Genomic DNA, 72,089 nt, shown 5'->3' with positions numbered 1-72,089 from the left:
GGCGGCTTGTTCTTCCTCTAGAAGATCTTATGGAGTGCTTGAGCTCCTCAATGTCTCTTCCTTGTCTTTGTTGCTTCTCTCTCATGATTCTTTGATCTTCTTTAATTTCATGGAGGAGGATGGAATGTTCTTGGTGCTCCACCCTTAGTTGTCCCATGTTGGAACTCAATTCTCCTAGGGAGGTGTTGATTTGCTCCCAATAGTTTTGTGGAGGAAAGTGCATTCCTTGAGGCATCTCAGGAATTTCATGATGAGGAATTTCCTCATGTCCATGAGTGGGATCTCTTGTTTGCTCCATCCTCTTCTTAGTGATGGGCTTGTCCTCATCAATGAGGATGTCTCCCTCTATGTTAATTCCAACTGAATTATAGAGGTGACAAATGAGATGAGGGAAGGCTAACCTTGCCAAGGTAGAGGACTTGTCCGCCACCTTATAAAGTTCTTGAGATATAACCTCGTGAACTTCTACTTCCTCTCCAATCATGTGCTATGAATCATGATAGCCCGGTCTATAGTAACTTCGGACCGGTTGCTAGTGGAAATGATTGAGCGTTGGATAAACTCCAACCATCCCCTAGCCACGGGCTTGAGGTCATGCCTTCTCAGTTGAACCGGCTTCCCTCTTGAATCTCTCTTCCATTGAGCGCCCTCTTCACAAATGTCTATGAGGACTTGGTCCAACCTTTGATCAAAGTTGACCCTTCTAGTATAGGGGGTGTTCATCTCCTTGTATCATGGGCAAGTTGAATGCCAACCTTACATTTTCTGGACTAAAATCTAAGCATTTCCCCCAAACCATTGTAAGCCAATTCTTTGGGTCCGGGTTCACACTTTGATCATGGTTCTTGGTTATCCATGCATTGGCATAGAACTCTTGAACCATTAAGATTTCGACTTGTTGAATGTGGTTGGTAAGAACTTCCCAACCTCTTCTTTGGATCTCATGTCGGATCTTCGGATATTCACTCTTTTTGAGTTTGAAAGGGACCTCGGGGATCACCTTCTTCATGGCCACAACTTCATAGAAGTGGTCTTGATGCACCCTTGAGATGAATCTCTCCATCTCCTATGACTCGGAGGTGGAAGCTTTTGCCTTCTCTTTCCTCTTTCTAGAGGTTTCTCCAGCCTTAGATGCCATAAATGGTTATGGAAAAACAAAAAGCAACGCTTTTACCACACCAAACTTAGAAGGTTTTCTCATCCTTGAGCAAAAGAAGAAAGAAGAGAGTAGAAGAAGAAGAAAGATAGGAGATGGAGGGGGGCTTTGTGTTTTGGCCAAGGGGGAGAAGTAGTGTTTAGGTTGTGGGAAAATGAAGGAGTGAAGAAGGGTTTATATAGGGGTGGAGAGAGGGGTAGGGTTCGGCCATTATGGGTGGGTTTAGGAGGGAAAGTGGTTTGAATTTGGATGGTGAGGTAGGTGGGGTTTTATGAAGGATGGATGTGAGTGGTGAAGAGAATGGTGGGATTTGATAGGTGAAGGGTTTTTGGGGAAGAGGTATTGAGGTGATTAGTGAGTGGGTGAAGAAGAGAGAGAGTGGTGGGGTAGGTGGGGATCCTGTGGGGTCCACAGATTCTGAGGTGTCAAGGATAGCTCATTCCTACACCAAGTGGCATGCAAAAATGCCCTTTCTGCCAATCCTGGCGTTAAACGCCGGGCTGTTGCCCATTTCTGGCATTTAACGCCAGCTTCTTGCCCCTTTCTGGCGTTAAACGCCAGTCTGGTGCCCCTTTCTGGCGTTAAACGCCAGTCTGGTGCCCCTTTCTGGCGTTAAACGCCCAGAATGGTGCCAGACTGGGCGTTAAACGCCCATTTGCTGCCCTTACTGGCATTTAAACGCCAGCAAGCTTTTCCTCTAGGGTGTGCTATTTTTCATTCTGTTTTTGCATTTTCAATTGTTTTTGTGACTTCACATGATCATCAACCTACAGAAAACATAAAATAACAAAAGGAAAATAGTTAAATATAACATTGGGTTGCCTCCCAAAAAGCGCTTCTTTAATGTCAATAGCTTGACAGTGGGCTCTCATGGAGCCTCACAAATGTTCAGAGCAATGTCGGAACCTCCTAACACCAAACTTAGAGTTTGAATGTGGGGGTTCAACACCAAACTTAAAGTTTGGTTGTGGCCTCCCAACACCAAACTTAGAATTTGACTGTGGGGGCTCTGTTTGACTCTGTATTGAGAGAAGCTCTTCATGCTTCCTCTCCATGGTTACAGAGGGATGTCCTTGAGCTTTAAATACAAGGGAATCTTCATTCACTTGAATGATCAATTCTCCTCTGTCAACATCAATCACAGCTTTTGCTGTGGCTAGGAAGGGTCTTCCAAGGATGATGGATTCATCCATGCACTTCCCAGTCTCTAGGACTATGAAATAAGTAGGGATGTAATGGTCTTCAATTTTTACCAGAACATCCTCTACAAGTCCATAAGCTTGTTTTCTTGAATTGTCTGCCATCTCTAGTGAGATTCTTGCAGCTTGTACCTCAAAGATCCCTAGCTTCTCCATTACAGAGAGAGGCATGAGGTTTATGATTGACCCTACGTCACACAAAGCCTTCTTGAAGGTCATGGTGCCTACTGTACAAGGTATTGAGAACTTTCCAGGGTCCTGTCTCTTTTGAGGTAATCTCTGCCTAGTCAAGTCATCCAGTTCTTTGGTGAGCAAAGGGGGTTCATCCTCCCAAGTCTCATTACCAAATAACTTGTCATTTAGCTTCATAATTGCTCCAAGGTACTTAGCAACTTTCTCTTCAGTGACATTTTCGTCCTCTTCAGAGGAAGAATACTCATCAGAGCTCATGAATGGCAGAAGTAAATCCAATGGAATCTCTATGGTCTCAGTGTGAGCCTCAGATTCCCATGATTCCTCATTAGGGAACTCATTGGAGGCCAGTGGACGTCCATTGAGGTCTCCCTCAGTGGCGATCACTGCCTCTTCCTCCTCTCCAATTTTGGCCATGTTGATGGCCTTACACTCTCCTTTTGGATTCTCTTCTGTATTGCTTGGAAGAGTACTAGGAGGGAGTTCAGTAACTTTCTTACTCAGCTGACCCACTTGTGCCTCCAAGTTTCTAATGGAGGACCTTGTTTCAATCATGAAACTTTGAGTGGTTTTGATTAGATCAGAGACCATGGTTGCTAAGTTAGAGTGGCTCTGCTTAGAATTCTCTGTCTGTTGCTGAGAAGATGATGGAAAAGGCTTGCCATTGCTAAACCTGTTTCTTCCACCATTATTGTTGTTGAAACCTTGTTGAGGTCTCTGTTGATCCTTCCATGAGAGATTTGGATGATTTCTCCATGAAGGATTATAGGTGTTTCCATAGGATTCTCCCATGTAATTCACCTCTTCCATTGATGGGTTCTCAGGATCATAAGCTTCTTCTTCAGATGAAGCGTCCTTAGTATTGCCTGGTGCAGCTTGCATTCCAGACAGACTTTGAGAAATCATATTGACTTGCTGAGTCAATATTTTGTTCTGAGCCAATATGGCATTCAGAGTATCAATCTCAAGAACTCCTTTCTTCTGATTCATCCCATTGTTCACAGGATTCCTTTCAGAAGTGTACATAAATTGGTTATTTGCAACCATTTCAATGAGTTCTTGAGCTTCTGCAGGCGTCTTCTTCAGATGAAGAGATCCTCCAGCAGAGCTATCCAATGACATCTTGGACAGTTCAGACAGACCATCATAGAAGATACCTATGATGCTCCATTCAGAAAGCATGTCAGAAGGACACTTTCTGATCAATTGTTTGTATCTTTCTGAAGCTTCATAGAGGGATTCACATTCCTTCTGTCTGAAGGTTTGGACTTCCACTCTAAGCTTACTCAATTTTTGAGGTGGAAAGAACTTTGCCAAGAAGGCATTGACTAGCTTTTCCCAAGAGTTTAGGCTTTCTTTAGGTTGTGAGTCCAACCATATCCTAGCTCTGTCTCTTACAGCAAAAGGGAATAGCATAAGTCTGTAGACCTCAGGGTCAACCCCATTGGTCTTGACAGTGTCACAGATTTGCAAGAATTCAGCTAAAAACTGATGAGGATCTTCCAATGGAAGTCTATGGAACTTGCAATTCTGTTGCATTAGAGAAACTAATTGAGGCTTAAGCTCAAAGTTGTTTGCTCCAATGGCAAGGATAGAGATGCTTCTCCCATAGAAGTCGGGAGTAGGTGCAGTAAAGTCACCCAGCACCTTCCTTGCATTGTTGGCATTGTTGTTGTTTTCGGCTACCATGGTTTCTTCTTGTTTGAAGATTTCTGTTAGGTCCTCTACAGAGAGTAGTGCTTTAGCTTCTCTTAGCTTTCGCTTCAAGGTCCTTTCAGGTTCAGGGTCAGCCTCAACAAGAATGCTTTTGTCTTTGCTCCTGCTCATATGAAAGAGAAGAGAACAAGAAAATATGGAATCCTCTATGTCACAGTATAGAGATTCCTTGAGATGTCAGAGGAAAAGAAGAATAGAAGGAGGAGGTAGAAGAAGAAGAATTCAAACTTATCAAGAGAGATAGAGTTCGAATTGTTGATAGTGGAGGATGTTAGTCCTTAAATAGAAGGATGTGAGAAGAGGGGAAGAATTTTCGAAAATGAATTAAAAGATTTTTGAAGAAATTTTGAAAAATTGAAGAATTATTTTCGAAAATTAAAGTTGGGAAAGAAATAAAATGATTTTGAAAAAGATTTTGAAATTAGAAATAAAAAAGACATGATTGAAAAATTAATTTTGAAGAAAAGATGTGATTAAAAAGATATGATTGAAAAGATATAGTTTTAAAAAGATATGATTAAAAAATAATTTAAAAATATTTGATTTTTAAAATTAATGACTTGGCTAACAAGAAATTTAAAAGATATGATTCAGACATTAAACCTTTCTCAACAGAAAAGGCAACACACTTGAAATGTTGAATCAAATCATTAATTGTTAGCAAGTATTTTTGAAAAATGGAAAGAAATTGATTTTGAAAATATATGATTGAAAAGATATGATTTGAAAAAGATTTGATTTTGAAAAATTATGGAAACTTAAAAAAATCTGAATTAAAAACAAAATCTTCCCTCTTGTGCCATCCTGGCGTTAAACGCCCAGAATGGATACCATTCTGGCGTTTAACGCCCAAAGTGCTACCCTTTTGGGTGTTAAACGCCCAGCCAGGTACCCTGGCTGGCGTTTAAATGCCAATTTTCCTTCCTCACTGGGCGTTTTGAACGCCCAGCTTTTTTTGTGTAATTCCTCTGCTGTATGTTCTGAATCTTCAATTCTCTGTATTATTGACTTGAAAAGACACAATTTAAAAATTTTTGGATTTTTTTAATGATGAGGAATAATCAAAATACAACTAAAATCAAATAATGCATGCAAGACACCAAACTTAGAAGTTTGTATACTATTGACACTAACAAATTGAGAATGCATATGAGAAACAACAAAACACACAAAACAAGAGAATTTAAAGATCAGAGCACGGAAATCATCAAGAACAACTTGAAGATCAATGAAGAACATAATGCATGTGATTTTCGAAAATTAGAAGAATAAAGACATGCAATTGACACCAAACTTAAAATTAGACACTAGACTCAAATAAGAAACATAAAATATTTTTTGATTTTAAGATTTTATAATTTTTTTGTGCTTTTTCGAAAATTATATGGAAAAGAAAATAAAGACATTCAAAATTTTTAATAAGAATTCCAGGAATCATGCAATGTTAGTCTAAAGCTTTAGTCTAAAAAGATTAGACATGGTTAGCCAAGCTTCAGCAGGACATTACATTCAAGAGCTAAATTGATGAAAATCAATCAGCTTTGGTGATGATAAGAACATCACCTTCAAACTCTAGAATTCATTCTTAAAAATTCTGAAGAAAAATACATAATCTAAGCAACAAGATGAACCATCAGTTGTCCAAACTCGAACAATCCCCGGCAACGGCGCCAAAAACTTAGTGTTGTTGCTGGATCAAAACTTGGCACTGTTATTGCAGGGAACAAATGCGAAATTGTAGTTAGGACATTTAATTCCCCGGCAACGGTGCCAAAAACTTGGTGCACAAAATTGTGATCATCAATGGCACCATCAACATGGTATGCTCAATTGCAATCTCAACTCTTTATCACAACTTTGCACAACTAACCAGCAAGTGCACTGGGTCGTCCAAGTAATAAACCTTACGCGAGTAAGGGTCGATCCCACGGAGATTATTGGTATGAAGCAAGCTATGGTCATCTTGTAAATCTCAGTCAAGCGGATTCAAATGGTTATGGAGGATTGATAATTAAAAGATGAATAAAGATAGAGATACTTATGTAATTCATTGGTGAGAATTTCAGATAAGCGTATGGAGGTGCTTTGTCCCTTCCGTCTCTCTGCTTTGCTACTGTCTTCATCCAATCCTTCTTACTCCTTTCCATGGCAAGCTGTATGTTGGGCATCACCGTTGTCAATGGCTATAGTCCCGTCCTCTCAGTGAAAATGTTCAACGCGCTCTGTCACAGCACGACTATTCATCTATCGGTTCTCGATCATGTCGAAATAAAATCCAGTGATTCTTTTGCGTCTGTCACTAACGCCTCACAATCACGAGTTTCAAGCTCGTCACAGTCATTCAATCCTTGAATCCTACTCGGAATACCACAGACAAGGTTTAGACTTTCCAGATTCTCAAGAATGCTGCCATTGATTCTAGCTTATACCACGAAGATTCTGATTAAGGAATCCAAGAGATATCCACTCAATCTAAGGTAGAACGGAGGTGGTTGTCAGGCACACCTTCATAGGTGAGAATTATGATGAGTGTCACGGATCATCACATTCATCAAGTTGAGGAGCAAGTGATATCTTAGAACAAGAATAGGTTGAATTGAATAGAAGAACAATAGTAATTGCATTAATACTCGAGGTACAGCAGAGCTCCACACCTTAATCTATGGTGTGTAGAAACTCCACCATTGAAAATACATAAGTGATAATAGTGATCATTGGCTTCGGCTCCAGAGAGGGAACCAAAAGAACCAAGATGAAAATACAATAACAAAAGGTCTTATTTATAGAGAACTAGTAGCTTAGGGTTTACAAAAATGAGTAAATGACGTAAAAATCCACTTCCGGGCCCACTTGGTGTGTGTTTGGACTGAGCATTGAAGCTTTCATGTGTAGAGACTTTTCTTGGAGTTAAACGCCAGATTTTGTGCCAGTTTGGGCGTTTAACTCCCACTTTTGTGCCAGTTCCGGCGTTTAACGCCGGGCAGTCTTAAGCTGATTTGGAACACCGGTTTGGGCCATCAAATCTCAGGCAAAGTATGAACTATTATATATTGATGGAAAGCCCAGGATGTCTACTTTCCAATGCAATTGAGAGCGCGCCAATTGGGCTTTTGTAGCTCCAGAAAATCCACTTTGAGTACAGGGAGGTCAGAATCCAACAACATCTACAGTCCTTTTCAGCCTCTGAATCAGATTTTTGCTCAGTTCCCTCAATTTCAGCCAGAAAATACCTGAAATCACAGAAAAATACACAAACTCATAGTAAAGTCCAGAAAAGTGAATTTTAAATAAAACTAATAAAAATATAATAAAACTAACTAAAACATACTAAAAACATACTAAAAATAATGCCAAAAAGTGTATAAATGATCCGCTCATCAGTGAGCCGCAAAGCAACCAAGGTGGATGTAGACCTCATTAAGTACACTTGCTCATGCAACAGATGGCAACTGGCTGGTACCTATTGTTCTCACTCTAATTCATTCGTTATGTTGTTTTGTTGTTATTGTCCTTTCTTGTTTTGTTACCATTGGTTGCTTTTTCTGCATTACCTCAGGCATGCCTTGCATACATGCACTTGCTGCCATTAGGAAGAGACATGACATGCCACAAGACTATGTGAACCCCTGGCTATATATGGAGTCAATCAACAGGACGTATGCACACTGCATTAAACTTGTACCAAGTACAAAATTTTGGCCGAGATCCGAATTCTCACTGCCAGACCCACCCATCATCAAACGACCAAAGGTTCATAATAGGTAGAAAGATCCTGCTGAACCATTAATGCAAGGAAAAAAATTGAAGAAGTCATTCTCTATGTCTTGCAGCAAGTATGGTGAAAAGGGCCATAATTATAAACTTGTAAGGGAGCTTCTTCCAACCCCAATTGGAAAGCGAAGACAAAGCAGCCTAAGAAGAAGGAGCTAGCACATCCTAATCACTAGTGGGTTCTTCCTTTGTTACAATCAGCTCCCCCACCAGAGGTAAGTTCACTTTAACGATCATAGTGTTTTTGTTTATGCACCATACAAGCCTAACAATATATCAGTCCTATTAAATTGGTCAGGGATTACTCTAACGTAGTACTATAGTGGTCAGGGATTAATCTGTCTTAGTACTATATTCTTCAGGGATTAATTTGTCTTAGTACACTATTCATTAGGGACTAATCTATCCTAGTATTAATTTGTTAATCTGTTACACTACCATGCCCAGGATGCTTCCAACAGCCAACCAGGCAGCTCAACAAGCCAGCAACAACACCCTACTGTAGTGATGCATTTGTTTGTCATTGTAATCTATTTGATATATGCATTGATTAAATCCAATGTGATGTACTTTATGTTTTGTCATGTTTTGGTGTCCTCTCACCCCAGGTTATGAATGCAGCTGGCCCAAGTCCTCCAAATGTTGCACCAGGTCCAATAAGAGTGACAAGATCCACACTTGTGATAGCATCACCAGGGCCAATAGTTACTCAAGCCAAGCCACTGGCCCCAACTTTAAGCCGTCCATTTAAACATCCAAGAAAAGCTCCACCATGGTCAACGACACAAGTTGCTCAAAATAATCAAACTTTAGACCAAAGCAAAAGATTTTCAGGCCGCCAGCTCCACTTGCTCAAGGACCAATCCATCTAACACACAGCAGGTAGCACAAGTACAGGAACTTCTCCAAAGACCAACTCCATCTAACACACAATCTGCTGCACAAAATCAGGAGGCTCCACCACCAACTTTACCAAATGCATCAACATCTAAAGATTCAAAGGAGTGAAGAGTCGTGCCATTATGTTATTTTAGGATAAATGCGTGTTGTTGTAATGGTTAATGGCATATTCCAAATACAATTTTTCTTTATACCTGTTTTTTGGTTATCGGTTATTGGTCAAGTGAAAACTTGTTAATGGTAGCATGCCATACATGTGTATACATTACTAGCAAATTGGTTTCCTTTTTCTTTGTGTCAGTTCTAAACATGAATGTTTACTTTCACAGTTTTAATGTCAGTTCTTGAATGTTTGATTATCTGTTATTTTGTCAACTTTAATTTCATACATACATTGCAACGTACAAGCTAAAAACTGATACAGGATATTCAAATCATTTATACAAAGGATATGTTGAATTTTTTTTTTGCAAGAAATCACCACATTTATCATTTTCAGTTATTAATCAATTCTTACAACTTAAAACAGCAACACTCAGGATAATGAAAATTACACAAATACACCATCCTACGTTTTTCTTTTTCATCTCTAAAGCTATTATCCTCTTCTCCAAACATGTGATCCTGTTTTCCATGTCTTGCTTCCCGTGATGCTCTTCAGCATCCCCAATTTTCTTCTCTCCCAGATACCTTGTATTAGTCATCCCAAGTCTTGAAATGTGATCATCAAGCCACAAAAAAATTTGCAATATGGTTGTCTTGCCTACAAAAAATAAGTCCACAGAACTCAGAAAAAATCTGGTATTTGAGGATAAGCCCTAACACAAATACAGTTCCACATAGTTCTTTACATACCTTATAAAACGAACACCCCAAAAATAATCTGTTAGGATTGCTGCTCATCTTCGACATGAACAGGATTGCATTTTGTCCACAGAAGCACTTTGGTGAGACACCATCTTTGCCATGCTTCCGTTAGAAGCCGAGCTCGCAACGAACTGGTATTGTCTTCCTTCACTTGCACTTCTTCTTGAGCTTGATGATACTCCATCGGATGTCATGGGACAAAATGTTTCCTTTCTTCGTTCACCCACTTCACCGTTTTTGTGTATTCGAAGGATTAGGGCTCAAGACTTTGAAGAATTGGGGCTGGTGATGAAACAGTGTCGTTTTGGTGCGTGGGGACTAATATGTCCTGTTTTCAAAAGTTACAGGCTACGTGTGATCCCGTAACGGCCAGGTCAGCGCCACGGAAGGCACGTCATACTTTTCCGTTAGGTTCAACGGAGTGACTTCAATGGAAAGGTACATTTGTCCACATTTTGGACGGGTCAGGGACATGCATGTGTTTTCCATTCCTTAGAGATGAAAATGTCTGTAAAAAAAAGGTCAAGGATTTATTTATCCTTTTTTTAGTAGATAATATCTTTGTCATAATGATTGGTAAATCAATTTAAATATTATTATTATTATTATTATTATTATTATTATTATTATTATTATTATTATTATTAATACAATTAATGTATATCTTATTTAATTATTATTATTTGTTAGTACAAAAAAAACGAGGAGAGTGAAAAGAAGAACGATAAATATGGTGTTGTAATTAAAAGAGTTAGTAAAAAAATTTTAACTATTTTTGACTAATTTTGTTGGTTACTAAATATTTCGGTATTAATGTGAAATTTGTTTACAAAAGACTTAGATGCGGTTGTACATGATGGTATACAAATTTATTCGTTTTAAAATGTCTAATCTAAGCTTTTTTTATTTAAACAAATTAAATTAATTATTTACTCCCAAAGTTTTGTATACATCTTAAATAATTTAAAAAATTTAAATTATTAATTTTATAATTTAAAAAAAATTAAATTATTACAATAATACAAGTATCCAAATACATACACTCAATTGAATAATACTAGTACTTTCGATTTAAATAATATTATGTACTCATATTATTATATTTATATGGTTAATTAAATATTTAATTTAAAAAATAATAATTTAAATTTTTTAATTAAAAAAATTAATAATTTAAAATTTTAAAGTTATCCAAGATATATACAAAACTTTTTGACACATTAATATAATATTTTATATAATACTGTGTTGGTTTGATTTTTAATTTTTTATTTCATTTAATTTTAATCAAATAATATAACATTTTAAAATTATAAAATTTTTAATTTAAAATTTAGATGAATATAATCTAAATTAACGATTTAATTCAATCAAATAAAAGTAAATATATTTGTATTATACGAGTACACTTATTATCCGTATTAGCTAGGAGGGTAATTAATTTAAGAATATAACTGCTTTCGATTTCACTGGTAGAAATAAGCGCAACGGCACACTTTCCATTGTTCTTGCATTTCCGTCCGTAACCGCACAATCTTTGTAGTTTGCAATTTTGCTGTGTCAGAGACTTTGCATCTAAATGTTTAAAACGGTAAAATTTTAAAAATTATTTAATTAAATAAATAATTATGTTATTTTAGTTTATTTTATTTAAATAAAAAAATCTGTGATCTATTATCTAAAATATTATTATTATGAATTTAAGAAATGTAATCTATTAAAAATATAATTATTTATGTATTTTTTTATCAATTTAAATTTTTTAAAAAAAATATATTTATGTAAAATATTTGCGTAAATAAAAAAACATTCTTATACAAAAAAACGTATTGAAAATATTATTATTTATATTACTTATTTTTTCAGCTTAAATTTTTGATAAAAATAATTTTATGACATAACCTTTCTATATATTGTATTACCAAAACGGATTTTAATATATTTTATAATAAGACTCCTCCGGTTTCAACTTAACCGACAACAATGCTAAGAAATTTACACAATTCAACTAACAATTCAAACAAATACTGAGCTAGTAAAAAAGTATAATAAAATAAAAATCACATTTTTTTTAACACTACAATTTTATCCATCATTAATTAGCAACCAGTTACTACCATTACTGTCTATTATCACTGTATTTTAAATTTTAAATTTTAAACTATAAATATTAAATTATAAACTTTAAATACTAAATTATATCCTAAAATGATTATACTTTATTTCACCTTTAAATATTTTTAGTTGAGTACTATATGTTTTCTTTTACTTTTTTGTTTTGAATGTTTGTTTTTAATGATTAATTGTTAGCTATTTTTTTGGTTAAAAAGTGTTGACTTTCAATACTTTCTCATCATAAAAAGGAGAAGATAAAATTATATTTATATAACTATTTTTATAATCGACATTAAATGTAACCTCTAACCATTCACGTCTTGAGATATATTGTTTTTTTTTTTTTTTAATTCATAACAACATTAATTTGGATGAAAATAAACACTGTGCAATCCCTCGTCAGAATGACATTATTTTTTGATGTTCAGAATATAAATAAACAAAAATAAGATTTGAATATTTACTCTTTTTGCTTTTACCACAATAGGAAGGGGGTAAAATAAATCATATTAAAGAAGAATTAATAAAGATTTATGCCATCAATTTAATTTATTTCAAATTAATTTTTTAAAATTATTTTTTAGTTTATGTATATAATTATAATTAAACACACGTTTAGGATGAAAAAAAACACACCATTATTCTTTGTTTTGAAAACAGAATTAATTGTTGACGAGAACTGAGAAGAATATCCTAATCTTCCTTCTTGTAAGTGTGTTTACTGAATGAATAATGGCTTTACTTTCTATAAAGGTTTGATAAATTAATTAGAAGATATTATAAGGTTTTCCCATTCTTTCCCGGGCTGTTAGGAATATATTCCAATTCTTTCTTCAAACACATCTTTCCTTTTTTTTTTCTTTTTCTTTTTTTCTTTCTTTTTTTTTTCTCCTTTTTTCTGGAAAAGCGTTTGAGAACTAACGCCCAACAATTGTTTTGATTCCCCATCGAAAAGTTCTCACTGAATTTTGCCTTGTTTTCGAGCTCCATTCAGTGCACACGTTAATTAGGATTGGATCAGTGTATCCGTACACAAATAGCATACAATTAATCATTGCGGATGTTAAATCATTCCAAAATTATTTTATTTAATCTTCATTAAATATCGTTAGAATAATTATATAATTTTAAGTATAATAAAATAAATAATTATGCATATTATGTCTATAAAATTATAGATTTATATTATATAAAGTATCTTTAAGTCAAAGGAATCGATAGAAACATTATTCACATCCTCTAACCAAGAGAATCGATTGAAGAAATTGAAAAGATAACTTCAAAAATCAATTCAGAAACCAATCATTCTCTCACCAGGCTCATTACAGAAAAAAAAATTAAATCAGCTGTATTCTCAATTAGTCCTATCTCAGTCCCGAACGACAATGATTTCACGTACGGAAATTTTTTTTTCAATTTTTGAAAAAATTATTGAGGCAGATTTAATTTTGACAGTTCGGAGTTCCTTTTTCAGGTGGTCAACTTTTAAAAGACTTCAATTATACACATGCATCTTTGTTTAATTCCTAAAGTTTTGAATACCACTATTATGAAGCAAGTCAGCCCAATAAGTCAAGCAGTATGTTTTATAAAATAATTTCGAAGATTTTAGTTCATAGAATGTAATTGGTGATGAGTAAAATTATTAGTGACAATCAAAATGCCTTTACTAAAAGGTGTTAATTAGTGATAATATTATAATAGCCCATAAATTTATACATTTTCAAAAAAATAAGAAGTTTATTTAATGAAAATGACCTTGCTTTGAAGTTACATATGAATAAGGCTTATGACAGAGTAAAATAAAAATTTTTATAGACAGTTATGAAGAAGTTGGAATTCTGTGATAAGTGGGTGAACTGAATCAAGAAGTTAGTGACTATAGTATCGTATTCTATTAATGTGGATGAATAACTTCAGGGTGTTTTCAAACCATGTAGAGGGTTGCGGTAAAGCGACCCTCTATCCTCTTACTTTTTCTTATTTTGTGCAGAAGGACTCTTCTATTTGCTCCATAAAGAAAAACAAAGATTGAAAATTTCAAGTTCGAGACTGAATCATAAGTGTCCAAAGATTAGTCATTTATTTTTCGTAGACGATTCCATCCTATTTAGTAGAGCTACAGATGAAGATTGCCAAAATCTACTTTAAAAACTACAGATTTACGAAGAAGTTAGTAAACAAGTAGTTAATTTAGATAAATCTTTTATTTTCTTTAGTAGGAATACTCCTACTTACACCCGAGACTATCTAGCTAACCTCCTTCAGGTTCCTCATATTGGTAATCAAAATAAATAACTAAGGTTGCTTGCAGTGATTCACATATCTAAACGGGCTACTTTTAGGTATATTAAAGATAAGGTTACTCAACAACTGCAACACTGGAAAAGGAAACTTCTATCTTCAAGTGGCAGAGAGACGTTAATCAAAGTCATTGGTACGGCAGTTCCAATTTACACATTAAGCTATTTTTATCTTTTAGAGACTTTAATTGAAGAAATTCAAAAAGCAATACTGCAGTTTTGATGGAGGCAACGAGGTTTAGAAAGGAGAATGAAATGGATTGGTAGAAAAATATCTTACAGACTTAAGACACAATGTGGACTCAACTTTAAGGACTTAAAGATGTTCAACCTTGCGATGTTATCAAAACAAGGTTGGAGGTTATTGACAAAAATAATTTCACTGATCTACAAGGTACTTAAAAGCAAGTATTTTAGATATACAAATTTTCTAAGAGCTAAAGCAGATACTAATCCATCTTGGGTTAGAGGAGAGTATTGGAGGGTAGAAAGATTCTGAGAAAAGAGATTTTATGAAAAATTGGTAGGAAAACATCAGTCAAAATCAAAGAAGATTCTTGGGTTAAAGACTATGTTACTATCATACCCAATTCTATTCATTATTAAGGCCTTGTACCAGAGTAGGTCTCAAAATTAATGCTACCAGACAGATCATGGAATCAAAAAATAATAACAAAGATATTCAACCTAGAAATCGCAAAATCCATTCTCATCACACCTGTCTTCCAAGAGGAGGACGAAATTAGCTAAATGAAGGAGAAAAAAGGCGATTATTCAGTGGTTTCTGGGTACTCAAATGGATTTCAACTCTTTCACCCCTAACTGAGTTTCTCTGTGAACACTACAATAATAAGGAGATTTGGTCATCAGTCTAAAATCTTAAAATTCAGCCAAAAGTGAGAAATTTCGTTTGAAAATTACTGCATTATGGATTACCAGTGAAATTCAATCTGCACTCTTGAATCTATAGCGTTGATCCCACATGTCCAGTCTATAACTCAGAAACAAAATGATAAATCACTGCATTTGGGACTGTCGTCGCCTTTGAAGCTTAGCAGCTTGCCAATCTCCCCTTTGCGCAGTTAGATGACGAACCTTGGAAGCGATGGATGAAGATGATTAAAGAAATTCAAAGAAGACCCAATGCAAAGGAGAACATAGATTTGGAAGCAAACTTCTCCTTGCAAGTTTGGTGAGCTCGTAACAAAGTGGTATTTGACGGCAATAAAAAATTTTCTTTGTTGATATTGGAAAAACCCCAAAGAGACATGCACAAAGGAGGAAGCTTCACTTAGTTTCTTACAATTTTCTTTTTTCTTTCTTCAAATATAATGAATTTAGGTTAGACCTTTTTAATTTTTTATCCTTAAGTTGTAGTCCATCTAGACCGTTGATTTTATCTAATGAAATTTTACCTATCTTTGATAAAAAAATATCTTTAAGAATTGTCTATTTGTCTTTCTAGCATTACCGTTAATTTAATATGTATGGTTATGGTTATTAAAAAAAAATTTTTCGCTTGTTAACTTAAAAGATAATGTAAAAGGAGGAGACAAAAATATAGCATCTAGGGGTGACAACATGCACCCTACCCATAGGTACCCAATCCGACCCAACTCAGTCGGGTAGGATTGCCAACCCGATCCACAGCGAATAGGGTAGGGTGCGGATAGGGTTCTCGTGCGGGTCCAATAGTGTGTGGGTTTAGCCTTAACCTTACCTGACCAACTCGCACCCTATATATGTATATATTATATACTTATATAAAATATGTTTCAAGTGAATGTTAAACCAAAGACCTCTCACTAAATGAAAAATATCTTTAGCCACTAAAAGAAGATCATTAATTGATAATTTAATATTTTTTTTACATAAAAGTCAGTCCTATTTTAAATTATCATCAAGTTATATAATCATGTTGCATCTTTTTGGTAACCGGTGGGTAGGGTCAGGTACCTACGGGTTAAGATCGGGTAGGGTTAGGGTTAAAATATTGTCAACCTACGGGAAAGATAGAGTTGAGTTTATATAAAAATCTTATCCCACGGGAAGGTTATTAGAATCGAACTAGACCACCGGTCTGACAAAAAATCTAATGAACCTTTGGTCTAACCATTTTGGTTTGCTGTACAGACTGCCCCTGCACAAAACCCAATCAACAATAATTAAACCTGTAAAAAAATGGCCAGTTTTGCTATGTGTTTTCAAGAAAATTTAGTTAAAATAAAGGCAAATCAAGCATCAAAAGGAAGAATGATCAAAGGAGCAATAAAACAGAATACTTGAAGAAGCAGGAGGTGTGCATTCACACACAAAGGAGCATACGCACTGATTAAAGAGTGATTCTCAGGACATGTGTATGCACACATTTGTGTGTATGCACAAGCCCCTAATTCTCGTTACATGTATACGCACATGCCTTGTGCGCCATAATTTAAAGGGGGCTTGCCACGCCATGCAGGGTATGCCATGCCCAATGATCACCCTCAATTGAAGTCTTGCCAAGCACAAAGAAGCATGCCATGCTGTGTAGGGTGTGCCATGCTCTAAGGAACAAACTCATGTTGTGCGTACGCACATGCTTCATGCATACGCACAAGTCCCCTTCAAGCAATAGAGCGTACCACGTTGTACATAGCGTGCCACGCCCCATAATCATAATAAACTGGGCGTGCCACATTCAAGGAGAAGCATGCCACATTCAAGGATTCAAGCCAAGTCCCTAGAGCAACCAAAGTTCAAGCGTGTAACGCATGAGCAAGGCGTGTGGTGGACGAAATTGTGATCACTATTCTTTTTGTATACTCTTATGACATTGTTTATTTTCACAACTCCGTTCAACTAACCAGCAAGTGTACTGGGTCGTCCAAGTAATAAACCTTATGTGAGTAAGGGTCGAATCCACAGAGATTGTTGGTATGAAGCAAGTTATGGTCACCTTGCAAATCTTAGTCAGGCAGATTAAAATAGTTTATGGGTTTTTCGAAAATAGAAATAAAGGGTAGAAATAAAAGGGATAGAAGACTTATGCAGATTCATTGGTAGGAATTTCAGATAAGCGGATGGAGATGCTGTAGAGCCCAAGCACGCTTGCTCTCCTACTGCTTCTACTCAATCCTTCTTACTCCTTTCCATGGCAAGCTTTGTATAGGGGTTCACCATCAACTGTGGCTACTTTCTTCCTCTCAGGGAAATACCCTGTGCGGCTGTCACTCGCACAGCTAACCAGTCTGGAGGCATCACCCATGGCTAATGGCTACATCCCATCCTCGCAGTGAAAACTAATGCACGCACTCTGTCACAGTACGGCTAATCACCGGTTGGTTCCCGCTCCTACTGGAATAGAATCCCTCTTTTGCGTCTGTCACTAACGCCCAACAGGTTAAAGTTTGAAGCACGTCACAGTCATTCATTACCGGAATCCTACTCGGAATACCACAGACAAGTTGAGACTTTCCGGATTCCCAGGATCCTACTCGGAATACCACAGACAAGGTGAGACTTTCTGGATCCTCATAAATGCCGCCATCTATCTAGCTTATACCACGAAGATTCTGTTGGGGAATCTAAGAGATATGCATTCAAGCTTTGTTGCATGTAGAACGGAAGTGGTTGTCAATCACGCGCGTTCATAAGTGAGAATGATGATGAGGGTAATCTAACTCATAACATTCATCATGTTCTTGGGTACGAATGAATATCTTGGAATAAGAATAAGAGAGATTTGAATAAAAGATAATAGAATTTCATTAATACTTGAGGTACAGCAGAGCTCCACACCCTTAATCTATGGTGTGCAGAAACTCCACCGTTGAAAACACATAAGCAAAGAGTTCAGGCATGGCCGAATGGCCAGCCCTCTCTAACGTGATCACAGGATTCAAAATACAATCCAGGATGTCTAATACAATAGATAAATGTCCTATTTATACTAGACTAGCTACTAGGGTTTACATGAGTAAGTAATTGATGCATAAATCCACTTCCGGGGCCCACTTGGTGTGTGCTTGGGCTGAGCTTGATCATTCCACGAGCTAAGGCATTTCTTGGCGTCAAACTCCAGGTTATGACGTGTTTTGGGCGTTCAACTCCGGATAATGACGTTTTTCTGGCGTTTAACTCCAGACAGCAGCGTGTACTTGGCGTTCAACGCCAAGTTACGTCGTCATTCTTCGAATAAAGTATGGACTATTATATATTGCTGGAAAGCCCTAGATGTCTACTTTCCAACGCCGTTGAGAGCGCGCCAATTGGAGTTCTGTAGCTCCAGAAAATCCATTTCGAGTGCAGGGAGGTCAGAATCCAACAACATCAGCAGTCCTTTTGTCAGCCTTCTTCAGAGTTTTGCTCAAATCCCTCAATTTCAGTCAGAATTTACCTGAAATCACAGAAAAACACACAAACTCATAGTAAAGTCCAGAAATGTGAATTTATCATAAAAACTAATGAAAACATCCCTAAAAGTAGCTCAAACTTACTAAAAACTATATAAAAACAATGCCAAAAGCGTATAAATTATCCGCTCATCACAACACCAAACTTAAATTGTTGCTTGTCCCCAAGCAACTGATAATCAAATAGGATAAAAGAAGAGAATATACTATAAAGTCCAAAATATCAATGAATATTAATTTAATTACATGAGCGGGACTTGTAGCTTTTTGCTTCTGAACAGTTTTGGCATCTCACTTTCTCCTTTGTAGTTTAGAGTGATTGGCATCTCTAGGAACTTAGAATTTCGGATAGTGTTATTGACTTTCCTAGTTAAGCATGTTGATTCTTGAACACAGCTACTTTATGAGTCTTGGCCGTGGCCCTAAGCACTTTGTTTTCCAGTATTACCACCGGATACACAAATGCCACAGACACATAACTGGGTGAACCTTTTCAGATTGTGACTCAGCTTTGCTAGAGTCCCCAATTAGTGGTGTCCAGAGCTCTTAAGCACACTCTTTTGCTTTGGATCACGACTTTAACCACTCAGTCTCAAGCTTTTCACTTGGACCTTCATGACACAAGCACATGGTTAGGGACAGCTTGATTTAGCCGCTTAGGCCTGGATTTTATTTCCTTGGGCCCTCCTATCCATTGATGCTCAAAGCCTTGGATCCTTGCTACCCTTGCCTTTTGGTTTTAAGGGCTATTGGCTTTTTCTGCTTGCTTTTTCTTTTTCTTTCTCAATTTTTCGCCATTTTTTTTTTCACAAGCTTTTGCTTTTTCACTGCTTTTTCTTGCTTCAAGAATCAATTTCATGATGTTTTTCAGATCATCAATAACATTTCTCTTTGTTCATCATTCTTTCAAGAGCCAAAAATTTTAACACTCATAAACAACAAGATCAAAAATATGCACTGTTCATTCATTCATTCAGAAAACAAAAATTATTGCCACCACATCAATATAATTAAATTAAATTCACTAATAATTTCGAAAATTATGTACTTCTTGTTCTTTTGAATTAAAACATTTTTCTTTTAAGAGAGGTGAAAGACTAATGGATTTTATTCATAGCTTTAAGGCATGGTTACACACTAATGATCATGAAGTAGAGACACAAAAACATAGATAAACATAATACTTAAAAACCGAAAACAGAAAGAAAATAAAGAACAAGGAATGAATCCACCTTTAGTGGCGTCTTCTTCTTGACGGACCAATGATGTTCTTCAACTCTTCTATGTCCCTTCCTTGCCTTTGTTGCTCCTCTCTCATTGCTCTTTGATCTTCTCTTATTTCTTGGAGAGTGAGGGCGTGTTCATGGTGTTCCACCCTTAATTGTTCAACATTATGACTCAAGTCTTCCAAAGAGGTACTAAGTTGCTCCCAATAGTTGTTGGGAGGAAAGTGCATTCCTTGAGGCATTTGTTGATGATGAACTTCCTCATGTTCTTCTTGAGGGCCGTGAGGAACTTCTCTTGTTTGCTCCATCCTTTTCTTGGTGATGGGCTTGTCTTCTTCAATGGAGACATCTCCATCTATGATAACTCCGACTGAATAACATAGATGGCATATGAGGTGGGGGAAGGCTAGCCGTGCCATAGGTGAGGACTTGTCGGCTATTTTGTAGAGTTCATTGGAGATGACTTCATGAACCTCCACTTCTTCTCCAATCATGATGCTATGAATCATGATGGCCCGATCCACAGTAACTTCAGATCGGTTGCTTGTAGGGATGATGGATCTTTGGATGAATTCCAACCATCCTCTAGCCACAGGCTTGAGGTCCAGTCTTCTTAGTTGGACCGGTTTGCCTTTGGAGTCTATTCTCCATTGGGCGCCTTCCACACAAATGTCCATTAGGACTTGGTCCAACCTTTGATTAAAGTTGACCCTTCTTGTGTAGGGGCGTTCATCACCTTGCATCATGGGTAGATGAAACGCTAACCTCACATTTTCCGGACTGAAATCTAAGTATTTCCCCCGAACCATTGTGAGATAGTTCTTTGGATTCGGGTTCATACTTTGATCATGGTTCCTAGTGATCCATGCATTAGCATAGAACTCTTGAACCATCAATATTCCAACTTGTTGCATAGGGTTGGTTATGACTTCCCACCCTCTTCTTTGAATTTCATGTCGGATTTCCGGATACTCATTCTTTTTGAGCTTGAAAGGGACCTCGGGGATCACCTTCTTCTTTGCCACAACATCATAGAAGTGGTCTTGGTGGCTCTTGGAGATGAATCTCTCCTTCTCCCATGACTCGGAAGTGGAAGCTTTTGCCTTCCCTTTTCCTTTTCTTGAGGAAACTCCGGTCTTGGGTGCCATTGATGGTGAATGAGAAATAAAAAGCTTAGGCTTTTTACCACACCAAACTTAAAATTTGCTCGTCCTCGAGCAAAAAAGAAAAGAAGAGTAGAAGAAGAAGAAGAGAATTTGGGTAGAGAAGGAGAGGAGGGGGTTCGGCTATATGAGAGAAGAAGGGGTTGTGTTTGTGTGAAAATGAAGAAGAAAAGAGAGGTATTTATAGGGAGGGGGGAGGGTTAGGTTTCGGCCATTTTGGGTGGGAAAGGGTGGGAAATTGAATTTGAATATTTATGAGGGTAGGTGGGGTTTATGGGGAAGAGGAGGTTGATGTGAATGGTGCATGGGGAAATTGGGAAGAGTAGTTGAGGTGATTGGTGAAGGTTTTTGGGAAGGGTGACATTGAAAATGAGATTTGGATTAGGAGAGTGTGATTAGGATTAAAAGAAAAGGTAGGTGGGGATCCTGTGGGGTCCACAGATCCTGAGGTGGGGATCCTGTGGGGTCCACAGGTCCTGAGGTGAAAAGAAATACCATTCCTTCACCCTATAGGCGTGTAAATTGCCTTCATGCATCATTCTGGTGTTCAAACGCCCATTGGTGCATGTTCTGGGCGTTAAACGCCCATTGGTGCATGTTCTGGGCGTTAAACGCCCATGTGATGCTTGTTTCTGGCGTTGAACACCAGTTTCAAGCTTGTTTCTGGCGTTCAGCGCCAGATTGTCCTCTGTGTGCGTATCCTGGCGTTAAACGCCAGGATGTAGCTTGTTTTGGGCGTTCAGCGCCAGAGAGATGCTCTGTTCTGGCGTTGAACGCCAGCCAGATGCATCTTACTGGCGTTGAACGCCAGTCTGCGCTGCCTCCAGGGTAAAAAATTTTTTCTTCTGTTTTTGACTCTGTTTTTAATTTCTTTGATTTTTTCGTGACTCCTCATGATCATGTACCTAATTCAACACAAAAATAACACCAAAATAAAATAAAATTAGATAAATAAAATTGGGTTGCCTCCCAACAAGCGCTTCTTTAATGTCAATAGCTTGACAGTGGCTCTCATGGAGCCACTAGATGATCAGATCAATTTAGTGTGTTGTCTCCACACCAAACTTAGAGTTTGGATATGGAATTTGAACACCAAACTTAGAGTTTGGTTGTGGCCTCACAACACCAAACTTAGAGTTTGACTGTGTGGGTTCTTCTTAACTCTGAACTGAGAGAAGTTCTTCATGCTTACTCTCTTTTGTCACAGAGGGATGACCATGTGCTTGAAACACAAGGTATTCCCCATTCAATTGAAGGACTAACTCTCCTCTGTTGACATCTATCACAGCTTCTGCTATGGCTAGGAAAGGTCTTCCTAGGATGATGCATTCATCATCTTCCTTCCTAGTATCTAGGATTATGAAATCAGCAGGGATGTAAAAGCCTTCAACTTTTACTAGAACGTCCTCCACTATTCCATAAGCTTGTCTTACTAACTTATCTGCCAATTGTAATGAGAACAAGGCAGGTTGTACCTCAATGATTCCCAGCTTCTCCATTACAGAGAGTGGCATAAGATTTATCCCTGACCCCAGATCACATAGAGCTTTTTCAAAGCTCATGGTGCCAATGGTGCAAGGTATTAAGAACTTGCCAGGATCTTGTTTCTTTTGAGGTAGAGTATCCTGAATCCAAGTATCTAAGTCACTAATGAGCAAGGGAGGTTCACTTTCCCAAGTCTCATTACCAAATAGCTTGGCATTCAGCTTCATGATAGCTCCTAAATATTGAGCAACTTGCTCTCCAGTCACATCTTCATCCTCTTCAGAGGAAGAATAGTCTTCAGAGCTCATGAATGGCAGAAGGAGATTTAATGGAATCTCTATGGTCTCTGCATGAGCCTCAGATTCCTCATGATCCTTAATAGGAAACTCCTTCTTGCTTGAGGAACGTCCCAGGAGGTCTTTCTCACTAGGATTTTCGTCCTCCTCCTCCTTGATGCATTCGGCCATGTTGACTAAGTCAATGGCTTTGCACTCTCCTTTTGGATTCTCTTCTGTATTACTTGGGAGAATACTGGGAGGAGTTTCAATAACTTTCTTACTCAGCTGGCCTACTTGTGCCTCCAAATTTCTAATGGAGGATCTGGTTTCATTCATGAAACTGAAAGTGGTCTTTGACAGATCAGAGACTATATTAACTAAATTGGAATTATTTTGTTTAGAGTTCTCTGTCTGTTGCTGAGAAGATGATGGATATGGCTTACTATTATTCAGCCTATTGCGTCCACCATTGTTAAAACCTTGTTGAGGTTTTTGTTGATCCTTCCATGAGAAATTTGGATGATTTCTCCATGATGAGTTATAGGTGTTTCCATAAGGTTCACCTAAGTAATTAACCTCTGCCATGGCAGGGTTCTCAGGATCATAAGCTTCTTCAGAAGCTACCTCTCTAGTACTGTTGGATGCATGTTGCAATCCATTCAGATTTTGAGAGATTATGTTGACCTGTTGAGTCAACATTTTGTTCTGAGCCAATATGGCATTCAGAGCATCAATTTCAAGAACTCCTTTCTTCTGAGGTACCCCATTATTCACGGAATTCCTCTCAGAGGTATACATGAACTGGTTGTTTGCAACCATGTCAATGAGTTCTTGTGCCTCTTCAGGCGTTTTCTTCAGGTGAATAGATCCACCTGCAGAATGGTCCAATGACATTTTCGAAAATTCAGAGAGACCATAATAGAATATATCTAATAGGGTCCATTCTGAAAACATGTCAGATGGACATCTCTTGGTCAGCTGCTTGTATCTTTCCCAAGCTTCATAGAGGGATTCACCATCTTTTTGTTTGAAGGTTTGAACATCCACTCTCAGCTTGCTCAGCTTTTGAGGAGGAAAGAATTTATCCAAGAAGGCAGTGACCAGCTTATCCCAAGAGTCCAGGCTATCCTTAGGTTGTGAATCCAACCATATTCTAGCTCTGTCTCTTACAGCAAAAGGGAAAAGCATGAGTCTGTAGACTTCAAGATCAACTCCATTCGTCTTTACAGTCTCACAGATCTGCAAGAACTCAGTTAAAAACTGATAGGGATCTTCAGATGGAAGCCCATAAAACTTGCAGTTTTGTTGCATTAATGCAACTAGTTGAGGCTTAAGCTCAAAGTTATTGGCTCCAATGGCAGGAATGGAGATGCTTCTTCCATCAAACTTGGATGTTGGCTTTGTGAAGTCACCAAGCATTCTCCTTGCATTATTATCATTATTATTTGCGGCTGCCATGTCCTTCTCCTGTTCGAAAATTTCTGAAAGGTTGTTTCTGGATTGTTGTAATTTAGCTTCTCTTAATTTTCTCTTCAGAGTCCTTTCAGGTTCTGGATCAGCTTCAACAAGAGTGCCTTTATCCTTGTTCCTGCTCATAAGAAAGAGAAGAAAACAAGAAAAGAAAGAGGGATCCTCTATGTCACAGTATAAAGATTCCTTTATGTTAGTAGAAGAAGAAAGGGGTAGAAGAAAGAAGAAGGATGGATTCGGATTTGGATGAAGAGAGGTGAAGAGAAGTGTTAATAATTAAATAATTAAATAGAAGAAGAAAAGAGAAAGGAATTTTCGAAAATAATTTTGAAAAAGAGGTTAGTAATTTCGAAAATCAAAGACAAAATATAATTAAAATTAAAATTTAAAACAAAAAGAATTTTTTTTTTTTGAAAAAGAGAGGGAGAATTTTCGAAAATTAGAGAGGGAAAAGTAGTTAGGTGGTTTTGAAAAAGATAAGAAACAAACAAAAAGTTAGTTAGTTGATTTGAAAAAGATTTGAAATCAAATTTTGAAAAAGATAAGAAGATAAGAAAAAGATAATATATTTTGAAATCAAATTTTGAAAAAGATAAAATTTTGAAAAAGATAAGATAAAAGATAAAAAGATATATTTGAAAAAGATATTTTGAAAAAGATTTAATTTTTAAAATTACTTAACTAACAAGAAACTACAAGATAAGATTCTAGAATTTAAAGATTGAACCTTTCTTAACAAGAAAGTAACAAACTTCAAATTTTTGAACCAATCACATTACTTGTTAGTTATTTTCGAAAATTTGATAAAAAGATAAGAAAAAGATTTTGAAAATATTTTGAAAAATAATTTTGAAATTTTCGAAAATTATGTCAAAAATGAAAAAGATATGATTTTTGAAAAAGATTTTGAAAAGATAAGATTTTTAAAATTGAAATTTTAACTTGACTTGTAAGAAACAACTAATTTTAAAAATTTTTGACCAAGTCAACCCAAAATTTCGAAATTTTGGAGGGAAATAAGGAAAAGATATTTTTTTGATTTTTGAATTTTTAAAGAAAAACACAAAAATGACCCAAAACATGAAAATTTTGGATCAAGACACAAGATGCATGCAAGAATGCTATGAATGTCAAGATGAACACCAAGAACACTTTGAAGATCATGATGAACATCAAGAACATAATTTTGAAAAATTTTGATGCAAAGAAAACATGCAAGACACCAAACTTAGAAATTTTTAATGCATGGAAAATATGAATGCAAAAATGCACATGAAAAACAACAAAAGGCACAAAACAAGAAATCATCAAGATCAAACAAGAAGACTTGTCAAGAACAACTTGAAGATCATGAAGAACACTATGAATGCATGGAGTTTTCGAAAAATGCAAGAAAAATTTTGAAAGCATGCAATTGACACGAAACTTTAAAATTGACTCAAGACTCAAACAAGAACACAATTTTTTGATTTTTATGATTTTCTAATTTTTTTTTGTATTTTTATTATTATTTTTTTTTCGAAAATAAAGTTTGTAAAAACGAAAAATAAAAGAAAATTTTTGAAAAAGATTTTTGAAAAGAAAAGTACCTAATCTGAGCAACAAGATGAACCGTCAGTTGTCCATACTCGAACAATCCCCGGCAACGGCGCCAAAAACTTGGTGGACGAAATTGTGATCACTATTCTTTTTGTATACTCTTATGACATTGTTTATTTTCACAACTCCGTTCAACTAACCAGCAAGTGTACTGGGTCGTCCAAGTAATAAACCTTACGTGAGTAAGGGTCGAATCCACAGAGATTGTTGGTATGAAGCAAGCTATGGTCACCTTGCAAATCTCAGTCAGGCAGATTAAAATAGTTTATGGGTTTTTCGAAAATAGAAATAAAGGGTAGAAATAAAAGGGATAGAAGACTTATGCAGATTCATTGGTAGGAATTTCAGATAAGCGGATGGAGATGCTGTAGAGCCCAAGCACGCCTGCTCTCCTACTGCTTCTACTCAATCCTTCTTACTCCTTTCCATGGCAAGCTTTGTATAGGGGTTCACCATCAACTGTGGCTACTTTCTTCCTCTCGGGGAAATACCCTGTGCGGCTGTCACTCGCACAGCTAACCAGTCTGGAGGCATCACCCATGGCTAATGGCTACATCCCATCCTCGCAGTGAAAACTAATGCACGCACTCTGTCACAGTACGGCTAATCACCGGTTGGTTCCCGCTCCTACTGGAATAGAATCCCTCTTTTGCGTATGTCACTAACGCCCAGCAGGTTAAAGTTTGAAGCACGTCACAGTCATTCATTACCGGAATCCTACTCGGAATACCACAAACAAGGTGAGACTTTCCGGATTCCCAGGATCCTACTCGGAATACCACAGACAAGGTGAGACTTTCCGGATCCTCATAAATGCCGCCATCTATCTAGCTTATACCACGAAGATTCTGTTGGGGAATCTAAGAGATATGCATTCAAGCTTTGTTGCATGTAGAACGGAAGTGGTTGTCAATCACGCGCGTTCATAAGTGAGAATGATGATGAGGGTAATCTGACTCATAACATTCATCATGTTCTTGGGTACGAATGAATATCTTGGAATAAGAATAAGAGAGATTTGAATAAAAGATAATAGAATTTCATTAATACTTGAGGTACAGCAGAGCTCCACACCCTTAATCTATGGTGTGTAGAAACTCCACCGTTGAAAACACATAAGCAAAGAGTTCAGGCATGGCCGAATGGCCAGCCCTCTCTAACATGATCACAGGATTCAAAATACAATCCAGGATGTCTAATACAATAGATAAATGTCCTATTTATACTAGACTAGCTACTAGGGTTTACATGAGTAAGTAATTGATGCATAAATCCACTTCCGGGGCCCACTTGGTGTGTGCTTGGGCTGAGCTTGATCATTCCACGAGCTAAGGCATTTCTTGGCGTCAAACTCCAGGTTATGACGTGTTTTGGGCGTTCAACTCCGGATAATGACGTTTTTCTGGCGTTTAACTCCAGACAGCAGCGTGTACTTGGCGTTCAACGCCAAGTTACGTCGTCATTCTTCGAATAAAGTATGGACTATTATATATTGCTGGAAAGCCCTGGATGTCTACTTTCCGAAGCCGTTGAGAGCGCGCCAATTGGAGTTCTGTAGCTCCAGAAAATCCATTTCGAGTGCAGGGAGGTCAGAATCCAACAGCATCAGCAGTCCTTTTGTCAGCCTTCTTCAGAGTTTTGCTCAAATCCCTCAATTTCAGTCAGAATTTACCTGAAATCACAGAAAAACACACAAACTCATAGTAAAGTCCAGAAATGTGAATTTATCATAAAAACTAATGAAAACATCCCTAAAAGTAGCTCAAACTTACTAAACACTATATAAAAACAATGCCAAAAAGCGTATAAATTATCCGTTCATCAGCGTGCCACGCCCTTATTCAATTCAAAAGGAGGTGTGCCACGTGCAATCTGGGCGTGCCACGCCCTGATCAAAAAGGCTAGCCCAATGCATCCTCCAAGGCCCAAGTTTCAAATATATGATTTCAAATTGAAGAATAGAGAAGATTTTGTAATTAATGAGTTTTGAATTTAATTCTGTTTTGAATTTTTAAGATTTAAATTGATTAGAAATTATCTTAATAATTCTGATTAAGATAAGATTAGGTTTGAATTTTGAATTAGAACCCTAGATATAAATAAGTGAATTGGATTCACAAAATAGGGAGGACCTAATGATGAGCGGATAATTTATACACTTTTTGGCATTGTTTTTACATAGTTTTTAATATATTTTAGTTACTTTTTAGTATATTTTTATTAGTTTTTATGCAAAAATCACATTTCTGGACTTTACTATGAGTTTGTATATTTTTCTGTAATTTCAGGTATTTTCTGGCTGAAATTGAGGGACCTGAGCAAAAATCTAATTCAGAGATTGAGAAAGGACTGAAGATGCTGTTGGATTCTGACCTCCCTACACTTGAAGTAAATTTTCTGGAGCTACAGAAGCCCAATTGGTGCGCTCTCAATTGTTTTGGAAAGTAGACATCTTGGGCTTTTCAGAAATGTATAATAGTCTATACTTTGCCCAAGATTTGATGACCCAAACTGGTGTCCAAACGCCTACCAGAGACCCCTTTTCTGGCGTAAAACATCAGAATTGGCACCAAAGCTGGAGTTAAATGCCCAAACTGGCACCAAAACTGGCGTTTAAACTCCAAGAAGAGCCTATGCACGTGAAAGCTTCAATGCTCAGCTCAAACACACACCAAGTGGGCCCCAAAAGTAGATTTCTGTACTATCTATACTTAGTTACTCATTTTCTGAAAACCTAGTTTACTAGTTTAGTATAAATAGCACCTTTTACTATTGTATTCATATCTTTAAATCATTTTTGAGACTACCTTAGGATCACTTTTGATCTCTTGATCACGTTTTGGGGGCTGGCCATCCAGCCATGCCTGGACCTTTATCACTTATGTATTTTCAACGGTGGAGTTTCTACACCTCATAGATTAAGGTGTGGAACTCTGCTGTTCCTCATGAATTAATGCAAAGTACTATTGTTTCTCTATTCAATTCACACTTATTTTGTTCTAAGATATTCACTCGTACTTCAACCTGGTGGATGTGATGTTCCGTGACACTCATCATCATCCTCCCTTATGAACGCGTGCCTGACAACCACCTCCATTCTATCTATAAGAGCTTGAGTGCGTACCTCTTGGCCTCCTGGTTCACGATACGTGGTTGCCTCTCCTGACAACAGAGCCTTCCATTCCGTGAGATCAGAGTCTTCGTGGTATAAGCTAGAATCAATTGGCAGCATTCTTGAGATCCGGAAAGTCTAAACCTTGTCTGTGGTATTCCAAGTAGGATCTGGCGTGGGATGACTGTGACGCGCTTCAAACTCGTGACTGTTGGGCGCAGTGACAGTGTGCAAAAGGATCGATGGATCTTATTCTGACACAATCGAGAACTGACAGCTGATTAGCTATGCGGGAAACTGTAGCAGACATGTTTTCACTGAGAGGACGGATGGTAGCCATTGACAACGGTGATCCACCAACATACAGCTTTTCATGGAAGGGAGTACGCATGATTAGATGAGGACAATAGGAAAGCAGAGGCTCAGAGGGAACAAAGCATCTCCATACGCTTATCTGAAATTCCCACCAATGAATTGCATAAGTATCTCTATCCTATTTTATGTTTTCTTTCTCTTTTAATTATCAAAACCTCATAACCATTTGAATCCGCTTGACTGAGATTTACAAGATGACCATAGCTTGCTTCAAGCCGACAATCTCCGTGGGATCGACCCTTACTCACGTAAGGTATTACTTGGACGACCCAATGCACTTTCTGGTCAGCTGCGCGGAGTTGTGAGAAAAGTGTGAACTCACGATTTCGTGTACCTAGTTTTTGGCGCCGTTGCCGGGGATTGTTCGAGTTTGGACAACTGACGGTTCATCTTATTGCTTAGATTAGGTATTTTTCTTTATTTATTTTTTCTTTCTTCAGAATTTTTAAGAATGACTTCTAGAGTTTCAGATGATGCTTTTTATCATCACAGGAGCTAGTTGATTCCTATCAATTTGGCTGTCGTATGTAATGCTCTGCTAAGGCTTGGCTAGCCATGTCTAATCTTTTTAGACTGAAGCTTTAGACTAACATTGCATGATTCCTAGAATTCTTATTAAAAATTTTGAATTTCTTATTTTCTTTTTCAAAATAATTTTCGAAATTTTTTTTATAAAATCATAAAATCAAAAATATTTTTGTGTTTCCTGTTTGAGTCTAGTGTCAATTTTTAAGTTTGGTGTCAATTGCATATCTTTATTCTTCTTGCATTTTTCGAAAGTATGTTCTTGTGTTCTTCATTGATCTTCAAGTTGTTCTTGATGATTTTCTTTGTCTGATCTTTAAATTCTCTTGTTTTGTGTCTTTTGTTGTTTCTCATGTGCATTCTCAATTTGTTAGTGTCTCTAGTATGAAAATTTCTAAGTTTGGTGTCTTGCATGTCTTTCTTTTCTTAAAAATTTTCAAAAATATGTTCGTGATGTTCACCATGATCTTCATGGTGTTCTTGATGTTCATTTTGACATTCAAGGTGTTCTTGCATGCATTCTTTGTTTTGATCTTAGTTTTTCATGTTTAATTTCATTCTGCTGTTTTTCTCTCTCATCATTAAAAAAATCTCAAAAAAATTCAAAATTATGTCTTTTCAAGTCAATAATACAAAGAATTGAAGATTCAGAACATACAACAGAGGAATCACAAAGAAAAAGCTGGGCGTTCAAAATGCCCAGTAAAGAAGGATTTCTGGCATTTAAACGCTAGACAGTGTACTTGGCTGGGCGTTTAACGCCCAAGGAGGTAGCCAAGTGGGCGTTAAATGGCAGAATGGATACCATTCTAGGTGTTTAACGCCAGGATAACACCAAGGAAGTAATTTTGTTTTCAATTCAAATCTTTTTCAATTTTTCAAGTTTTAAAACTAATTTTTCAAAATCCTATCTTTTTTCATATCCTCTCCTATCAATCATATCTTTTTCAAAATCAAATCTTTTTCATTTTTCTTCTTAATATTTTCGAAAAATTAAAAAAAAATGATTTTCAAAATCTTTTTCTTTTCATATTTTTGAAAACCTTGCTAACAATTAAGGATTTGATTCAAAAAAAAATTTCAAGTTTGTTACTTTCTTGTTAAGAAAGGTTCAATTTTTAGATTCTAGAATCATATCTTTTAGTTTCTTGTTAGTCAAGTAATTAACTTTAATTTTAAAAATCAAATCTTTTTCAATCATATATTTTTCAATCATATCTTTTTAAATCATATATTTTTCAAATCATATCTTTTTCAAATTTTAATTTCAAAATCTTTTCCTAACTTCTTATCTTTTAAAAACTAACTCTTTCTTATCTTTTTCAAAACCACCTAACTACTTTTTCACTTCTCATTTTCGAAAATCACTTTCTTTCTTTTTCAAAAATCTTTTTAATTAACTAATTGTTTTAAACTCTAATGTTATTCCTTTCTTAATTTTTGAATACTATCTAATTTTTAAAATAAAAATAAAAATATTTTTTTCTTTTTCTTTTATTCAATATTTGAATTTCTTCTCTCTCCCATCTCTTTCTATTTAATCACTAACACTTATCCTCCTTTAATAATTCGGACCCCCTCCCTCTCTATAAGTTCGAATTCCTCTCTCTACCTCATCCTTCTATTCTTCTTTTCCTCTGATACATCAAGGAATCTCTATATTGTGACATAGAGAATTCCATACTTTCTTTGTTTTCTTCTCTTTCGTACGAGTAGGAACAAAGATAAAGGCATTCTTGTTGAAGTTGACCTTGAACCTGAAAGGACTCTGAAGAGGAAGCTAAAGCACAACTCTCTGGAGAGGACCTAACAGAAGTTTTTGAAAAAGAAGAAGACATGGCAGCCGAAAATAATAACAACAATGCTAGGAAGATGCTTGGTGACTACGCTGCACTAACTTCCAACTTCTATGGAAGAAGCATCTCAATTCTTGCCATTGGAGAAAACAACTTTGAGCTTAAGCCTTAATTAGTTTCTCTAATGCAGCAGAACTGCATGTTTTATGGACTTCCATCAGAAGATCCTCATCAGTTCTTATCTGAATTCTTGCAGATCTGTGACACTGTTAAGACCAATGGGGTTGCTCCTGAGGTCTACAGACTTATGCTTTTCCCTTTTGCTGTAAGAGATAGAGCTAGAACATGGTTGGACTCACAACCTAGAGAAAGCCTGAACTCTTGGGACAAGCTGGTCAATGCTTTCTTGACCAAACTCTTTCCACCTCAAAAGATCAGTAAGTTCAGAGTGGATGTCCAAACCTTCATACAGAAAGAAGGTGAATCCCTCTATGAAGCTTGGGAAAGATACAAGCAATTAACCAAAAGGTGTCCTTCTGACATGTTTCCAGAATGGAGCATCATATGTATATTCTATGATGGTCTGTCTGAGTTATCCAAGATGTCATTGGATCACTCTGCTGGTGGATCTCTTCATCTAAAAATACCTATAGAAGCCCAAGAACTCATTGAAATGGTTGCAAATAACCAGTTCATGTACACTTCTGAAAGAAATCCTGTGAATAATGGGACAACTCAGAAGAAAGGAGTTCTTGAAATTGATACTCTGAATGCCATATTGGCTCAGAAAAAAATATTGACTCAGCAAGTCAATATGATTTCTCAGAGTTTGACTGGAGTGCAAGCTAAAGACGCCTCCTCTGAAGGTGAAGCTTATGACCCTGAGAATTCTGCAATGGAAGAGGTGAATTACATGGGAGAAGCCTATGGAAACACCTATAATCCTTCATGGAGGAATCACCCAAATTTCTCATGGAAGGATCAACAGAAGCCTCAACAAGGCTTCAATAACAATAATGGTGGGAGAAATAGGTTTGGCAATAGCAAACCTTTTCCATCATCTTCTCAGCAACAGACAGAGAATTTTGAGCAGAGCACCTCTGGCTTAGCAAACATAGTCTCTGATCTATCCAAGGCCACTCTCAGTTTCATGACTGAGGCACGATCCTCCATCAGAAATTTGGAGGCACAAGTGGGGCAGGTGAGTAAAAGAGTTACTGAAACTCCTCCTAGCACTCTTCCAAGCAATACAGAAGAGAATCCAAAAAGAGAGTGCAAGGCCATCTATACGTCCAACATGGCCGAACCTGTAGAGGAGGGAAAGGCAGTGATTCCCAGTGAGGAAGACCTCATGGGAAGCCATTGACCACTAGGGAGTTCCCTCATGAGGAACCAAAGGAATCTGAGGCTCATCTAGAGACCATAGAGATTCTACTGAACTTTCTATTACCATTCATGAGCTCTAAAGAATATTCTTCTTCTGAAGAAGATGAAGTTACTACTGAAGAGCAAATTGCTCAGTATCTAGGAGCAATCACGAAGTTGAATGCCAAATTATTTAGTAATGAGACTTGGGAGGATGAACTTCCATTGCTCATTAATGAACTAAATGCCTTGGCTCAGCTGAAGATACCTCAAAAGAAACCGAATTCCGGAAGGTTCTTAATACCTTGCACCATTGGCACCATGACCTTTGAGAAGGCTTTGTGTGACCTGGGGTCAAGTGTAAACCTTATGCCATTCTCTGTGATGAAGAAACTAGGGATCTTTGAGGTACAAGCTGTAAGAATCTCACTAGAGATGGCAGACAAATCAAAGAAATAGGCTTATGGACTTGTATAGGATGTCTTAGTAAAGGTTGAAGACCTTTACATCCCTACTGATTTCATAATCCTAGACACTGGGAAGGATGAGAATGAATCCATCATCCTTGGAAGACCCTTCTTAGACACATCAAAAGCTGTGATTGATCTAGACAGAGGAGAGTTAGTCCTTCAAGTGAATGAGGTCTACCTTGTGTTTAAGGCTCAATGATCTTCTATAAACATGGAAAAGAAGCATGAAAAGCTTCTCTCAGTACAGAGTCAAATAGAGCCCCCACACTCAAACTCTAAGTTTGGTGTTGGGAGGCCACAATCATGCTCTGAGCACCTGTGAAGCTCTGTAAGAGCTTCCTGTCAAGCTATTGACACTAAAGAAGCGCTTATTGGGAGGCAACCCAATTTTATCTATATTAATTACTCTTTTATTTTGTTTTCCATTGTTATGTTTTTTTTAGGATGATGATCATGTGGAATCACAAAAACAACTGCAAAAATTAAAGCAAAATAAAAAACAGCATAAAAAATAGCACACCCTAGAGGAAGAGCTTACTGGCGTTCAAACGCCAGTAAGGATACCAAAATGGGCGTTTAACGCCCAGTCTGGCACCATTCTGGGCATTTAAATGCCAGAAATGGGCAGCAGTCTGGCATTTGAATGCCAGAACTGGCAGGCAAACTGGCGTTTAAACGCCAGTAAAGGTATAAAAATGGGCGTTTAAACGCCCAGTCTGGCATCTTTCTGGGCGTTTAAACGCCAGAAAAGGGCAGCAGACTGGCGTTTAAATGCCAGAACAGGGCAGCAAACTGGCATTTAAACGCCAGAAAAGGGCATCAGCCAGGCATCTAAACGCCAGGATTAGCACTCAGAGAACATTTAACGCCAACAAGGTCCAGGGATGCAAAATCCTTGACACCCTGTGGACCACACAGGATTCCCACCTATCCCACCTCACTCTCTCTCCTCTTCACACTTCTCCATAACACTCTACCCAAAACACCACTCACCTATCAAATCTTACCCTCTTCCCCATATTCTCTTCACCACTCACATCCATTCCCTAATTCCCATAAACCCATCATACAACCCACCTTCCCTTACTTACTCAAATTCAAACTATTTCCCTCCCAAACCCACCCCTTCTCACACGAACCAACTCCCTCTCTTACCCTATAAATACCCTTCCTTACTCCTTCATTTTCACACATCACATACACTCAACACCCCCTTGGCCGTGCTTTCTCAAGCATCCATCTCCCACTTTTCTTCTTCTTCTACTCTCTTCTTTCTTCTTTTGCTCGAGGACGAGCAAACCTCTTAAGTTTGGTGTGGAAAAAGCCTTGCTTTTTAATTTTCCATAACCATTAATGGCACCTAAGGCCGGAGAAACCTCAAGGAAGAGAAAAGGGAAGGCAATTGCTTCCACCTCTGAATCATGGGAGATGGAGAGGTTCATCTCAAAGGTCCATCAAGACAACTTCTATAAAGTTGTGGCCAAGAAGAAGGTGATCCCCGAGGTCCCCTTCAAGCTCAAAAGGAGCGAATATCCAGAGATCCGACATGAGATTAGGAGAAGAGTATGGGAAGCTCTCACCAATCCCATTCAACAAGTCAGAATCTTAATGGTTCAAGAGTTCTATGCTAATGCATGGATCACAAAGAACCATGATCAAAGTATGAACCCGAACCCAAAGAATTGGCTCACAATGGTTGGGAAAAATACTTAGATTTCAGTACGGAAAATGTAAGGTTGGCATTCAACTTGCCAATGATGCAAGGAGATGCACACCCCTACACTAGAAGGGTCAACTTTGATCAAAGGTTGGACCAAGTCCTCATGGAAATATGTGTAGAAGGAGCTCAATGGAAGAGAGACTCCAAAGGCAAGCCGGTTCAACTAAGAAGGCTTGACCTTAAGCCTGTAGCTAGAGGATGGTTGGAGTTCATCCAACTCTCTATCATTCCTACTAGCAACCGGTCTGAAGTAACTGTGGATCAGGCTAACATGATCCATAGTATCATGATTAGAGAGGAAGTGGAAGTTCATGAGATCATACCTCTACAACTATACAAGGTTGCTGACAAACCTTCCACTTTAGCAAGGTTAGCCTTCCCTCATCTCATCTGTCACCTATGCAATTTAGTTGGAATTGTCATAGAGGAAGACATCCTCATTGAAGAGGACAAGCCCATCACCAAAAAGAGGATGGAGCAAACAAGAGAACCCACTCATGGACCTCAACAAGCGCATGAGGAAGTTCCTCATCAAGAAATCCCTGAGATACCTCAAGGGATGCATTTTTCTCCACACAACTAAGGATAGGAGCACCAAAAGCACTAAGGATGGAGCACCAAAAGCACTCCATTATCCTCCATAAAATCAGAGAGGACCAAAAAGCCATGAGGTAGGAGCAACAAAGGCAAGGAAGAGGTATTAAGGAGCTTTAGCACTTCATAGGATCTTCAAAAGGAAGAAATAGCCGCCATCACTAAGGTGGACCCGTTCTTTAATTTTCTTGTTATTATTTTCCTATTTTTCGATTTTTATGCTTTATATTTGACTATGTTTTAGCTTCATTACATGATCATTAGTGTCTAGTGTCTATGTCTTAAAGCTATGAATAATTCCATGAATCCTTCACCTTTCTTAAATTAAAAATGTTCCTAATTACAAAAGAACAAGAAGTACATAAATTTCAAATTTTATCTTGAAATTAGTTTAATTATTTTGATGTGGTGGCAATACTTTTTGTTTTCTGAATGAATGCTTAAATAGTGCATATTTTTTATAGTGAAGTTTATGAATTTTAAAATTGTTGGCTCTTGAAAGAATGATGAATAAAGAGAAATATTATTGATAATCTGAAAAATCATGAAATTGATTCTTGAAGCAAGAAAAAGCAGTGAAAAAGAAAAAGTTTGCGAAAAAAATGCGAAAAATAAAGGAAAAAAGAAAAAAAAGAAAGAAAAAGCAAGCAGAAAAAGCCAGTAGCCCTTTAAACCAAAAGGAAAGGGTAAAGAGGATCCAAGGCTTTGAGCATCAGTGGATAGGAGGGCCCAAGGGAACAAAATCCTGGCCTAAGCGGCTAAATCAAGCTATCCCTAACCATGTGCTTGTGGCATGAAGGTCCAAGTGAAAAGCTTGAGATTGAGTGGTTAAAGTCATGATCCAAAGTAAAAAGAGTGTGCTCAAGAACTCTGGACACCTCTAACTAGGGACTTTAGCAAAGCTGAGTCACAATTTGAAAAGGTTCACCCAGTTGTGTGTCTGTGGCATTTATGTATCCGGTGGTAATACTGTTCAGAAACATAAAGTAGCTGTGTTCAAGAATCAACATACTGAACTAGGAGAATCAATAACACTATCTAAATTCTGAGTTCCTAATAGATACCAATCATTCTGAACTTCAAAGGATAAAGTGAGATGCCAAAACTGTTCAGAAACAAAAAGCTACTAGTCCCGCTCATCTAATTTGAACTAAGCTTCATTAATACTTTGGGATTTATAGTATATTCTCTTCTTTTTATTCTATTTTGTTTTCAGTTGCTTGGGGACAAGCAACAATTTAAGTTTGGTGTTGTGATGAGCGGATAATTTATACGCTTTTTGGCATTGTTTTTACATAGTTTTTAATATGTTTTAGTTACTTTTTAGTATATTTTTATTAGCTTTTATGCAAAAATTACATTTCCGGACTTTACTATGATTTTGTGTGTTTTTCTGTGATTTCAGGTATTTTCTGGCTGAAATTGAGGGACCTGAGCAAAAATCTGATTCAGAGGCTAAGAAAGGACTGAAAATGCTGTTGGATTCTGACCTCCCTGCACTCGAAGTGCATTTTCTGGAGCTACAAAAGCTCAATTGGTGCGCTCTGAATTGTGTTGAAAATTAGACATCTTGGGCTTTCCAGAAATATATAATAGTCTATACTTTGCTAAAGATTTGATGGCCCAAACTGGCGTCCAAACGCCCACTAGAGACCCATTTCTGGCGTAAAACGCCAGAACTGGCATCAAAGCTGGAGTTAAATGCCCAAACTGGCACCAAAACTGGCGTTTAAACTCCAAGAAGAGCCTATACATGTGAAAGCTTCAATGCTCAGCCCAAACACACACCAAGTGGGCACCGGAAGTAGATTTCTGCACTATCTACACTTAGTTACTCATTTTCTGAAAACCTAGTTTACTAGTTTAGTATAAATAGCACCTTTTACTATTATATTCATATCTTTAGATCATTTTTGAGACTACCTTAGGATCACTTTTGATCTCTTGATCACGTTTTGGGGGCTGGCCATCCGGCCATGCCTGGACCTTCATCACTTATGTATTTTCAACCGTGGAGTTTCTACACCTCATAGATTAAGGTGTGGAGCTCTGCTGTTCCTCATGAATTAATGCAAAGTACTATTGTTTCTCTATTCAATTCACGCTTATTCTTGTTCTAAGATATTCACTTGTACTTCAACTTGGTGGATGTGATGATCCGTGACACTCATCATCATCCTCCCTTATGAACGCGTGCCTGACAACCACCTCCGTTCTATCTGTAAGAGCTTGAGTGCGTATCTCTTGGCCTCCTGGTTTACAACGCATGGTTGCCTCTCCTGACAACAGAGCCTTCCATTCTGTGAGATCAGAGTCTTCGTGGTATAAGCTAGAATCAATTGGCAGCATTCTTGAGATCCGAAAAGTTTAAACCTTGTCTGTGGTATTCTGAGTAGGATCTGGGATGGGATGACTGTGACACGCTTCAAACTCATGACTGTTGGGTGCAGTGAAAGTGTGCAAAAGGATCGATGGATCTTATTCTGACACGATCGAGAACCGACAGCTGATTAGCCATGCGGGAAATTGTAGTGGACATGTTTTCACTGAGAGGATGGATGGAAGCCATTAACAATGGTGATACACCAACATACAGCTTGCCATGGAAGGGAGTACGCATGTTTGGATGAGGACAATAGGAAAGCAGAGGCTCAAAGGGAACAAAGCATCTCCATACGCTTATCTGAAATTCCCACCAATGAATTGCTTAAGTATCTGTATCCTATTTTATGTTTTTTTTCTCTTTTAATTATCAAAACCTCATAACCATTTGAATCCGCCTGAGTGAGATTTACAAGATGACCATAGCTTGCTTCAAGCCGATAGTCTCCGTGGGATCGACCCTTACTCACGTAAGGTATTACTTGGACGAACCAGTGTACTTGCTGGTCAGCTGCGCGGAGTTATGAGAAAAGTGTGAACTCACGATTTCGTGTACCACCTAAATACCTCAATAACACTTTCATGTTTGTTTTTGCACCCAGTATAAGTAACTAAACCTTTGTAAAAGGGTTAGAAGCTCTGTTCATGTTTTTGATAGTTTATTAATCTAAATTTTCTTTCATTTTAAAGCTTTCCATTAATCTGTTTATGATTAAGTATTTCATTCTTCATCAATAAAGGATTAGTAGCATTGCCAGGTGTGCTAATTCTGTTTTAGGTTTGTTAACTGATTCGACAGAATAGTTTTTCAAATCGTACTTGAAAACTCTTTCACATAACTTTTTAAATCAACTAGACATAGGGAATTTTGTAAGTGTGCGGTACAATACATGATTTTTTATTACCCTAGTTTTGAATATGTGACATATAATTTGGATTAGGATAATTCTCAAAAATTATGTTTTCTCATTGAGGAATTGAATTGGATTTTGACCTTAACCTCTTTGATTAATCAATTGACCAAGACATTAGCGGTTGGTTAACTAAAGAGAAATCGAGGAGCCGAGACATCTGAAATCGATTACCTTAGATTTGTCGTAAATAGAGATTTTCCAACTTTAGAATTCGGTTAACAAGGATTGGCTTTCCTTAGAATGTGAACATCTCTAAAATCCTAGACATTCACTCCCATTGATTTCTCACAATTCACTCACTGCCTTGAACTCTTCAACACTCAAGAAACCCTAAATTCAAGTCTATTAAGTTTCCAGCAAGTCACAATAATTCTCTATTCCAGGTTCTATTGATCTAATTAGCAATTTAATTTGATATTTGCATGTTCAGTCCTTTAATCCTCATGGGAACGATATCCACTCCTCGTGGTATTACTTAAACAATCTGGTGCACTTGCTGGCATCCGTGAGCATTAGTTTTCGCTCATCAAGTTTTTAGCGTCGTTGTCGAAGATTAATTAAGATTGATATCATACTTTTGGGCTAAACTGCTAAATTAGATCCTGTTATTTTGTTTACATTCTAGTTTAATTACATTCTTGTTATTAGGGTTTTTGTTCTGTTTAAGTTTCCTTTCAATAATTAGGTTTTTGTTTGTGATCTATTTCTCTTTTTGTCATTAGGGTTTATTTGGTTTTGTTTTGTTTTATTTGGCACAGTACTTTGAATTAAGTTTAGTGTTTTGTTTTTTATTTTTCTCTTTCAATCAAATATTTTGTTTTGTCTTTCCACTGGTGCTTTTGATCTATTTTTCTCTTCGTGCATGCAAGGGAATAATAATTCAAAAGAACCCCTTTAATACGATTCTGACATTGAAGGGAGTGATAATTTGGACGAATCTCTTCAATATGATCTTGAAATGACTCTAGTCCGATTAAGAAAGGAAGCAGGAGCCAGGAGAGAAGAGGAGAAGAAGATGGCCAAAGGACAAAATAATACAAGAAGAACTCTTGGAGATTTCACCACACCCACTATTGATAGCTGTGGAAGTAGCATTGTAAGGCCTCCTGTTAAGGCTAACAATTTTGAACTATAGCCTTTCCTTATTCAATTACCATAGCAAGACTAATTTAGTGACAATCCGCAAGAAGATCCGAATGTGCACATATCCAGTTTCTTGTAAATATGTGACACAATTAAGAGCACTGGAGTTTCTCAAGAAGCAATAAGGTTGAGGTTGTTTCCATTCTTCCTAAGGGATACGCTACAAGAAAAATTACTTTTAGCCACCATTTATTTTGCTTTTAGCGGTAATAAAAATAGACGCTAATACATTTACCGGTAATTAGACATTAGTCGTCTTATACTTTGTCGCTAAAAGATTTTAGCGGCAATTATAATATTTGCCGGTAAAGACCATTTTAATGGCCGCAAAAAGTATATAACTTTTAGCAGCCATTTTCTTAGCAATTTATATGGCCACTAAAAGTAATTTTAAGATTGCAACATTATTCACTTTTAGTTGCCATTACTATTGCCGCTAAAATTCATTTTACCGATAATTTATATGGCCACTAAAAAAATTATAAAATTAGAATATTATTCACTTTTAGCTACCATTACTATTGTCACTAAAATTTTAAGACCTTTTTTTAATTATACTCACTTTATTAGAACTAACAACCTATATTTTTTTCTAAAATAATAATAATAATAATAATAATAATAATAATAATAATAATAATAATAATAATAATAATAATAATAATAATAATAATAATGATGATGATAATTTGCACTTGAATTTTGACCAGGAAAATTTGAAATAAGCTTTCTATTAAAATGCTCTTTTTGACAAACTAAAATGTTAAAAGCGATATTTGTCAATACATAATAAATGTTTGTTTGTGATTGACTTTGAACACGTTTTGCAAAAAATGAACAAAGAAGCAAAAATATGCTCAATTCTTCTAGGCCAATGCTGCAACATAGCCACCAACTATGAGTCGCACAGCAGTTGTAGTGATGCCAATTCCTATAACACCATCTGCATAACACATTGAAATTTAAGTTCAGTTAATGTTCCAATGCATGGTGAGAAAAGCTTGAGTAAGAAACAGGGATGAGGATATTAGCGTAAACTTAAATAAATCTACACAACCTTGTATAAAACAGAGTTCAAGTCAACTCTCACAACTTGATAAAAACTCAAGTGAAACAGAAAACCTGTGGCCTTGTCTTAATGCTTAAGCCAAAACTCACAATTCCACTCACTTTTACAAAATCTAAAGTCTATAACATCCAGCACCATAAAAGCCGCCCACCATTTCTCTCATGCTCATTGTTGCAAGTCACAATTTATATTTTTCCATCCTTGCATTCACTATAAGCACATTTCCCAAAACCATATTCTCAATTCCAATAAAGCCACCTAAAAATAAATGACAACTACCCCTATACTGCAATTTATACTCTCAATACATGCCACTTTAAATTCAATTCAAACACCACTCCCCTGCATAGGCATGTTCAAAATTTATACATATACACGAAATAAAAGAATTTGATGGATGGAAAAGTCTTGTATGATGATTTATTAACATACATTAAAGGAAAGCAAAAATAAAAGAAAAGTAATCTTAATGAGCAGTTGGTATAATATTATGTACGGTATTAGTTAATTAGTGCTGGATTCAAACAATAATAAATAAAGATATAGTCTTTTAAAAAAATAACTATTAGCATTGGGATTCAAACTTGATTTCAAGTGCTGAATGGTGCTAATTCATGGCTACTATTAGCATCAGAACCTAATAAATGCAATAATGTCAAATAAAAAAGAGTTCACAAGAATAAAAATTCAAATTTCAAAAATTACCTGCATAAACGAATTTTCATTGAAATCTTGAGTCATAGATGAACCTGTTGAAACAAACTTATAGAAAATTTGTCTCATAAAAGATAATTCAGCCAACATTTTATTTTGATTTTCTTTCATCAACTTCATTTCTTCTTCATGTTTCTCCTTTAGCACCTTTATTTCTTGTTATAATTTTTTAGCAACCTCATTAGTTAAAGCATCTGAAGCAAATTTACCATAAGATAATTTATTATCCCACAATAAAGAAGGTGTTGGACCAAGTCCTAAAGCACGTATATAACCACTTCTATCACTTCTCAATACTTGAGAATAAACATCTTCTTTCCAAGCAACACCATTATTAGATTCTTCATTAGATAGCTCGTCATTGATCAACTTCTCTTCACTTAGTTCCTATATAGAAAGAACTAAATGTTACAATTGAGTGAAACTAAAAAGGAGGATATATGTATGTTCCTATTTTAGAACTACATGCATGATTTAGTTTCTTTATACTTTTCAATCACAAAAACAAGAAGATACAAATTCATAAATTTTACCATTGCTTTTGCAGACTCCTTATCCAATGGTCTACCATCCTAATGCCTTTTATAAATTTTGAGAAAAATCTTTGCCCGTGAAGGTTCGATTCCATCCTTGGCCTAACAAAATGACAAAGTGAAAACAGAAGTACAAATGTGAAAATGTTCAAAAAAAAAATTTTCAGTGTTCACATATTTTATATAAACTCCTGAAAAAAGTGTTGAATGTGTGTAGCATGTGCTTGCGAGTATGACTTTCTGCATCAATTACAGCCTCGCAGATCTCGTCTCAAACTGCGAGGTTTATTACTTCAACAGGTTTTTGTGCTGTCTCTCTACTTTGACACTACTATTATATTTGAAGCTAAAGCTGTGTATTTGGTAATTAGATTAATTTTAGAATGATCTTTCAATATTTTTTGTAGTTTTAATTGTCAAAACTTGTTTCAATTTTTTAACTATTCTCTGCACTTTTTGAATTTCTGAATTTATGAAGGATACACTGTGCTGCATTGCTAATGGTTCCAGAGAAAAAAATAGTGCATTATTTTATAAAATATCTAAAATAAAAATTACGCATAAGTATTAGTTCATCCATCAATGTTGTAATGCGTGTGAGGCATTTTTTGCTTTGCCCTATTAATCCTATTTTCTTGGGTACGTTTCATCATAACAACACACAAAAAAATTATTTAGGAAGAAAGCACTTCAAAGGTTCTCTTAGTAGTGCATCCTACTTCTACCTAGCACCTACCAGTGTCATATCAGATATACACTACTACAAACACAGGCCATTGTTTCCCTATTTTTCTATTTTCTATATCTATACAATTTCAGTAAAATAGTAAGTTCTATTTCTCCATGCAGGTTCATGGAATCTACTTTGGCCTAAGTAATTTGTGGCAGTTCTGGTAGAATTAGAATTAAAAATAAGGAAATGATAATAAAATAAATGAAGATAACTTTTATCAGATTCAGTAATAATATTTATCTTATATTTACGTGTTAGTTAAGGCTTTCAAAGTATCTTTGCTTTATCAGAGAACCAATATGAGACAAGACCAATCTATTGATCTCTTGGGATTCATTCCTATCTATTTGATGAGAGAATTATTTGGTGATCTAGGTTTTCTCTAAATAGAAAAATTCATTCATTGTAAGTATAGTCTAGATCAACAAGTAATTCTCCATCAAATTTAAATCTCAAAAGATGCCACAATTCAAAACACAATAATTAACTGAGAGTTTTAAGTCCCGGGTCATCTTTCCTAGGTGTTGCAATTAAGTGTCATTATTGGTTATGAGAGAACAAGGGGGATTGGATGATGGCAAGGAAATGTAAATAGCAAGAAATGTAAATATGCAAGAAAGTAACTTGATATGCAAGTAAATAAAATGAACATGCAAGTAAAAGCAATGCAAATGGAAATTAAATACTAAAAAGAGCTCTGGGTGAGAATTGGGTAATTAGGGCTTGTGATGAGCGGATAATTTGTACGCTTTTTGGCATTGTTTTTAGTATGTTTTTAGTAGTTTGAGTTGAGTTTTTAGTATATTTTTATTGGTTTTTAGTTAAAATTCACTTTTCTGGACTTTACTATGAGTTTGTGTGTTTTTCTGTGATTTCAGGTATTTTCTGGCTGAAATTGAGGGACCTGAGCAAAAATCTGATTCAGAGACAGAAAAGGACTGCAGATGCTGTTGGATTCTGACCTCCCTGCACTCGAAGTGGATTTTCTGGAGCTACAGAAGCCCAATTGGCGCGCTCTCAACGGCGTTGGAAAGTAGACATCCTGGGCTTTCCAGAAATATATGATAGTCCATACTTTGCCCAAGATTTGATGGCCCAAACCGGCGTTCAAAGTCACCCTCAGAAATCCCAGCGTTAAACGCTGGAACTGGCACCTAAATGGGAGTTAAACGCCCAAACTGGCATAAAAGCTGGCGTTTAACTCCAAGAAGAGTCTCTGCACGAAAAATGCTTCATTGCTCAGCCCAAGCACACACCAAGTGGGCCCGGAAGTGGATTTTTATGTCATTTACTTATCTTTGTAAACCTTAGGCTACTAGTTCTCTATAAATAGGACCTTTTACTATTGTATTTTCATGTTGGTTCTTCTGGTTCCCTCTCTGGGGCCGAAACCAATGATCACTTTTGTTCTTATGTATTTTCAACGGTGGAGTTTCTACACACCATAGATTAAGGTGTGGAGCTCTGCTGTACCTCGAGTATTAATGCAATTACTATTGTTCTTCCATTCAATTCCGCTTGTTCTTTGTCCAAGATATCACTTGTTCTTCAACTTGATGAATGTGATGATCCGTGACACTCATCATCATTCTCACCTATGAACAAGGTGACTGACAACCACTTCTGTTCTACAAGCAACCAAGGCTCTAGTGAATATCTCTTGGATTCTTTAACCGGAATCTTCGTGGTATAGGCGAGAAATGATGGCAGCATTCAAGAGAATCCGGAAGGTCTAACCTTGTCTGTGGTATTCTGAGTAGGATTCAATGATTGAATGACTGTGACGTGCTTCAAACTCCTGAAGGCGGGGCATTAGTGACAGACGCAAAAGAATCACTGGATTCTATTCCGGCCTGATTGAGAACCGACAGATGAATTCCGCTATGCTGTGACAGAGCATATGCAATCGCTTTCACTGAGAGGATGGGAGGTAGCCACTGACAACGGTGAAACCCTTGCTTAAGCTTGCCATGGAAAGGAATGAGAAGGATTGGATGAAGACAGTAGGAAAGCAGAGAGACGGAAGGGAAGGCATCTTCATGCGCTTATCTGAAGTTCCTACCAATGAATTACATAAGTATCTCTATCTTTACCTTTGTGTTATTTTCGTTCATCACCATTACCAATTGAGTTTGCCTGACTAAGATTTACAAGATGACCATAGCTTGCTTCAATACTAACAATCTCCGTGGGATCGACCCTTACTCGCGTAAGGTTTATTACTTGGACGACCCAGTGCACTTGCTGGTTAGTTGTGCGAAGTTGTGTAATGCCATGGTATTGAGCCACCAAGTTTTTGGGGTTCATGACCGGGGATTATGAGAGTTGTGAAAAGTATTGTTCACAATTTCGTGCACCAAGTTTTTGGCGCCGTTGCCGGGGATTGTTCAAGTTTTGAGCAAGCTTTTGGTAACATCAGTGCCAAGATCCGGCAACAACACCAAGTTTTTGGCGCCGTTGCCGGGGATTTTTCAGTTTGGACAACTGACGGTTCATCTTGTTGCTTAGATTAGGTATTTTTTTTCTTCAGAGTTCTTAAGAATGAATTCTAGTGTTTCAAGGTGATGTTCTTATCATCACCAAAGCTGATTGATCTTCATCAATTTAGCTCTTGAATACAATGTCCTGCTGAAGCTTGACCGGCCATGTCTAATTTCTTTAGACTAAAGCTTTAGACTAACATTGCATGATTCCTGGAATTCTCATTAAGAATTTTGATACCTTTATTTTCTTTTTCTACATAATTTTCGAAAAAAAAAACACAAAAAAAAGTATAAAATCATAAAATCCAAAAATATTTCTTGTTTAGAGTCTCATCTTAAGTTTAGTGTCAATTGCATGTTTCTGCTCTTTTTGCATTCATGCATGTGTCTTCATTAATCTTCAAGTTGTTCTTGATGATTTTATTACTATGATTTTTAATTCTCTTGACTTGAGTGTTTATGTGTCTCATATGCATTCACATTTTATTAAGTGTCAGTAGTATACAAACTGCTAAGTTTGGTGTCTTGCATGCATTGTTATTTGATTTTAGTTGCATTTTGATTATTCCTTATTATTAAAAATCCAAAAATATTTTTAACTTGTGTCTTTTCAAGTCAATAATACTGAGAATTGAAGACTCATAACATACAGCAGAGGAATTACACAGAAAAAGCTGGGCGTTCAAAACGCCCAGTGAAGAAGGACAGATTGGCGTTTAAACGCCAGCCAGGGTGCCTGGTTGGGCGTTTAACGCCCAAAAAGGTAGTGCATTGGGCGTTAAACGCCAGAATGTGCACCATTCTGGGCGTTTAACGCCAGGATGGCACAAGGGGGAAGATTTTGTTTTCAAATCAAATTTTTTCTAAGTTTTCAAAATCTTTTCAAAATCAAATCTTTTTCAAATCAATTTTTCAATCAAATCTTTTTCAAAACCAATTTCTTTCCATTTTTAAAGATACTTACTATCAATTAATGATTTGATTCAACATTTCAAGTATGTTACCTTTTCTGTTGAGAAAGGTTTAATGTTTGAATCATATCTTTTCTTGCTAGTCAAGTTTTTAATTTTCAAATCAAATCTTTTTAAAATGTTTTTCAAATCATATTTTCTCAATCACATCTTTTTAAAACTAATCATATCTTCTTAACCACATCTTTTTCAAAATAGTTTTCAATCAAATCTTTTTGATTTCTAATTTCAAAATCTTTTTCAAAAATCACTTGATTTCTTTTCCATTTTCATTTTCGAAAATTAAGTAATGTTTTTCAAAAAAAAAATGTTTTCAAATTTTCTACTTAATTTTCGAAAATCACTTCCCTCCTTCTCACATCCTTCTATTTATGGACTAACACTATCCCTTAATGCAAAATTCGAACTCCATCTCCTTTGATAAGTTTGAATTTTCTACTTCTGTCTTCTACTATTCTTTTCCTCTAACACTTCAAGGAATCTCTATACTGTGACATAGAGGATTCTACATTTTCTTGTTCTCTTCTCTTTCTTATGAGCAGGAGCAAAGACAAAGGCATTCTTGTTGAGGCTGATCCTGAACCTGAAAGGACCTTGAAGAGAAAGCTCAGAGAAGCCAAGGCACAACTCTCTTTAGAGCACCTAACCGAATTCTTCAAAGAAGAAGAACACATGGCAGCCGAAAACAACAATGCCAACAATGCAAGGAAGGTGCTGGGTGACTTTACTGCACCTACTCCCGATTTCTATGGGAGAAGCATCTCTATCCCTGCCATTGGAGCAAACAACTTTGAGCTTAAGCCTCAATTAGTTTCTCTAATGCAACAGAATTGCAAGTTTCATGGACTTCCACTGGAAGATCCTCATCAGTTTTTGGCTGAGTTCTTGCAAATCTGTGACACTGTCAAGACTAATGGGGTTGACCCTGAGGTCTACAGACTTATGCTATTCCCTTTTGCTGTAAGAGACAGAGCTAGGACATGGTTGGATTCTCAACCTAAAGAAAGCCTGGACTCTTGGGAAAAGCTAGTCAATGCCTTCTTGGCAAAGTTCTTTCCACCTCAAAAATTGAGTAAGCTTAGAGTGGAAGTCCAAACCTTCAGACAGAAGGAAGGAGAATCCCTCTATGAAGCTTGGGAAAGATACAAATAATTAATCAGAAAATGTCCTTCTGATATGCTTTCTGAATGGAGCATCATAGGAATTTTCTATGATGGTCTCTCTGAACTGTCCAAGATGTCTTTGGATAGCTCTGCTGGAGGCTCTCTTCATTTGAAGAAGACGCCTGCAGAAGCTCAAGAACTGATTGAAATGGTTGCAAATAACCAATTCATGTACACTTCTGAAAGAAATCCTGTGAACAATGGGACTAGTCAGAAGAAAGGAGTTCTTGAGATTGACACTCTGAATGCCATACTGGCTCAGAACAAAATATTGACTCAACAAGTCAATATGATTTCTCAAAGTTTGTCTGGAATGCAAAATGCACCAAGCAGTACTAAGGAAGCTTCATCTGAGGAAGAAGCTTATGATCCTGAGAACCCTTCAATGGAAGAGGTGAATTACATGGGAGAACCCTATGGAAACACCTACAATCCTTCATGGAGAAATCATCCAAATCTCTCATGGAAGGATCAACAGAGACCTCAACAAGGTTTCAACAACAATAATGGTGGAAGAAACAGGTTTAGCAATAGCAAGCCTTTTCCATCATCTTCTCTGCAACAGACAGAGAGTTCTAAGCAGAATACCTCTGACTTAGCAACAATGGTCTCTGATCTAATCAAAACCACTCAAAGTTTCATGACTGAAACAAGGTCCTCCATCAGAAATTTGGAAGGACAAGTGGGTCAGCTGAGCAAGAAAATTACTGAACTCCCTCCTAGTACTCTCCCAAGCAATACAGAAGAAAATCCAAAAGGAGAGTGCAAGGCCATCAACATGGCCGAATTTTAGGAGGAAGAAGAGGCAGTGAACGCCACTGAGGAAGACCTCACTGGACGTCCACTGACCTCCAATGAGTTCCCCAATGAGGAATCATGGGAATCTGAGGCTCAAAATGAGACCATAGAGATTCCATTGGACTTACTTCTGCCATTCATGAGCTCTGATGAGTATTCTTCCTCCGAAGAGGATGAGTATATCACTGAAGAGCAAGTTGCTAAATACCTTGGAGCAATCATCAAGCTGAATGACAAGTTATTTGGAAATGAGACTTGGGAGGATGAACCTCCTTTGCTCACCAAAGAACTGGATAACTTGTCTAGGCAGAAACTGCCTCAAAAGAGACAGGATCGTGGGAAGTTTTCAATACCTTGTACCATAGGCACCATGACCTTCAAGAAGGCCTTATGTGACTTAGGGTCAAGTGTAAACCTCATGCCTCTCTCTGTAATGGAGAAGTTAGGAATCTCTGAGGTGCAAGCTGCAAAAATCTCACTAGAGATGGCAGACAATTCAAGAAAACAAGCCCATGGACTTGTAGAGGATGTTCTGGTTAAAGTTGAAGACCATTACATCCCTACTGATTTCATAGTCCTAGAGACTGGGAAGTGCATGGATGAATCCATCATCCTTGGCAGACCCTTCCTAGCCACAGCAAAAGCTGTGATTGATGTTGATAGAGGAGAGTTGATCATTCAAGTGAATGAAGAATCCTTGGTGTTTAAAGCCCAAGGATATCCCTCTATCATCATGGAGAGGAAGCATGAAGAGCTTCTCTCAAAGCAGAGCCAAACAGAGCCCCCACAGTCAAACTCTAAGTTTGGTGTTGGGAGGCCACAACCAAACTCTAAGTTTGGTGTTGAACCCCCACATTCAAACTCTAAGTTTGGTGTTGGGAGGTCCCAACATGGCTCTGCATATCTGTGAGGCTCCATGAGAGTCCTCTGTCAAGCTAATGACATTAAAGAAGCGCTTGTTGGGAGGCAACCCAATGTTTTATAATTAATTATTTTCTTTTGTTATTTTATGTCTTTTGTAGGTTGATGATCATGAGAAGTCACAAAATTAATAAAAAAAAGAAAAACAGAATGAAAAACAGGAAGAAAAACAGCACACCCTGGAGGACGCACCCACTGGCGTTTAAACGTCAGTGAGGTTAGCTGGTGGGCGTTTAACGCCCAGTTTGGCACTATTCTGGGCGTTTAACGCCAGAAAGGGGCACCAGACTGGCGTTAAACGCCAGAAAGGGGCAAGAAGCTGGCGTTAAACGCCAGAAATGGGCACCAGCCCGGCGTTTAACGCCAGAAAAGGCACAAAACGTGTTTTTTCTTGCTATTTGGTGCAGGGATGACTTTTCCTTGACACCTCAGGATCTGTGGACCCCACAGGATCCCCACCTACCCTACCACCCTCTCTCTTCTTCACCAATCACCTCAACACCTCTTCCCCAAAAACCCTTCACCTATCAAATCCCATCTTTCTCTTCACCACTCACATCCATCCTTCATAAAACCCCACCTACCTCACCATTCAAATTCAAACCACTTTCCCACCCAAACCCACCCTCAAATGGCCGAACATCCCTCTCCCCTTCTCCTATATAAACCCTCCTTCACTCCTTCATTTTCACACAACATACTCACCATCTCTCTCCCCTTTGGCCGAATACAAAGCCATTCCCTTTCCCCTCATTTCTTCTTCTTCTACTATCTTCTTTCTTTTTTTGCTCGAGGACGAGCAAACATTTTAAGTTTGGTGTGGTAAAAGCATTGCTTTTTGTTTTTCCATAACCATTTATGGCATCCAAGGCCGGAGAAACCTCTAGAAAGAGGAAAGGGAAGGCAAAAGCTTTCACCTCCGAGTCATGGGAGATGGAGAGATTCATCTCAAGGGTGCATCAAGACCACTTCAATGAAGTTGTGGCCATGAAGAAGGGTCAACTTTGATCAAAGGTTGGACCAAGTCCTCATATACATTTGTGAAGAGGGCGTTCAATAAAAGAGAGATTCAAGAGGGAAGCCGGTTCAACTGAGAAAGCATGACCTCAAGCCCATCACTAAGAAAAGGATGGAGCAACAAGAGATCCCACTCATCATGAAATTAGAGAAGATCAAAGAATCATGAGAGAGGAGCAACAAAGACAAGGAAGAGACATTGAGGAGCTCAAGCACTCCATAGGATCTTCAAGAGGAAGAACAAGCCGCCATCACTAAGGTGGACCCGTTCTTTAATCTCCTTGTTCTTTATTTTCTTGTTTTTCGAAATTTTCATGCTTATGTTTGTCCATGTTTGTGTCTTGTGATCATTAGTGTCTTAGTGTCTATGCCTTAAAGTTATGAATGTCCTATGAATCCATCACCTTTCTTAAATGAAAACTGTTTTTATCACAAAAGAACAAGAAGTACAGGATTTCAAATTCATCTTTAAAACTAGCTTAATTAGTTTGATGTGGTGACAATACTTTTTGTTTTCTGAATGTATGCTTAAACAGTGCATATGTCTTTTGAATTTGTTGTTCATGAATGTTAAAATTGTTGGCTCTTGAAAGAATGATGAAAAAGGAGACATGTTACTGAGGATCTGAAAAATCATAAAAATGATTCTTGAAGCAAGAAAAAAACACAGAAAAAAAAAGAGAGAGAAAAAAAAAGGGGGAGAAAAGAAAACGAAAAAAAAGAAAAGAGAAAAAGAGAAATAAAGTTGTGATCCAAGGCAATAAGAGTGTGCTTAAGAACCCTGGACACCTCTAGTTGGGGACTCTAGCAAAGCTGAGTCACAATCTGAAAAGGTTCACCCAATCATGTGTCTGTGGCATGTATGTATCCGGTGGTAATACTGGAAGACAGAGTGCTTTGGGCCACAGCCAAGACTCACTAAGTAGCTATGTTCAAGAATCATCATACTTAACTAGGAGAATCAATGACACTATCTAGATTCTGAGTTCCTAAAGAAGCCAATCATTCTGAATTTCAAAGGATAAAGTGAGATGCCAAAACTGTTCGGAGGCAAAAAGCTACTAGTCCCGCTCATCTAATTTGGAGCTAAGTTTCATTGATAATTTGGAGTCTATAGTATATTCTCTTCTTTTTATCCTATTTGATTTTCAGTTGCTTGGGGACAAGCAACAATTTAAGTTTGGTGTTGTGATGAGCGGATAATTTGTACGCTTTTTGGCATTGTTTTTAGTATGTTTTTAGTAGTTTGAGTTGAGTTTTTAGTATATTTTTATTGGTTTTTAGTTAAAATTCACTTTTCTGGACTTTACTATGAGTTTGTGTGTTTTTCTGTGATTTCAGGTATTTTCTGGCTGAAATTGAGGGACCTGAGCAAAAATCTGATTCAGAGACAGAAAAGGACTGCAGATGCTATTGGATTCTGACCTCCCTGCACTCGAAGTGGATTTTCTGGAGCTACAGAAGCCCAATTGGCGCGCTCTCAACGGCGTTGGAAAGTAGACATCCTGGGCTTTCCAGCAATATATGATAGTCCATACTTTGCCCAAGATTTGATGGCCCAAACCGGCGTTCAAAGTCACCCTCAGAAATCCCAGCGTTAAACGCTGGAACTGGCACCTAAATGGGAGTTAAACGCCCAAACTGGCATAAAAGCTGGCGTTTAACTCCAAGAAGAGTCTCTGCACGAAAAATGCTTCATTGCTCAGCCCAAGCACACACCAAGTGGGCCCGGAAGTGGATTTTTATGTCATTTACTTATCTCTGTAAACCTTAGGCTACTAGTTCTCTATAAATAGGACCTTTTACTATTGTATTTTCATCTTGGTTCTTCTGGTTCCCTCTCTGGGGCCGAAACCAATGATCACTTTTGTTTTTATGTATTTTCAACGGTGGAGTTTCTACACACCATAGATTAAGGTGTGGAGCTCTGCTGTACCTCGAGTATTAATGCAATTACTATTGTTCTTCCATTCAATTCCGCTTGTTCTTTGTCCAAGATATCACTTGTTCTTCAACTTGATGAATGTGATGATCCGTGACACTCATCATCATTCTCACCTATGAACAAGGTGACTGACAACCACTTCTGTTCTACAAGCAACCAAGGCTCTAGTGAATATCTCTTGGATTCTTTAACCGGAATCTTCGTGGTATAGGCGAGAATTGATGGCAGCATTCAAGAGAATCCGGAAGGTCTAACCTTGTCTGTGGTATTCTGAGTAGGATTCAATGATTGAATGACTGTGACGTGCTTCAAACTCCTGAAGGCGGGGCGTTAGTGACAGACGCAAAAGAATCACTGGATTCTATTCCGGCCTGATTGAGAACCGACAGATGAATTCCGCTATGCTGTGACAGAGCATATGCAATCACTTTCACTGAGAGGATGGGAGGTAGCCACTGACAACGGTGAAACCCTTGCTTAAGCTTGCCATGGAAAGGAATGAGAAGGATTGGATGAAGACAGTAGGAAAGCAGAGAGACGGAAGGGAAGGCATCTTCATGCGCTTATCTGAAGTTCCTACCAATGAATTACATAAGTATCTCTATCTTTACCTTTGTGTTATTTTCGTTCATCACCATTACCAATTGAGTTTGCCTGACTAAGATTTACAAGATGACCATAGCTTGCTTCAATACTAACAATCTCCGTGGGATCGACCCTTACTCGCGTAAGGTTTATTACTTGGACGACCCAGTGCACTTGCTGGTTAGTTGTGCGAAGTTGTGTAATGCCATGGTATTGAGCCACCAAGTTTTTGGGGTTCATGACCGGGGATTATGAGAGTTGTGAAAAGTATTGTTCACAATTTCGCGCACCAGCTTGCTAGCCTAGTTGTGGATCACAAACATAGTGATTGTGTGTGGATTAATCCCAATTAGTCAACCCTACATCGAGAATAAGTCAAAAGGGCATAATTAATCTCAATCCACAAGTTCTAGCCAACTCACTAATTAACTTAGTGAAAGACTAGCGTTAGTGGAAACCAAGTTAATTAACAACTCTCACACAACAAGCAATGGACATCCACCACTCAAGTTCACCCAAACCACTCAATTCCTCAACCAAGAGTGAGAAAAACTATGTAAAAATCCAACCAAGCATTTTATCAAACACTTGGTGGGTATGAGAAGAAAGCATGGTAAATGACAAGAAATAATAAATGCTACATCTACAAAAAGCAAGGAAAGTAAGATAACAACTCAATTAAACAATAGAGAGATATGAAACATAAAATTGCATTAAATATAAATTAAAGTAACAAGAGTGCAAATACGTAAAAATGGCAAGAATGGAGAAAATGACAAGATAAAGTAATGAAATTAAGACAAGAAAACAAGGAAAGGTAGAAGAAACTAGATTAAAACAAGAATTAAAAAGGAGAATTACAAAGAAAATAAACTAAAAATCCTAATTTCTAGAGAGAAGGGGGCGCTTTTCTCTTTAGAAAACAACCTATATAATGCTAAACTAACCCTAATTGCTCCCCCTTTCACATGGAGTGAGGCCCTCTTACATATAGGAAGAATCAGCTTCAGAAAGTCCAAAAACTGGGATCTAGAGGCCCTAAAATTGCCCCCAGCGATTTGTATTAAATGAGTCACGTGTTGGGACCTGTGCGTACTCACAGGTATGTGCGCATGCACACATGCTGATTTTCCTCTTGTGCGTACGCTTGGGACGTTGTGTGTATGCACACATGGATTTGTGGTTCCTGTGCATACGCACAGTAGGTTGTGCACACGCACACTCCAATGTGTGCTTCTCCTTTGTTTTCTTCATGTTTTCTCCCTTTGTACATGCTTTCTTCTACTTTTGCCTTGCCAAACTTGCCTCTAGGACCTAAAATCACTCAACATAGATGTCATGGCATCAATGGCATAAAAATGGTATTAAAATCACTAATTTAAGCTCAAAATAGCATGTTTTCACAATTAGAAACAATTTTGAGAGAAAACAGAAAAGCATGCTATTTACATGAATAAATGTGGGTTTATGTGATGAAATTCACTCAAATCAAACCAAAATATATCGTCAAATATGGATTCATCAATTTCCCCACACTTAAATAATAGCATGTCCTCATGCTAATCACAATCAAAGGAGAAGGATAAAGGGGGAAAGCAATTTATTCAATACAACTAACTACATGCATGCAACTACACTAAATGCTATCTATCTATATATACAATAAGATTTCCTATGGGGTTTGGCATAAACAAGCAAGAGATTCCAATCAATCCAAAACAAGCTTTAGAACCAAAACAAAGAGTCAATACACTATGATCAAAGTCCAAAGAATTGAATTGAGATTTTCAAAACTAACTGATGAGCGGATAATTTATACGCTTTTTGGCATTGTTTTTAGTATGTTTCTAGTATATTTTAGTTAGTTTTTATTACATGTTTATTAGTTTTTAGTTAAAATTCACTTTTCTGGGCTTTACTATGAGTTTGTGTGTTTTTCTGTGATTTCAAGTATTTTTTGGCTGAAATTGAGGGACCTGAGCAAAAATCTTATTCAGAGGCTGAAAAGGACTGCAGATGCTGTTGGATTCTGACCTCCCTGCACTCGAAGTGGATTTTCTTGAGCTACAGAAGCCCAATTGGCGCGCTCTCAACTGCGTTAAAAAGTAGACATCCTGGGCTTTCCAGCAATGTATAATAGTTCATACTTTGCCCGAGATTTGATGGCCCAAACTGGCATTGCAAATCAGCTTCAGAATTCCCGGCGTTTAACGCCGGAACTGGCACAAAAATTGGAGTTAAATGCCCAAACTGGCATAAAAGCTGGTGTTTAACTCCAGAAAACGTCTCTACACATGAAAGCTTCAATGCTCAGCCCAAGCACACACCAAGTGGACCCCGGAAGTGGATTTTTTACGTCATTTACTCATTTCTGTACACCCTAGGTTACTAATTCACTATTAATAGGACCTTTTGACATTGTATCTCTACCTTATGACACTTTACATGTTTCTCATTGTATCTTCTACAGCATGAGTCTCTAAACCCCATGGTTGGGGGTGAGGAGCTCTGTTGTGTCTTGATGGATTAATGCAATCACTACTATTTTTTATTCAATCACGCTTGCTTCTATTCTAAGATATCACTTGTTCTTTAACTTGATTAATGTGATGATCCGTGACACTCATCATCATTCTCGCTTATGAACGTGTGCCTGACAACCACCTCCGTTCTACTTTAGATTGAGTGAATATCTCTTGGATTCCTTAATCAGAATCTTCGTGGTATAAGCTAGAATTGATGGCGGCATTCAAGAGAATCCAGAAGGTCTAAACCTTGTCTGTGGTATTCTGAGTAGGATTCAAGGATTGAATGACTGTGATGAGCTTCAAACTCCTGAGGGCTGGGCGTTAGTGACAGACGCAAAAGAATCACTGGATTCTATTCCAACCCGATTGAGAACCGACAGATGATTAGCCGTGCTGTGACAGAGCGCGTTGAACATTTTCACTGAGAGGATGGGAGGTAGCCATTGACAATGGTGAAACCCTACATACAGCTTGCCATGGAAGGAGCCTAGCGTGCTTGAAGAAGAAGACAGTAGGAAAGCAGAGGTTCAGAAGATAGAGCATATCCAAAACCTCAACCTGTTCCCCATTACTGCAAAACAAGTACTTATTTCATGTTCTTTTGCTTTTTACAATCAACCCTGATAATTATTGATATCCTGACTAAGAGTTACAAGATAACCATAGCTTGCTTCAAGCCGACAATCTCCGTGGGATCGACCCTTACTCACGTAAGGTATTACTTGGACGACCCAATGCACTTGCTGGTTAGTTGTACGGGATTGCAAAAGTGTGATTGCAATTTCGTGCACCAAGTTTTTGGCGCCGTTGCCGGGGAATGTTTGAGTTTGGACAACTGACGATTTATCTTGTTGCTTAGATTAGGACTGTTCTATTTTTGTTGGTTTAGAGTCTTTTATTTGAGTTTAGTTTCATATTTTAAGTTTGGTGTCTTCTTTGTGTTTTCCTTTAAGTTTTTGAAAATTTGTGTCTGATTTTCTAAAAATTTTAAGTTTGGTGTCATTTTGTTGTTTTCTCTTTCCTCATTTCAAAAATTGATTCTTTTTCAAAATAATTTTCAATCATATCTTTTCAATTGCTAATTCCAAAATCTTTTTTTTATTAACTAATTGATTTAGTTTTCAATCTGTTTTGATCTTATTTTTTTAGTTTTCAAAATTTTATTTTATTTTATTTTAAATTTTTTCGGTCACCTTTAAAAAAAATTACTTTACTTGTGAATCCATATCATATTCCCTTTCTCCATCATGGACCTAAGTGGAATTGAACAGTCCAGAAGGACTCTGGGGTCATATGCTAACTCCATTACAACTACATATGGGAGTAGCATCTGTATACCTCCCATTAAAGCAAGCAGCTTTGAGCTAAATCCTCAACTCATTATCATGGTGCAGCAAAATTGCCAGTATTCCGGTCTTCCACAGGAAGAACCTACTGAGTTTCTGGCACAATTCTTACAACTTGCTGACACAGTACGTGATAAAGAGGTGGATCAGGATGTCTACAGATTATTACTGTTTCCATTTGCTGTAAAAGATCAAGCTAAGAGGTGGTTGAATAACCAACCTACAGCAAGCATAAAGACATGAAAACAGTTATCAGACAAATTTCTGAATCAATTTTACCCTCCAAAAAGGATGACACAGCTAAGGCTGGACATCCAAGGCTTTAAACAAGAGGATAATGAATCCCTTTATAATGCTTGGGAGAGGTATAGAGGTATGCTAAGAAAATGCCCCTCTGAAATGTTTTCAGAGTGGGTACAGTTAGACATCTTCTACTATGGGCTTACAGAAAAAGCTCAGATGTCTCTAGACCACTCAGCTGGTGGATCTATACATATGAGGAAAACGATTGAAGAGGCTCAAGAGCTTATAGATATTGTTGCTAGAAATCAACATTTGTACTCTAGCAATGAGTCCTCTACAAAAGAAGAAGTTATGGCAGTAGCCACTGATCCTAATCCTCAAGAACAGATGGTTGAGCTTAATCAGCAACTATACCTGATGACAAAACAGTTAGCAGAATTTAAAGAGATGCTCCAAGAAACTAAAATTGCTAACAAGAACATAGAATCACAGTTGAATCAGACAAAACAGTAGTTATCTAAACAGATAAAAGAAGAATGCCAAGCAGTTCAACTGAGAAGTGGGAAGACATTGAATAACACTGCTCAAAGTAGCAAAAAGCCAAGAAAGGAACAGTTGACAGAGGATAACCAAACCACTTCTCAAAATCCCTCTGAGGACAGTAAGAGCCCAGAGAGGAATACTCCTGGCATTCAAACGCCAGAAAGGGGGGAAAAGCTGGCGTTAAACGCCCATTCCCTGCCCAGTTCTGGCATTCAAACGCTAGAAAAAGGGGAAAAGTTGGCGTTAAATGCCCATTTTTCACCCAATCCTGGTGTTCAAACGCCAATGAGGAATCAGACACCTGAGAGTCCTGATAGTAACCCCTCTAAAAAGGCTTCTCCAACCACTTCTGTAAGGAATAAACCTGCAGCAACTAAGGTTGAAGAATATAAAGCCAAGATGCCTTATCCTCAGAAACTCCGCCAAGCGGAACAGGATAAGCAATTTGCCCACTTTGCAGACTATCTAAGGACTCTTGAAATAAAGATTCCGTTTGCAGAGGCACTTGAGCAAATACCCTCTTATGCTAAGTTTATGAAAGAGATCTTAAGTCATAAGAAGGATTGGAGAGAAACTGAAAAAGTGTTTCTCACTGAAGAATGCAGTGCAGTCATTCTGAAAAGTTTACCAGAAAAGCTTCAAGATCCAGGAAGCTTTATGATACCATGCACATTAGAAGGTGCTTGCACCAAGACAGCCCTGTGTGACCTAAGAGCAAGTATCAATCTAATACCTGCATCCACTATCAGAAAGCTTGGGTTGACTGAAGAAGTCAAACCAACCCGGATATGTCTCTAACTTGCTGATGGCTCCATTAAATATCCATCAGGCATAATTGAGGACATGATTGTCAAGGTTGGGCCATTCGCCTTTCCAACTTACTTTGTAGTGCTGAAAATGAAGGAGCACAAGAGTGCAACTCTCATCCTAGGAAGACCTTTCCTAGCAACTGGATGAACTCTTATTGATGTACAAAAAGGGGAAGTAACCCTGAGAGTCAATAAGGATGAGTTCAAGTTGAATGCTGTCAAAGCTATGCAGCATCCAGACACATCAAATGACTGCATGAGCGCTGACATTATTGACTCTTTGGTGGAAGATATCAATATGACTGAAAGTCTAGAATCAGAACTAAAAGACATCTTCAAGGATGTTCAGCCTGATCAGGAGAAACCAGAGGAAACAAAAGAATTTTTGAAAATTCCTCAGGAAGAGGATAAGCCTCCCAAACCTGAGCTCAAACCACTACCACCATCCCTGAAGTATGCATTTCTGGGAGAGGGTGACACTTTTTCAGTGATCATAAGCTCTGCTTTAAATCCACAGGAAGAGGAAGCACTGATTGCAGTGCTAAGGACACACAAGACAGCTCTTGGGTGGTCCATAAGTGATCTTAAGGGCATTAGCCCAGCAAGATGCATGCACAAGATCCTATTGGAGGATAATGCCAAACCAGTGGTTCAACCACAAAGGCGGCTAAATCCAGCCATGAAGGAGGTGGTGCAGAAAGAGGTCACTAAATTACTAGAGGCTGGAATTATTTATCCTATTTCTGATAGTCCCTGGGTGAGCCCTGTCCAAGTTGTCCCCAAGAAGGGAGGCATGACAGTGGTTCATAATGAAAAAAATGAACTGGTTCCTACAAGAACAGTTACAGGGTGGCGTATGTGTATTGACTACAGAAGGCTCAATACAGCCACCAGAAAGGATCATTTTTCGTTACCATTCATAGACCAAATGCTAGAAAGACTAGCTGGTCATGATTATTACTGCTTTTTGGATGGATATTCAGGTTACAACCAAATTGCAGTAGATCCTCAGGACCAAGAGAAAACAGCATTCACTTGCCCTTCTGGTGTGTTTGCCTACAGAAGAATGCCTTTTGGTCTGTGTAATGCTCCTGCAACTTTTCAGAGATGCATGCTATCCATCTTCTCTGATATGGTGGAGAAATTCCTGGAAGTTTTCATGGATGACTTCTTAGTATATGGAGACTTATTCAGCTCCTGTCTTTACCACCTAGCACTTGTTCTGAAAAGGTGCCAAGAGACTAACCTGGTTTTAAACTGGGAGAAATGTCATTTTATGGTGACTGAAGGAATTGTCCTTGGGCACAAAATTTCAAGCAAGGAAATAGAGGTGGATAAGGCAAAGATAGAGGTAATTGAAAAATTACCACCACCTGCCAATGTTAAAGCAATCAGAAGCTTTCTGGGGCATGCATGATTCTACAGAAAGTTTATAAAGGATTTTTCGAAAATTGCAAAACCTCTGAGCAACCTGCTAGCTTCTGACACACCATTTGTGTTTGACACACAGTGTCTGCAGGCATTTGAGACCCTGAAAGCCAAGCTGGTCATAGCACCAGTCATCTATGCACCAGATTGGACATTACCATTCGAATTAATGTGCGATGCCAGTGACCATGTCATTGGTGCAGTGTTGGGACAGAGGCATAACAAGCTTCTGCACGTCATTTATTATGCCAGCCGTGTTCTAAATAATGCACAGAAGAATTACACAACCACAGAAAAAGAGTTACTTGCAGTGGTCTATGCCATTGACAAGTTTAGATCCTATCTAGTGGGATCAAAGGTGATTGTGTACACTGACCATGCTGCTCTTAAGTACTTACTCACAAAGCAGGATTCAAAACCCAGGCTCATAAGATGGGTGTTGCTTCTGCAAGAGTTTGATATAGAAATAAGAGACAGAAAAGGGACAGAGAACCAAGTAGCTGATCACCTGTCCCGAATAGAACCAGTAGCTGGGGCGTCCCTCCATTCTACTGAGATCTCTGAGACTTTCCCAAATGAGCAAATTTTTGCCATTCAGGAAGCTCCATGGTTTGCAGATATTGTAAATTACAAAGCTGTGCGGTTCATACCCCAGGAGTACAGCAGGGTGCAAAGAAAGAAATTAATTTCAGATGCCAAGTACTACCTATGGGATGAGCCATATCTCTTTAAGAGATGTGCAGACGGAATGATCTGCAGATGTGTACCCAGAGAGGAAGCACAAAGGATCCTGTGGCATTGCCATGGATCATAGTATGGGGGACATTTCGGAAGTGAGCGAACAGCCACTAAGGTCCTCCAATGTGGCTTCTACTGGCCCACTCTCTATAGAGACGCCCGAGAGTTTGTGCGTAACTGTGACAGTTGCCAAAGAGCTGGTAACTTGCCTCATGGATACGCCATGCCTCAACAAGGGATCCTAGAGATTGAATTGTTTGATGTATGGGGTATTGACTTTATGGGTCCGTTCCCACCATCATACTCAAACACTTACATTCTGGTGGCAGTGGACTACGTATCTAAATGGGTAGAAGCAATTACTACACCCACTAATGATACTAAGACCGTGCTGAAATTCCTCCAGAAACACATCTTCAGTAGGTTTGGTGTTCCCAGAGTACTAATCAGTGATGGGGGCACTCATTTCTGCAATAAACAGCTGTACTCTGCTATGGTCCGATATGGAATTAGCCACAAAGTGGCAACCCCATATCATCCACAGACAAATGGGCAAGCTGAAGTCTCTAACAGAGAGCTAAAAAGAATCCTAGAACGGACTGTAATTGCCCGTAGAAAGGATTGGGCAAAGAACTTGGATGATGCTCTGTGGGCATACAGAACAGCATTCAAGACTCCAATAGGAACCTCTCCATACCAACTTGTGTATGGCAAGGCCTGTCATCTGCCCGTGGAACAGGAACATAAAGCCTACTGGGCAACCAGATTCCTAAACCTGGACGCTAAGTTAGCTGGTGAAAAAAGATTGCTCCAGCTAAATGAGCTAGATGAATTTAGACTCAGTGCCTTTGAAAATGCAAAAATTTATAAGGAAAAGGCAAAGAAGTGGCATGACAAGAAGTTGTCATCATGAGTCTTTGAGCCAGGACAAAAAGTTCTGCTCTTCAACTCTAGGCTCAGACTGTTCCCAGGAAAACTTAAATCCCGGTGGAGGGGTCCGTATGTGATTACAGGAGTGTCACCATATGGATATGTTGAGCTTCAGGATACTGATTCTGACAAAAAGTTCATTGTTAATGGACAGAGGATCAAGCATTATCTTGAAAGCAATTTTGAGCAAGAATGCTCAAAACTGAAGCTTGATTGATTCTCAGTGAAGGTCCAGCTAAAGACATTAAAGAAGCACTTGCTGGGAGGCAACTCAGTCATTAGCAGGTTATCTGTTTTGTTTAATCAAAGTTTGATACATATTCTCAAAGGGCAGTCATCAAAATTGAAGGAATTCACAGAGTTACAGAAGGATTCAGTGCAAAAAGCAGAGAAAAGGAGCTTGCTGGCGAAAAAATGCTAGTAAGGGGTACTTTGGGCGTTAAACGCCAGAATGGGCACCATTCTGGGTGTTTAACGCCAGTAAAGGTGCCATTTTGAGCGTTAAACGCCAGAATGGGCACCATTCTGGGCGTTTAACGCCAGGTGTGCAGCATCCTAGGCGTTTAGCAAAACGCCCAGTGATGAAGGGGTTTCTGGCGTTTAACGCCAGCCAGGGTACCTGGCTGGGCGTTAAACGCCCAAATTGGCCAACATTTGGGCGTTAAACGTCAGAATGGATACCATTCTGGGCGTTTAACGCCAGAAAGGTGGGAGACAGAGATTTTGCTTTCCACTTAAATTTTTTTCAAACTTTCCTGTTTTAATCCATAATTTTCTACAATAATACATTTCAAACTTTCACCATTCACTTTCAAATTTTCAAATTTAAAATCATTCTTCAAATCTCTTTCAAATCCTTTCCAAATCTTCAAAAAAACTCAAATATCTCTCAATTTCTTCCCATATCTTCTCAAATCTCCTTCAAAATTTTCGAACTCTCTCTCCCTTCCTTATAAATATATGTTCGGCCACACCCCCTTCCCCTCCATTCGAATTTGCTCTCCTCCTCTCTCTCCTCGTTCCTTTTTTTTGCTTGAGGACAAGCAAACCTCTAAGTTTGGTGTGTTTTTCTGTGATCACTAAGTTAAGGCTCATCAAGATCATGGCCCCCAAAGGAAAACAAACCAACTCAAGAGGCAAGAAAGAGAATGCTCCAAAAGACCTTTGGAGTCAAGAGAAGTTCTTAACCAAAGAACATGCAGACCATTACCACAAAATAATGGGTCTAAGGTCAGTGATCCCGGAAGTTAAATTTGATCTGAAAGAAGATGAATATCCGGAGATCCAAGAGCAAATTCGAAACAGAGGATGGGAAGTTCTAACCAACCCTGAGACAAAGGTTGGGAGAAATATGGTTCAGGAATTCTTCTCAAATCTGTGGCTGACAGATAAGCAGAGAATGACTGGAACCGCTTTTCATACCTATAGAACCATGGTCAGAGGGAGAATTATTTACTTCCATCTGGATAAAATAAGAGAGGTCATCAAATTACCTCAACTACAAGATGATCCTGAATCCTTTAATAGGAGAATGGTGAGAGTAGATAAGGGGTTGGATCAAGTTCTAGAGGACATATGCCTCCCTGGAACCAAGTGGATGACCAATTCAAAATGTGTCCCAAACTAACTCAATAGGGGAGATCTCAAACCAGTTGCAAGAGGCTGGTTGGACTTCATAGGGTGTTCTATCTTGCCCACTAGTAACCGTTCTGAGGTTACTATCAAGAGAGCAGTGATGATTCATTGTATTATGCTGGGAAAAGAAGTGGAGATTCATCATCTGATTGCTTGTGAGATTTACACAATTGCAAACAAGAACTCCACTGAAGCCAAACTGGCTTACCCAAGCTTAATCTCTTTGCTATGTAAAGATGCTGGGGTGAGGATGGGAGTAGATGAATTCATCCCAATTGAGCACTCAATCACCAAGAGGTCAATGGAAGGACAAATGCAAGATAATTCTATCTAAAGGAGGGCGCAGGAGTTCCTCCCTGAACTTCCTGAAATTGACTACTGGACTCGTCTAGAAGCATCTGTTGCCAAGCTGCAAGAAGCTATGGAACAAATTAAGGAAGAACAGCAGAATCAAAACTGCATGCTCTACAAATTGCTGAAGGAACAAGAGAAGCAAGGGCGTGAGTTACAGGAGTTGAAGCGCCAAAAGCTCTCCTTGAAGGGTCAAATACCCCACAAGTTGAGGGAGCATCCACTTCTCAAAATCAAGGTTGTTGAGTCCTAACTCTGTGATAACCTCTATCATTAGGAGTCTATTTAAATTTTTGTTTTCTATTACTATTAGTCTTATCTTATATCTATTTTTGAGTCTTGTTCTTAATTCATGATTAATAAAATTTAAGGTTCATGTCTTAAAGCTATGAATGTCCTATGAATCCATCACCTCTCTTAAATGAAAAATGCTTTAATCACAAAAGAACAAGAAGTACAGGATTTCGAATTCATCTTTGAAACTAGTTGAATTAGTTTGATGTGGTGACAATACTATTTGTTTTTTGAATGAATGCTTGAACAGTGCATATGTCTTTTGAATTTGTTGTTTTAAGAATGTTAAAATTGTTGGCTCTTGAAAGAATGATGAAAAAGGAGAAATGTTATTGAGGATCTGAAAAATCATCAAATTGATTCTTGAAGCAAGAAAAAGCAGTGAATACAAAAAAAACGAAAAAAAGAAAAAAATATAATAATAAAGTTGTGATCCAAGGCAAAAAGAGTGTGCTTAAGAACCCTGGACACCTCTAATTGGGGACTTTAGCAAAGCTAAGTCACAATCTGAAAAGGTTCACCCAAGTATGTGTCTGTGGCATATATGTATCCGGTGGTAATACTGGAAGACAGAGTGCTTTGGGTCACAGCCAAGACTCATAAAGTAGCTAGGTTCAAGAATCATCATACCTAACTAGGAGAATCAATAACACTATCTGAGTTCTGAGTTCCTATAGATGCCAATCATTCTGAACTTCAAAGAATAAAGTGAGATGCCAAAACTGTTCAGAAGCAAAAAGCTACTAGTCCCGCTCATCTAATTGGAGCTAAGTTTCTTTGATATTTTGGAGTCTATAGTATACTCTCTTCTTTTTATTTTATTTTGATTTTCAGCTGCTTGGGGACAAGCAACAATTTAAGTTTGGTGTTGTGATGAGCGGATAATTTATACGCTTTTTGGCATTATTTTTAGTATGTTTCTAGTATATTTTAGTTAGTTTTTATTACATTTTTATTAGTTTTTAGTTAAAATTCACTTTTCTGGGCTTTACTATGAGTTTGTGTGTTTTTCTGTGATTTCAAGTATTTTCTGGCTGAAATTGAGGGACCTGAGCAAAAATCTTATTCAGAGGCTGAAAAAGACTGCAGATGCTGTTGGATTCTGACCTCCCTGCACTCGAAGTGGATTTTCTGGAGCTACAGAAACCCAATTGGCGCGCTCTTAACTGCGTTAAAAAGTAGACATCCTGGGCTTTCCAGCAATGTATAATAGTCCATACTTTGCCCGAGATTTGATGGCCCAAACCGGCGTTGCAAATCAGCTTCAGAATTCCCGGCGTTTAACGCCGGAACTGGCACAAAAATTGGAGTTAAACGCCCAAACTGGCATAAAAGCTGGTGTTTAACTCCAGAAAATGTCTCTACACATGAAAGCTTCAATGCTCAGCCCAAGCACACACCAAGTGGACCCCGGAAGTGGATTTTTTACGTCATTTACTCATTTCTGTACACCCTAGGTTACTAATTCACTATTAATAGGACCTTTTGACATTGTATCTCTACCTTATGACACTTTACATGTTTCTCATTGTATCTTCTATGGCATGAGTCTCTAAACCCCATGGTTGGGGGTGAGGAGCTCTGTTGTGTCTTGATTGATTAATGCAATCACTTCTATTTTTTATTCAATCACGCTTGCTTCTATTCTAAGATATCACTTGTTCTTTAACTTGATGAATGTGATGATCCGTGACACTCATCATCATTCTCGCTTATGAACGTGTGCCTGACAACCACCTCCGTTCTACTTTAGATTGAGTGAATATCTCTTGGATTCCTTAATCAGAATCTTCGTGGTATAAGCTAGAATTGATGGCGGCATTCAAGAGAATCCAGAAGGTCTAAACCTTGTCTATGGTATTCTGAGTAGGATTCAAGGATTGAATGACTGTGACGAGCTTCAAACTCCTGAGGGCTGGGCGTTAGTGACAGACGCAAAAGAATCACTGGATTCTATTCCAACCCGATTGAGAACCGACAGATGATTAGTCGTGCTGTGACAGAGCGCGTTGACAAACCCCAATTTGAGGGTTTATCTTGTATTGAATTTAGAGTATTTTGATAACCTTTTGTCACATTTAGCCTATGAATTAGCATGATTTTGTTATCTCTCCCATATTTGTGCTTAAGTGTAAAAACATGCTTTTTAAGCCTTATCTTGATGAATTCTAATTTCTCTTTGATTCCATAAGATGCCTTGATGTGTTTGTTAGTAGTTCCAGGATTGAAATAGGCTAGGCATGGATCAAAGGAAGCAAGGAAGGAAGCATACAAGTGGAGAGAAGCACAAAAAGCCAAAGAGTTGAATTCAGCCAAGCACGCGTACGCGCACAAGGCGCTTGCGCGCACATCGCAGAATTCGCTGAGGACGCGCACGCGTACCGTGCGCGCACGCGTCGTGGCCCGCACGTGATTCTTTTATTACAGCACGTGTCTGGCAATTTTGGAAGGTTTTAGCAACCAACTTTGGCGCCAAATGCATACAAAAGCCAAGGATTAAAGGGGATTGATATAGATACATTCATTCATTCACACATTTGACACACATTCACTTCCATAGACTAATTTTAGATCATTAGGTAGATATTTTTAGTTAGTTACATTTTGTAGAGAGAGAAACTCCAACTTCTCTCTAGGATTCATCTTCATCTTCTCAATTCTCAACCATTCCTTGGTGAGATCTATTACAACACTCAATTTACTTTGTTCATATTGTAGATCCTCTTCTCTAATCTCATTAGTGTTTGTAATTGTTCAAATGTCATAGATCTTAGGTTCAACTTTGTTGTTATTAGATTCTATTGATTCATTGAAGATTTCCTTTTTCATTGTTGTTCATTGTTGATTGTTGTTAATCCCTTGTGTTGAATTGCTTTGATTCTAATCCTTTTCTCTCCATTTTACTATGTCTTTCATTCTTGCCCTCCAAGTGTTTGAGAAAATGCCAACTTTAGATATGGAGTAGTATTCTCTCACTTGGCCTAGTGGTTGAGTCATTGGAGACACTTGAATAATGGATGTCAATTGTTGATTAAGAATTGAGGATTGCTAATTGACTTAGAGTGCACTAAAGCTAGACTTCCCTAGGGCAAGACTAGGACTTGTGACTTGAGTTAGTTACTTTTACTTGACTTTCCTCTATAATTAGGGGTTGACTAAGTGAGGCAACATTCCTTTGTTATCACAATTGAAGGAAACTATAGTGATGGAACTTCCAATGTTCAACCTTGGCCAAGGCTTTTAATATTGATTGATTGTTGTTTTCTTTTATTAGCACTTTTATGCCACACTCTTTAAGCCACAAAAGACCACTTAACCAATAACATGCATCCTTGTAGCATTCCTAGGGAAGAACGACTCGGGATTAATACTCTCGATTATAGATTGTAGATTTGTTTGATGATGGATTTTGCGTCGGTCTAGACTATACTACGATTGATTACTTGAAAAATTTCTATACCGGCAAAAATTCATTTGTCAAAATGGCGCCGTTGCCGGGGATTTGCAATGGTGTTGTGTTATTGGTTATTGTATATATGTGAATATTGTGCATATGCTTGCCTTTTTGTCTCTTTGTTAGTTTTTCTTAGTTTTCTTTGTTTCTCATTTGATTTTATTTTCCTTTTCTCTTGCTATCATGAATTCTCATTTTGGCTATGAGTGTGATTACAACTATGTTGTAGGTAATGAGAACTATAATGAGAATGTGTATCAAGGATGGGACAACCAAAGGTGGGAGGAGCCATATGCATATGATCAATCCTCTTGGCAACAACCCCCACCAATGCACTATGAAGAAGAGCCATTCTATGATGCATACCAATCCAATGGCTATGGTGAATCTACTTGCGACTTTCAAGAACCACCACCATATGCCTATGATCCATACCCTCAACATAACTCTCAACCATACTCACAAGCCCCTTCTTACCAACCACCCTCATATGACCCTAATCCATATCCACCATTCCAACAACCATATGAGCCATATGAACCACACATAGAGCTACCACCATCCCAACATCACCACTTTCAAGAGCCACCCCTTCCATATTATTACCAAGATGAACCACCTCAAACATATGAAAATTTCCAACCACAAGATGAATACTACTTTCCACCACAACCTCCCATGGAAGAATACTTATGTCCTTTAATCCAAGAGCCCTATGATCCTACTCATGACATCCAAGAGGAACAAGAGTCAAGGGATCATCTCAAGGAAGCATTGGATCAATTTCAAGCAACCATGGAGTGTGTTGTGCAACAAGTGGAAAGAGTGGAGAACATTGAACCACCACAACTCTACCAAGAAGAACCATCTTCCTACTATGAACCCTTCTCCAAAATAATGAACCCTTCCACCCACCCCAACCTCTAATGGATGAAACCCTTAGTGTTCTTGCTCAAGGACAAGAAGAGATGAAAAGGGATGTGCAAAATTTCATGGCCGCCTTGGATGCGGTAACAAATCAATTAGCCTCCCAATGCTTGAACACTCAAGGAACTCCCATGGCTCAAGAAGAGCATAGCATGAAGGAGAGATTGAAAACTTCGGTGGGAAATGAAGGAAGTTGCTTTGTATTGGAACAATTGGAGGAAGCTTTAATTGTTGAAGACAAGGAAGAAGTGGTAGAAGACTTAGGAGATGTGGAGCCTCCATGGGAACATAGAGTTGAAGAAAACCCCTCCAAGATGATTGAAATTGATGCTAGGGAGGAAAGTGCACACCTTCCAAGGCATACTCCATATGAAGACTTGGATGGGATAGAGCAAGGATTGAGTTCCCTTGGTGATGAAGATCAAGCATCAAGTCTTAGTGGTGAAGAATCCTTTGAGCATGAAGAACCTTCTCCGGTTGGATTTGAAAGCGTTGAGGAGGTAAATTCTTCTCACCCTCCCTATTATGATTTGAGTAAAGGAAAAGGTTTAGATAAAATTTTTGAACAAAGGATTGAGATTAAGAGATCTTGTGAAGAGGTGGAAGTCCCTAGAAATAGAAGAACGAGGGTTGGTTACGCTTTGTCAAGATCTTTGGAAGCATCTTTGCCTAGGTTGCCATCTACACCTTCATTTGAGTGGGTGAAATTCATTTCTATTAGTTTTATTATCCCACTTGAATATGGTTTGCTTGAAACAGATGGCCAACTTAGGGAAGTTTGTGGGATGAAGCGTAAGCGGAAAAAGTTTTGTGGTTGGCGTTGCAAATCAAGGCTCATTATGGTTGATGCATCAAACATGAGATATAAAGGATGGAGTAGTGCTCAAATAGATGGGTCTAGAAGGATTGTTGGCCACTATATAGAGAATTCATCTTACTCACCACCCGGTTGGACTAACAATGATGATCAACCTCAAGCCCGGTGTGAAGATAAAGTGTGGGATCCCGGATCACAAGAAGAGGATCAACTTTGGGAGCCCCAAGCTTGTGAAGAACTCCATCAAGACTTGGCTCAATCCATGAAGAATCTTGGGGCACAATGGAGAACCAAGCATTGGTGGGAGTTCCAAGATGAATTCAAGCACAAGCCACCTTGATGAGGAGCTCCCCATAAGTCCAACTTAAGGACAATAACTAAAAGTGCTAGGTGGGAGACACCCCACCATGGTAAACTCTCTCCATTCTCTGTTAGTTTTGTTTAATAAGTGATTTGAGTTGCCATTATAGGTAGATTCTCATTTTCATTCTTTATCTTTCGTAAATATTGGTAGAATTAGTTTAATTTCTTGTTTTTATTGTTTTATCAAGTTTAGTTAGTAGTATAGTATGTTGAATAAGGCTCTAGGGTGTTTTGGTAGCTGTTTGGAGGTTTGGAATGCTTGGATTGGTGTAAAAACATACCAAAAATTTTTTGAAAAACAGAGCACCATCCACGCGTACGCGCACTGCACGCGTACGCGCACCTGAGCATTTTTCGACCATCCACACGGACGCGCACTGTACGCGTACGCGTGGATGCGAAATTTCACCTCCAGCCAAAAACCCGAGAGTTAGGCCTGCACCGTGCAAACATTGGGCCTGAGGCACAAGCCTATGCACGCGTGCGCGCACCTGGCGCGTACGCGCACATCATCTTAAATTCGCAATGCACGCGCACGCACACTGTGCGCGCGCGCGTCGATTGCACAATCTGCACCCCCGGTACTTTTACCCGAGAGTTGTGCCAGACTTGGGCCGACATTATGCCTCCGGCCTAACTCGATGCACGCGTTCGCGCACCTGGCGCGTACGCGTCCTTCGACCAATATACCCATCGACGCGTAAACGTGCATGACGCGCACGCGTCGGTAAAAAAAAAAAAAAAGAGTTTTTTTTTCTCCTCTTCCATTTTCTTTTGCTTATCACATTCGCATACTTCTACTCTTCCCATTTTCATTTAGTTTTTGTAGCATGTTTTCGTTTTTTTTCTAAGTCATTTTAATAATGGTGTTGCATCTTCCTACTCAATTGTTGAGAATTCCTTACATTATTTTGGTGCTTCTTGACTTGTTTGATATTGTTGGGTGATGACACTTTTAAATCAATGCTTCATCTTGTATGACTCTTATGTCTTTGTGCATTGATATGACCTCATATTGTCTTTCATAACCCACTTCTTCTTATGTGAACTTGATGTGCCATATGCTCTTCATGCTTCGATTTTACTCTTGCATCAAGTATCATTGATATGCCATTTTCTCTTATTGTTTCCTCCTCTACATGTTGTAGCTACCATGTGGTAGAGAATCATACTCTTATTTGGCATTAGCCTCCGCCTACGTTCTATTTGCTTTGATATCTTTGTCATAGGCTTAATATTCCTTTCCTTTTTCTCTCCTTCTAGGTTGGCCACCAAGCAGGAAAGGAATGAGAAAGCTTCTAAATGGGGCAACAAACAAGTTCATCCGCACAACCCTTCGAAGAAACTCATCAATTGTAGCAACCCGTCCACCTTGCTCTTCTTTGCAAGCATCGAGGACGATGCTTGATCTTAAGTGTGGGGAGGTAGCCGGTGGCATCATTAGATACCGGTGAACATTTTGGCCACTTTACTAGCTATCTTACTTTGCACACTCTTTGTATATATTTGATGTATTTTGAGTTTATTTTGGATACTTTTACCGCTTGATACTTTTACTACTTATTTTGGGTTTATTTTGGATTTTAGATACTTTGATGCTTATGGATATCCTTAGATGTTTTAGATGATAGATTTCATACTTTTATTTTTAGTTGAATTTTTCTTTATACATTTTTGCATATCTTTCTTTTTAGTTTGTGGTTGTGATTAGAAATCATACTTGAATTGTAAATATTTAGTCACCCTTTTTGCATAAGAAATTGGTTTTAAGTGAAAAAGAAAAAGGGTGAACTAAGAAAAATTTTGGATTTCTCAATCACAACAATGCTTGATCAAACATTGCAAGTTTCCAAGGAGTTCAAATATGGGCATTAACCCAATTGATTGAAAGAAAATTTTTGGTAAAACTTGCTTGAATTTCATACTTTGTGAAGCATGTATTGAATTAAGAACACAAGCTTGTGAGACTTGAGCCTATTGATGTGGTTACATTTTATAACCACTTATCTTCCATTCTTGTGTGAAATTGTTCTCTTTCTATGATTGTAATCTTTGATTTGCTTGATTCTATATGTCCATTTATTTCTTGTATTTATGCATTTATATGATTGAGGCCATTACTTCATTAGCCACTTACCCAAATAGCCAACCTTTTATATTCCTTTGTTAGCCAATTTTGAGCCTATGATTAACCAACTTGTTCTCAATTTAGCACATTACAAGCCCAAGGCGGAAAACCAATAAAAGTCCTTACTTGGATCTTTGATTAGCCTAGGCTAGTGAGAGTGTTTATTATTCAAAGTTGGTGAGGCTTGGGAACATTGGATGGGATAAAAGGGGTAGTGCACTTTTATGTTTAGGAATTGGGTACATACTCATGTATTGATCAAATGAATAGACCTTATGCATTGATGCTCTTGTATATAGTTTGACAAAAGAAAAAAAAAGAGAAACAAAAGTGAAAATGAGAAAAACAAAAGAAAAAAAAAGAAGAAAAAGAAAGAAAATAATAAAAAGGGGA

General features: G+C 37.9%; 2 non-coding genes across 2 annotated transcripts; both read right to left on the bottom strand.

Moving 5' to 3' along the window:
- Window positions 1–32,081: 32,081 nt before the first annotated feature.
- Window positions 32,082–32,185, bottom strand: LOC112699624 (small nucleolar RNA R71). Its single transcript, XR_003152567.1, has one exon. It is a non-coding gene; the product is annotated as a small nucleolar RNA R71 (small nucleolar RNA).
- Window positions 32,186–47,807: 15,622 nt separating this feature from the next.
- LOC112699658 (small nucleolar RNA R71) lies at window positions 47,808–47,915 on the bottom strand. The gene has a single exon (XR_003152603.1). It is a non-coding gene; the product is annotated as a small nucleolar RNA R71 (small nucleolar RNA).
- Window positions 47,916–72,089: the final 24,174 nt, after the last annotated feature.

This window comes from Arachis hypogaea, chromosome 6 (genome assembly GCF_003086295.3).
Source record: "Arachis hypogaea cultivar Tifrunner chromosome 6, arahy.Tifrunner.gnm2.J5K5, whole genome shotgun sequence".
In the NCBI taxonomy this organism is placed as follows: domain Eukaryota; kingdom Viridiplantae; phylum Streptophyta; class Magnoliopsida; order Fabales; family Fabaceae; genus Arachis; species Arachis hypogaea.
Note: the sequence above shows the minus strand (reverse complement) of the source record. Positions and strands in the feature narration are given on the sequence as shown.